The sequence below is a fragment of the Cyprinus carpio genome, unplaced genomic scaffold (assembly GCF_018340385.1).
Source record: "Cyprinus carpio isolate SPL01 unplaced genomic scaffold, ASM1834038v1 S000006767, whole genome shotgun sequence".
Taxonomy (NCBI): domain Eukaryota; kingdom Metazoa; phylum Chordata; class Actinopteri; order Cypriniformes; family Cyprinidae; genus Cyprinus; species Cyprinus carpio.
In genome coordinates, this window is record NW_024879361.1 from 14,130 (window position 1) to 69,657 (window position 55,528).

Here is a 55,528-nt window from a genome sequence, read left to right on the forward strand (position 1 = left end):
TAATCATATTAATTTTAAATGTGCCAAAAAATTATGCCAAACCAGTTAATGATATGACTTTCTTTACATTTTATTTATTTATTTATTTATTTTATTAGGCTTTTCATTTTATCACAATTTATTTTTTTCATTATGATATTAGGACAATTGTTCAACTGCCCATTTTGATTAATACCTTATTGTTAAAAAAATGAACATGAATTTGAATTGTCCTAGAAGAGGTACAGTATATCCTAGTTAACACAAGTACAAGATAAATGAATAGATCTAATATTATATATATATATATATATATATATATATATATATATATATATATATATATATATATATATATATATATATATATATATATATATATACTGTATATATAATAAAAAAACGTGAGACCATTGACGTTTCAAACACGAGCGAATTGTGATGAGGTGGATAAGCACCTTATCTCTCTGGAGAAATCCAGATTTCCAGGATTCGATTTTGACTGCTGGCTGAAGGGGATGGCAAAGACAAAGAGGGACGTGTCAACTTGAGCTTCCAGTGTGATGGCACCCTATCACTCAACAGGATAAACACACTGCCATGTTAACATGCTGCTCTGATAGGTGACTGCGTGACAAAAAACAAGCAGGTTTTTCTCTCTGGAAAAACTATTTCTGAATGCCAATGAACTGCAAGTGCACTATCATGCTGCGAGACTCGCTTATTGAACGGACCACAATAAAGCTCATTTGATATCTCTATCTGTCCCCTTGCACTTCAATATTACCTGACATTACCTGTTCTTGTACATCTGCCTCCCTGCCAGTGGAACTGAAGTGCCGTGGAATCTGTGTCTTTACGAGTCCTTTAGTCAGCATAATTCTCAATGACCCCTGAATTATGTGCAATTATTACAACTATTGCAATTAGCGCACGCTACACTTTATCCCCCCTTTTCCCTGCATTGGATAATTATCCTTCCATGTCGAAATCCTCCGAGCCCGACCTTTGAGTTAGCATCTCACCACCCTCTAACCCCTCCATCCAACCACAGGATGTTTAGCTCTACACGGAGAGCTCACTGTCTTCCACTCATAGCAGAAAAACAACACTGGGGAAAAAAAGACCTGATAAGTACTCCCTCCAGGCAAAGGGTTCGCTTCAAATTGTACCTAGAGTAAATGGCTTTGATGAATAGGGGTCATTGTGTTACAGCTGCTCGTGCTAATTACTCGATTTTCTGAGTTATTACTCGCAGATTTCTCTCTGTGAGCTTCACTAATGCAGCTCCGCGCAACCTCTCAAGAAAGAAGGGACCAGGCTTTGTTTTATCCGCTTCTATGGTTTTCGCTTTGGTGGAAAGCAAGACTATAGATCTGATCTCTTCTAAGGCTTCTTTGTGCATCGGCCGCTTTATCAATCAGCAGAATGGTGAGGTCAATACTTGAATTTGTTAAGTGTGCATGTGCCTTGAGTGCTTGTATATAGATGTAGACGGCAGGCATTTCCACACAGCTGCATAGGCAAAATATGAATCTGGTCATAAAATCGTGAGATTTACGGCGGAAAGCGCAGACGGCTGCAGTTAAGCCGGCGAAGCACATCTTCCTCCCCGTCGCAGATAATAGTATCACTGTATTATTGTCAAAAGTCACTGAGATATAAAACGAAAAAGTCAAATTATTCACTGCCAAGAATTTAAGGAAAGTACTAATCTCACAGCTCCTGATGCCGATGAACACGGCCGTGTGGCGCAACGGCTGAATAATAAGATCCGACTGCACGCGCAAACACGCATTTTCACATGCAGATCCCCAAATTACACGCTCCCTGTATTATTCATGACACCGTGCAAGAGCAGAAAGATATTGAGTTATCCTCTTATAAAAGCTTAGATGAAGTAATCAGACCCCGTCCGTCCTTATCGCTCCGCTACGGTCTGCACGTCACTGAATTTTGCTATTTTGTCTTTTTATTATACCGCACTCTGAATTTACTCTTTCATCTTATTTCCTGAGGTAGATTCACTGATCCACAGCTGTACTGAAGGTTATTTGAGTTTGCCTGTCGCCTAGGGATATCCAATATTCACATGTCTGTTCCCCCGCTGCTCCTGTTGACTCTCTTGTGGGAAGTGAGAATGTGATTTCTGCCTTGTGGCCTGCCGCCGGGCATCAGATTTGACTTAGAGTGCTGGAGATTTCTGCTCTGTCTGCGGCCCATCACCTCTGCCCCCGGGTGTGCGGAACTGCTATTTGTTTTCACGTTGCGGGGTTTTCCAGTCCGTGGGAGCCGGCGATGCTCCAGGGACTGAGACGTTTCTGAAGTCAAAATACAGAGGCAGAGTTTAATATGAAGGTGTTACTAAAGGACGTGATTTCTGAGAGTCACACAGAGGAGAATACAAAGAAAACACTGGTCATTTTTTGCAGTCAGAAAGCAAATTTGTTGAATAGAAAAAAGCAAGATGTGGTTTATATATTGCTTCAGCTTTCAGAATGTGCGCTACATGCCACCTTTTCACCCTCCACAGCACAGCAAGTTGTGCTTATAAAACTTATCATCCAAAGGGTTGATAAATAGCATGGGGGAAGGATATGAGACCTCACATATGACATTCACAGGAGGTGCTACGATCACCGGTGCATTTTAGCACTATAATAGAGCGGGTAATGTCCTTCAGGTGCTGACTTCTCATTTTTTCTGCACTTTAATGTCATCCTCTGAGTTGTTGTAAAACTGTGTTGGAGTGGAGCAGCTAGAAAAGGCCGTTCAGAGACAGGTGTTCTCTCGAGCCTCTGGGTAATATTCCCTCCAAATGCATTTAGTGGTGGGATCCAGATGGAATCCCGCTTAAAATGGAAGCAATACAACCACAAAGCTGCTTCTTTTGCAAAAAGAAGGGAGCATCGTAATGAAAAGCACCTCAAGAAATGTAGACAAAGCACTGCATTGGTAAAACATTCTCTCCAGCTTTACAAATGCTAGAATTCAGTAGTACAAAGATTCTCAAACTTTTTGATGCAAAGAATATGATTAAGGAATCCCCATCGTAAATAATAAAAGCAGCTGTATGTTTTCATGTATAAAAACTATTTACACTGTAAGAAAAAAAAAATATTAAGTTTAAAATTATACACGTTTATGTTTCCAAATTGTCACTGTACTAAAGTCAAAGCAAATTATTAAAATACGATCTAAATAATATGCAGAAGCTGACAGCAAATCATTTATCAACAATTATTAGAGTACAATCAAACCTTAAAAAAAGAGAGCGTAAATTCAAATGTAAAAATTATCTAATATATCTCAAACACTGACAGTGTGAACACAGCCATGATTTTTATAGCATATGTATATCATTGTTTTTGAACAAGGCACTTGATTAAATAATTAAATGACTCATTCATGAAGACTAGTTTTGCTCCTGAATGAAGCAGTTTTTAAATAAATAAGTTAAATGACTGATTCACTGATTCACTCATAATGGGCTCTTGTCACCAACTACTAGTTTTACACTAGTCGCTAAAAATACAAAACCTTTTTTTTTTTTTTTTTTTCAATATTACATAATCATTTTATATATACTGTCACCAAGAAGATGAAAAACTGAAGTTAAATTAAAAAAATCTCTTCAAATATTGATAGAGATGCAACGATGCTCCCAGAGCTTGTTAAAAATCGATACAAATATGTGATGATTCAAATCGGTTGAGAGGTTAAATGAATTGTGTAACAATTGGGGTGGGAGTTTATCTGAATATCTTATGAATCTTATGAATGAAGATTTATATGAATCTCTGAGAAGACCTGACTGTCTTTAGAAAAGTTTAGATGGTATTTATCTGGCCTCCATATAATATATTTTAAAGTGGTGATTACTGTATAAATGCAGCACTGATTTTTTTACAGCAGTAACCTAGGAAACACTGTATTGCTGTTGTTCCATAAGCGCCACCTGGTGTCAGAGACTGACTTTGCATCTCATAAAAAAAGAAAATTGTATTGTGAAATCAGTATTGTGAATCCTATTGCATCGCGAGTTGACTGAATCAATACATACCTAACTATTCAGCTGACCTCTTAACCCCTCTGAGGGTCATGGACACAAGTTTGAAAACCCCTGCTGTGGTTAATCTGTAGTTTGATGTTCTGATAGCCAACATGTGATCTGGCATATAAAAACCAGCTGGCTTAGGAACAGACTGCCGGCCACTTTCATGACCTTCACGCCCCCGGCACACCACCTGTTTTACGTACTCTTTTATGGACTGTGGAAACCGCTCAGAGGTGGACAGCACTCCGGGGCGATATCAGCCCGCTCTGTGGTGTACTCATGTCTGATCAAACATTGAGCATGACTGTGTGATTGTATGTGCGTTCAAACATCCGGGGCTCAAGAAAGATTTATGTACTGAGCTAAGAGTCTTTATTATCACCATCTGATGGAAGTCACACTTCCAGGCTGCGCCGGTACGGACAGCAACACCATTGCATGTACTGATGACTAATGATCTGACTTTGTGACTGGGAAATGACACTAACGTCCATCCTTGAGCTTTTCTATTTAATGTATGCGATGCATACGGGGAGAAATAGCTGAGCTGGTGCCATCTGCTACCCTAATGAACAATGATGACGGTCATCTCTGGCAGATGAGGGTCTGGAAACCGCCTTGACCGCCAATAAGAACATCTCACACACTCACCTATAGCTGTAGGCGGCAAAAGTTTTGATGACTTTAAGCACAGAGGACTCTGAAACCCATTAAAAGGTATGATTGAAGTGCTCACCACAAGGCTAACTTTTCTAATGTGCTTTAATTAGCTAGATTACTCGCCATGAAAACACAGCACTGAAGGGAGCTAAGAACTCCGCATTGTTCCTGGATAAATGAACCACTGAGAAACACTCCAGGCGCCTGTTTACATGGGTGAAGCTCCAACTTCTTTTTTATGAATCGTAATATTGGTATTTCTCCATTGAAATTCCAGGTGCTGCTTTGGTGTCCTGTGCCGGACGGCTTTGATCAGCATATCAGAGCCGGGTTTGGCTTTCATCTGTGGATGAGCACTTTGGCCAAGGGGGAAATTTGGATTGAGGTTCATCCGGAGCCCGGCTGCATCCTGCCTTTGCCTCCCTCCTGTCAACTCTGCATTAATTCCCTTTGCGCTAATCCTTCGCGTGAGACCTCAGCAAGAAGTGTTGACAAATCCAAGCCCCAAGATTGCACGTTGTAGGCCGGTGCACGTCTGGTATAAAGAATAAAACACAGTGTCACCATTCAGTCGAGACAAACTGAAAAACGACAGAGCTCGGGTACTCTATTCTGGAAAAGCAGAGATTAGCATCGCAAAGCTCTCTACTTTGTTTGTTTGATACCTGCTGATAGAGTGATTACGTATTTATCTCGGCACAAGCCTCCACTTTATTCTGTTTTCACTGCACATCAGGCGCCGGAGTGAGGAATTCTCGTTCTGCTCAAAAGCCTCAAGGACTAATTAGCAATTATTACTTGGCACTCGCAAAACACATGAAATATTTCTCAAAGTAGAAAGAAAAGGATAATTAAAAAATAAAGGACGATAAATTATACATACACTGAAGTGTTAAAAAGAGGCCCTCCGGTGCTGTATTTTCAAGTTGTGCCCTTATGAAAACCTAGAGTTTATTCTAGTAAACGAGACTTTTGGACACTGCCACAAGGCCTTTGTTGTCTTTTGGCATGGTAATGGCCACAGGCAGCCCTCGAGCCACTGGAGACCCCGGCTGCAATGGATTAAAAATAAACGCACAAGAAAACAAACAGACGAGTTTAGCCCTACACTGCAATTAGGCGAGGAATTCTGCTTCCTCATTGGCAGCTCATAGAGCAGATATTGATCGACTGTGGCCACAAACCAAACAGAGACAGCAAGAGAAAAGCACTGTGGGCTGCTCTTTAAAATTATAATAATTATAAAAAAAGAGGAAAGTTTTTATTGTTGGAACAAAAAAGCTGAATAATTCAGCGCTGGAGACATTCTGATAAATGGTGTAAGCGGAAGGCGTCGTTTGATTAGGACCTTTGGATCTAAGCCCTGGGGTTTGTCTGAGTGTGAAAGGAAGATGCAGGCCATAAATTTCTTAAAGGCCTACACACCTCCACCATAACAGCTGTGGAGGGCTTTTGGGTAATGTTTGAAAGTTCGCCATGTTGTTTAGCACACACTCAGAGCAATGGAACGTATGAGAGCGGATGCCAGGTGTGTTGGGGATTACTTGAAAATAGATACCTTCAAACTGAGAGTTCGGGGGTTGTTCTCTGCTTCACTCTGCAAAGGGTGTTTATATTCCTCCCTGTCCATGAGCATACAAATAGCCACTTTGTCACACCTAACGTGATTACCAGGATTTGTGGGTGTACAATGATGAACGCAAGCAAATACAGACTCACAAACACGTGGATTAATGCTCGATCGGCCCACCTCTCTCGGATATCAACGTGTGGTCTGCCTTTGTTCTAAACCAACGCTCATCACTTAGGAAAGGGGATCTTACGAGACAGAAGGAATCGAAGGAGAATTGCAATTTAACCGATTCTACTACAACGACATGACCTATTTGAAACCCCTCCCCATCCCTTGATTAATTATTACAAGAAAAAAGTCTCAAAGCCAAACAGAAAACAGTATTTGGCCATATTTGGACAAATCAGATTAATTAAAACTGAACATAAGAGCACAAGTAAGTATTTTTCCCAGTCATTTTGTCCATATGACCAAAAAAATAAAATCATCAGTGAAGACCACATTAACCGAACTAACCAGCTCCGAAATGAATTTGCTTTTTTTTTAACAAAAGTTTTATGAGACATAGAACTCATCCAATGAAGTACTGCGAATGACATCACTTAATAAAAACTAATAAAACTATTGATTTATAGACATTTATTCTTATTACTAAGTCTACAATGCAATATGTCTGATGTTTATTGCAGAATAGTCTAATATATACAAATATATAAGTTGTTTGAGATGGATGTTGGCTGAAAAACTGAGAGAGTGGAAGCTAAAAAAAAAAATGAAAATCACACTGACTTGTGGCATCTACAGAAACATATATCATCAATTAAAATCAATTTCTCTATGAAGACCATAAATGGAATATATACATCTTTCGGCTTTTGGAAAAAACAACAACATTTTATGTAATTTGAGACTGTGTTTATGTTGTTGTGCCGTTCCCTAAATTCATGCCAGGCAGCGGGAGTTGATGGGAAGGAAGCCTGACAGCTTCATGTAAAGCAGCCTGCGTTATCTGTCACACTTTCTTCAGTTACTCCTACCTCTTCATATCTCTCTTCTGAAATGCCACATCAACGCCCTTACACACACTTTGAGTAAAAAGCAGAGACCTCTCGCTGACGAGACGAGTCGCAGCGATGAATTGCATGCTGCACCCGCTTGATAAGTCAAGTCAATTTTTGGTAATTAACAGCAGAGGGCACGGCATGTACTCCTTCTGAAGGGAAATATCATCTTTTTCTCTTGCCCTACGTCATGCTTCTACACAGCAGTGAGTGAACACAAGCTGAGGGAGGGCTATATATCTCGGGTGACCTCGGGGGGTCTGGCAAATTTGTTCACCACCTACAGCATAACAGATTGAGGGACGTGCCATTTCCCAAGATCAACTTAACAGATTTACCTTCTCTTCTAATTACAACAAACTGAGATCGGTTCTGACAAACACGCAAAGTCAAACACACCTCTACTCCAGGTGACTCACTGAAATCACATATTTAGCCATTGAGTTGGTATCACAGGTGAAAAGGTCATTTGAGTCCTACTGGACCTAGACAGTACTGCAGTGGGTAAATAAGTCTTTAAAAGAAGCACTGTGCTCTTCTTTTCTAATAGCGATGGCCATCTCTACACCCACCAAACTAACCTTTTCATTGTTCGAAATCGCTGAGGCACCCGAAACACATACTAATTATGTAAACATGACTTTGAGAAATGCAAAGTGCCGGAGAAGCCACGGTAGCTATGAATTTCCACTTAAATGTATACATAACAAAGGGCAATTGTGTGCATGAGTGTGTGCGGTGTAGAGATTGAAAGAGTGTGTTGCACATTGGGGGGTATTCAGCAGAATTTTAATGAAGCCTCAAGGTTCTGCTAAAGGACAGCAGGAAGGGAAGATGGAGAGAGGAGGCATTACAGCACAGAACAAGCAAAATGTATATTCTGTATAATAATAATTCACTCTTAAAACACAGTCTGGGGTTACCAGACAGGCTCTAATCTAAAATTTGCTCACATACAAACTTTCATGTGCTACAGTGGTATAAGAAAAATGTCTCAGGATTACTGTGTATTTTTGAGACCTCTTGCTTATAATGCATAATAGGGTCCAAAAGTGTGGGATCGCTTTATTTTCCCAATTGAAAATTAAAAACAAACCAAATTTAAGGACTGCAAAAGGGTAACACACGAAAAACGAAAACATTTTGAATTCCATGCTCATTTTTCACTGAAAATGTTAAGTAAATAAATTAGAAAAGAATGCTAAATAGAAGCATTTTCAGTAGTGGTCTCACACTTTTGGACCCCTTTTTATATGTCCATGGCTCACACTAGGGGCAAAAGATTATCTTATTGAATCACTCATTTAAAAGGATTTGATTAAGGGTCAAAGGTTCTGGTTTAAGTCTTTCATTCTAGTCTGCCATAATCCTATTTAATAAGCCTCTTTAATGCTGCATAATTACATTATGCTTGTTCGTTGGAGAATTTATGGAAGTAGAAGAAGTGCAATTTCCACTGGCATGGACAAACCAGTAGTCAATAGCTGCTTAGTTGCAGTAGCATAAAAAAAAAAAATATTGAAGACACTTACTCATTCTTTAATAAAGTTTTCACATTTTAGAATAACAACAAAGTCATCAAAACTATGAAATAATTTATTCAGTGGCAACAATTCTTAAGATTTAAGATCTTTTGCATTGAATTCCAAATGTATTTATTTATTATGGAATATATAAATGTAAAAAATAACAAAAATTTCAAAATGTTTAGGATCATCCGACGAATGCATTCAATCAGGCGAGTACAAATGTTTGACTGGTACCTTTTTTCAGCAAGAAAAATAAGCCAGGTGTGAGTCACTATCTGCGTTAACTCTGCACCAGCACTGCATTCAGAGTGTGTTATGAAATTCGATAAACACAGCCTCTGTGAGACAGCATAGGGAAATGACGGCCATTTTCAACTCTGAAAATGAGGGAGGCAGCAAAAACACACCCAGTCATCTTTCAGGTGACATCTTGTGTCATGGAAAAGTGCTTTCCCGTCTCACTGCACACATGGTTGTGGTTGTAAAAGCACGAATTCTAAAGGCCCAGACATCCACACAAAGTGCCTCCGGCCTCCAATTTCCAAGTTTCTTTATGCTTGTTGCATTAGTCATTTGCTGGCAAGCATCCGTGACAAAGGCGGTTGTTTATTTCACTCCTTCGTATCTTTTTGCATGTTTATTTGCACTTTACTCCTAAAAACCCACCAATGCACAGCAGTCAAAGTTTACGTTTAGAAATATGTTGGTCTAGACTTCCTGAACCCATAATCTCTGCAAATATAACCTGTGTACCCTCTGCTTCCTCAGCTTTACATGGGAAGCCTGTGCCTTCCTTGAATCTAGCAGACACACCGTCTCAGTCACCATCCATCCATGTCCTTCAGGGTGGATGTCTCACTCAAAAGACAAAAATAAATAAATAAATAAATTCTCAAGTTAGTTCAGCGTCTCGTTAACTGCGAGACGCAGACCTCACCTTCCCTGACAAGCCTTTGTTGGGCCGAACCAGCGCCGAGTGACAGGCCCGTTAGCCTCCAGTCTGGAGAATCTTGTCAGGCTGCCAAAGGCTGAGCTGCTACATGATTTGCAGAACTCATAAATGCTAAGCAGGGATAAGGCTGTTGCCACTGTTGAGGCTGGACAGGGTACCTGCTCTCTGCTAAAAGAGATCTCTTTATGGAGAGCCGACCCGGGCCTGTCAACTCAACACATTCTCAAAGGCAGAGAAAAATGATGACTTTTATAAAAGTCATAAAACCGAGGAACCGGCACAGTGAATACAGTATAAATTGAACCTAGCAAGAGACTAAGCAGAGGACATTATGAGGCACCACTTTTTATTTCCCAACAAGCAAGATCTTTCTTACTTTTCACTTTCCTTCGGACTATGCAGGATTTGTGAAAGATTTGAACAAATAAGTTAAGATCAAAAAAACAAAAACCTTATTTGTCATTTTAGCTGACACTTTTATCCAAAGCTATTCAACAACCAGCTACTGTATTACAGGGACAGTCTTTCTAAAGCAACTTTTTTTTCTCTCTCTCTCATCACCTGTTGATGGATTTAAACTTTTAAAGTTACAAACCTCACTGGAGCATCGATGGAAAGGGTGGATGGGTAAGTTTAAAAAAAACCCAAGCCAAAGAATTGACCAAATGCAAGCGCCACATTGCTATGTGCCAGCAGAAAGATCACACTCATTATAATCAATGAAGCCATTTACAATGGAATGTTCAATGAAATAAAATAATCACTATAATATATATGATATATATATATATATATATATATATATATATATATATATATATATATATATATATGTGTGTGTGTGTGTGTGTGTGTGTGTGTGTGTGTGTGTGTGTGTGTGTGTGTGTGTGTGTGTGTGTGTGTGTGTGTGTGTGTGTGTCAAACATTATTAAAAAAAATTACAAATGGATTCCCATCAACAATGGTAAAATGGGTAAATATAAAATAATTAAATTATTTAAAATTATATTAATTACATTTTTAATAAATGTTACATATTTATAAATGCAAATATACCAAATATACATGTATTATTAATGTATAAAATATAATAAAAAAATTACAAATGAATTTTATAAAAATACTTAAATTATATTAATTACATTTTTAATAAATATGTATTTATAAATACAAATATGTATATTCATTATAAATATATAAAATATTATGAAAAAATATCAATGTATTTTCAACAGTAGTAAAATGAGTACATAATTGCATGTACAATTTTTATTTTTTATTTTTGCTAAAGTCACTGAGCTCACAGCTGTTTTTGTTTTAGTAAACACACAGAGCTGTCATGCAGCTTCTACACATCCAGTGCAGACACACTAAAACTGTCATGGCCAATACACTTCCATTATAGGAAAACGTGTAAGGCCTCCCATTAGGAATAGCGACCCACATGAATTTAAGCAACAGTCTTCAACCACTATGCTCGTACAGCTCTTGACATTTGCTCAAGGACATTCACTAGGCCTTGTAGTCCTAACTCAAATAGCCAGTCCCCTGACATGACAATTAAAAATGGTGTTATCAGATGAAATGGCCGCAGAGAGAGGCAGCAGTATCAGACCAACCCATTGTTCAACTGTCCATCACGGCACCAAAGATGAGTCCCAAAAGAGACTAAGAAAATCTTCACTTACGATTTCTCCCACCAGCAAAAATCACAACCATCATCTATACATGCTCAAAAAGTATCAGAAGAAAAGCAGGTGAGAGCTCTGCAAAAACAGCAGCAATGCATCACTCAAAGAGAATTTGCTCGCCATCACCAACGATCCCTTATTCCTCATAAACTCTCCATTGTGGTTTACAGGAACCCCAGTAAATGACCCCACTCTTCCTCTCATGCACTCAAAGCATTAAGTCCGTTTCCTCGCCGGCGATGAACTGAGATCCATCAATACGGCGTGTCAGGAGGCTCACGGATAGTAAAGTCTTCATTGGCGAAGATGGGAGCTGCTTGTTGACTGGCAGTATTCAGCATAATGAGATTTGACAGCTTCCCCCCCAGCAGCTGTAGTGTATCACAGCATATGACTGAACGGATGCTCTCGCTCAATCTCCTGGAGTCACGGAGGTAGCCGAGTGTGAATGGATCATATGTTAAACGTTGGGGCCGCAGCCGCCGTAACAGTATTACCTGAGCCTTCCGCTTACATAACGCTCAAATCCATTCCGGCGTTCCAGCCGTCTTCGTAAACATCCATGAGGAGTGGTGAGCAGGCCAACGCAATCAAGGGTGGAAAATTGAGAAGTATGAAAAACCATTAACTTCTCTGACTCCACACCGCTGTACATTTTAACAACTTGACACCATGCCAGTCTATAGCCATTTGTCAACAACCGGAGGGGGCAAGGCCTCTTTTCAAGAGAACAGCAGTCAGGAGAGTTGCTGTTAAATCCTTCCAAAGGGCAGCGCAGTGTTTGTGCTCCATCCAAGAGGCCGCTGGGAAGACTGACAGGGGGAATAATTAGTTGGATCCAGCGAGCGCCAATCATGGAATGTGTGAAGAGGAAACACGCCCTTTTTCCTGTACGTTTGTGGATGACTTCGGAGTAGAGGAATGGATTTTATGTAATTAAATAACATGAAAGACTGTCCGGCGTGCTTTAGGAACGAGCCATGCGAGCCATTTTCATGATTGCGTGAGTTGCCGATGTGCTGTGGATCAAAGCGAGAGAGACTAGCCACATGTATGGAAAAAGAAATGAACAGGGAAGCACTCCAGAATCTCACACACACATACACACAGACTCAGTCGGTAAATAAAGCGACAGTCAATTACAATGGCCTGGCACAAAAGCCTTACCCAATGGTTCAATTCAACAGGGAGAAATCTATCCCTCTATCCCTGAATAATTTTACACCTCAGTGCATACGAGACATGGAAAAAAGGGAGGGGTTATGGGGCGAATGAGGGTAACGTGGGATTGGAGACAGGTGGAGAGAAGGGGAACGAGAGAGAAGCATTCGACGCAGGGTCCTTCAGAAGCAGGTACAGGTACAAAAACACTCAGATTATGATTATGGTTACACCACAACAGATCATCTGGCCTCACAGTAAGCGACAGGTTAATAAAGAAAGAACAAGAAAGACTGCATTCATTTACGCATCGGTCAGCGCTCGCTCACTAGCTTCCTTCATGGACCCACAGACGCACCTATACCACAGACTGACAGCAGCCTCTCCTCGAATTACTATTCAGATCATGATCCAGGCACCTTCACAAATCAGCTCCTTACAGCCCAAAGCCTCCCCGTTTGCAAAAACAAAGCAGCGTGACCTTTCCTTTTTTTCCCTCATCGTCTCCTCAGCAGCTCAGCCTCCATTTCCTCAAACATTTGCCTGCACGGAGTCATCCTTAATTACCACGACAGGAGCGACGCGTTCCCCGTCCCAGGCACAAAGAGGAAATAAATGTTGTTTTTTTGCCTCTTTATTTCTACTAATGAGGGAGCTTTGCTCTTCAGCTCGATTGGGAAACGCTCTCAAAACAGGACGAAGAGCAAGCAAGAATAATAGTGAGAAAAATGCAAGCTTCTGAATTGACAGTTTCCAAAAAAAAAAAAAAAAAAAAAAGGAGTCTGCATAATTTGTTTCCACAAGAGGAAATGTATTAAAATAAATCTCATAAACATCAAGAGGACTGGCTTTTTTCTGGCTTGGAGAATGAAATCAAACTAATCAGCATTGTGCTAATCCTTTCAAGGAAGCTGTAATCCCTGGGATAGCGGGACATGGCTAAACCCACTCCGGAGGGGATCCGGTGGATTCTTTTTAACAAGCCTGATTATAGCAACAGACGACCACATGTCAGAATAATGCCTGGACCAGGAGAAAAATAAGGGCAAAGTCTGTTTGTGCAGATGTGTCATAATCATTCAGACTTATTTACAGTCTTCCACAAAAACACAGGGCATTCAAACTGATCGCCATTTGCAGTGCCAACACTGGTGACAGATAAAACAATGTGCAGCACAGAGTTGTGCACCACTCTGAGATTGCCTGAATTCAGTTCATGAATTGATGAATGAAAACAGAACATAGACTACAATTCAAATTTAAATCAAATTATGCAGGATTAAAATGAACTGACTGTCATCAAGGCAAACTTTTAAACAAGGCTATGTCCAGCCAACATTCAAAGGCTTAAAAAAGGCAAAAAAATTTGTGTCATGTTACTTAACCAATTTTAATTAAAGCATACAGTGCCATGCATTGGAAAGATATTGCACTAACAGAAACAAAAACAATACGACTTAAAATAATCCAGTCAAAGTCAATAATTTCAGGTATTTACCTGCTTGAGTAGTGTGAACTGAAACTGGTACATTCACTCTGGTAAACTGAAGCATTTAGAGTCAGTAAGAACTTTTTTTTTTTTCTGTTTAATATTACTTTTATTCAGCGATGACTGAATCATTAAATTGATCAAAAGTGACAGTAAAGACTCAAAAATAAATAAATAAATACTATTCTTTTGAACTTTAAGTTAAAAAAGTATCTCGATTTCCACAAAAATGTTAAGTTTTCAATAAATAATAATAATAATAAAAAAGTTTCTTGAGCAACAATTATAATAAGCAAATTATAATGATTTCTGAAGGATTGTGACATTGAAGACTGGAATAATGATGCTGAAAATTCAGCTTTGCATCACAGGAATAAATGACATTTTAAAATATATTTACATGGAAAACATTTATTTCAAATTGTAATAATATATTCCTGTTTTCACTTTGTTTTTGTTATAAATAAATGCAGTCTTGTTGAGTATATAAGACTTTTTTTTAAAAAAGTACACCAACCCCAAGCATATTATGAACAGTAGTGAAAGTGCTGGTCAGAATATTTAGGTCTTATATTAATATTTTTTTTTACTTACAACTGTACTAAAATACATCTAAATCATGGACAATGAATAGCATACACAGGCAGATGGAGACTGTAGCTCAACTACACAAAAACCCACCACTGAGTTTACGCCTCCTGAGACTCTGAAAAACAATCACGAAGCAGAAAGTCCAGGTCGCAGATCCTTTCCCTGTCTGAACAAATCCAAAAAGGTCAAAAATGCAACAGATGTGGTCTTCGCTTAAACTACATTATTTGTTATAATGGAAATTGAAGTGGTAAACCTGGCTTGTTTGGGTGACAAGAAACCCTTCCACTCCGCAGAAGCCAAAAGTGCGCTTATACAAACAAACACTAAATTTCCCAGCATTCCCTGTAGGGTAAGGTTTGACTAGTAGCATCTGCTTCCTTTGATTATGTGTGGAGAAACTTAGGCAGACCAGAAAAGAAAAGGGACCCAGAGGAACAGGGTAGTGCCAGCTAAGATTAAGGCACGGTAACCACTTTCCTGGCACTTATCACAGGGGTAAAGCTGGATCCGTGATGCCAATATCTAGATCAAGAGCACGCACACACCAAAAAAAAAAAAAAAAAAAAAATGCAAGTGGGAGAAACTGAGAGATTTAAAATAAAACAATTGTGGCAGGGGAACTCGACAAGACAAGGGCTTGCATGCAGCAGCATTTTTCCTTGCCACTTAAAACTTTTAGATGCACAGTTTATCATCTGGGGCAGATTATGGTGGAATGGCGCAGACACAGCATCTCTGTGTAAGTGCGTAAAGGGGCATTCGCTATCGCCACCGGCCAAGGCTACTCAAGACATTTAAGCGTACTAAAATGAGAGAATATTGTTCACCTTGACAGCTTTTTCATCCCTGCTGCTAGGGAGCGACTTATGAATCTTTCGCGATATCAAAGCCTTTTACTCTGGCTCAAACAGGGTCCCAGCGATGTACATTATAAAAAGCAAACTCGTGGGCTTCTCCGTTTGCAAAGTCTACAAAACATGGGGATTTTGTCATTGAGTCAAGGTAATACAATTCGATCTTTAGCTTACCAGATCAGCATGTAAGCTCCATACCCATCCTCACTGTTTGCCCCTATATTCGGTACACACGCATTGTGATTTTCCACGCCCTCCTTTATCCAGGGGAATTGTTTCACTGAAGGTGGAAGAAGGTCTAAAAAAGAGCTTAGATTGGTCAAACAATTACAAAACCCCCCTGCACATCTCATTCTCTCCTTTTTTGGAGCATTTGCTTGACAGGAAAAAAAAAAGAAGAAGAAAAAAACAGCCCAGGCTGAAGGACACTTTGTCAATAAGTAATACCCACGCTGTATTAGCTGCATATTTAGCCATGAGAATTCATCTAAATTGCTTTCAGACAAAATCATTTAGCGAAGCATAATTCAGAATGTAACGGCACGCCTTCGTGTGAAATTCAGCGGGGAATGTGAACTTTGGGCTTGTTCAGAGCAAGGACAGTTAGTTTGAGTCCTGTGCCATATTGCGGAGGCGTTTATTCAGCATTTCAATTGCCCTTTCCAGATCAAATCAGAGAGGAGCTGCAAAGAGATTATTCTTGAGACCTGTTCCAACTTCACTTTGCACTGTGATTACTTGGAAATTGTTCTGTGGATGGTTTTTAGGCATAATATTCTCTTGTTCAGTAATAACAAAGCTTCTCTAGAAACACTCTAGGACTCCCAGCGGTGTGCGGTATAGTATAGGAGAGCTATCAAACACACACGCGTGCACGCTTTTTCTAGGTATTTAAAATTAACAGCAGGCGGTGTAAATAACTGATGGTGAGAGACAGAGCGAGAGAAAAAGAGATAAAGACAGGAATTGACTTTTTGCCGTCCCCCAGCGTTCATCCTCTTCTCGTGTTCATTACAACATCATTATTGTTTTGATGTTTCCCCCTCCTTTCCAACATACTGTCGGTTTCGTTCTTTAATGTGGTCATTCGGCTACAAGAATTTTTCAACCGGAGAGACATGTCCATGTCATTACCTTCAATAAGGGTCATTTCCCATAAGGAAAAGAGAGAGATGGGAATGCTATATGGAGTGACTGGTGAACACTACATAAACCTAGACCCACTTCCCAGCTCCCAATCCAAGAAATTACACCGTATGTGTGTGAAATATCCAATGCATGCAGGAAAACACAGGCTTGGACATGAGCTGTGCTTGTTTGTATGACCTGATGTCTCATTCAGCCCTGCTAGAGGCCTCATTATACCTCACTGCCGGTCGTTGGGAGCATGGCATTCAGTCTGACACTGGAGCTGAAGGAGGAGGAAGTCGGGGCTGTTTAGGAACTCGTTCTCATTAAGAGCTGTGTGTGTCACTAGGGAAACTTTCTGCTCCTAACAGCCTCCAAAAGTAGCTGCGCTTCAACAACGGCCACACAATGTCTCCATCTGCAGGGAGAGCTACACCTCCTCCTTCCATCTTTCATTGCCTGTACGCATTGTCCGTCCTTCACTCTCTTTTTTTTTTGTAATCTCCTGTCACCAATCTGTGCGCTATGTGGTCTGTGTTTGTTTAAACAGTCAGATATGTTTAGCCTGGACAACGACAGGAACAGTGAAAGCAATAGCGTTACTGACAGTAACAAGTTCCTCATCCTGTGCGGATGCAAAATTGGGAGCGAGCTGCTACAGTCACGAATGTGTCAGATTTGGCTAATGCTCCTGGGGCCAATATTTCCTGAGTGCATGTTCAACATGAACAGCGGCAATTGAGGGACAGGTAATCATGGAAGGTAGAAATTTCTATCTTCCATCCCATCGTAAATTAATTATGATGAGGGATTAGAATAAACATGAAACAACAACCGTAACCTATTTTATGTTAGTAATGTCATGCATTTCTAAAATAAAACAGGATATTAAATGAGAAAATTTTAGTTTATCTATCAGGAATTGATTGGATTGCAAGAAGTGGTTTCAATATTCCAAAAATATATAAGGAACTCCCGCACACTATCTTAATATGTGACCGAAACGTTGTGTGATTAAAAATTTATATTGCAAGTTAAGATAGTGTGCGGGAGTTCCTTATATGTTTATACGACCCACCAGGTCTTATTTTTTCTACGCACCTATTACTTACAGGTGTGCGATGGAGTTCGTTCACTAATATTCCAAAAATAAAATTATAAAATTGAACCACTCATTTAACACTTTACAGTAAAGATCAATACTTTAATGTTGCGATAAAGTAATGCTGTACATATTAAAACTGTAAAATTCTATAACATAATTAATGTATTATGAACAAACATCAATTAACAATTAATAAAGTAATTGTGTTCATTGTTATCAATGCATTTTAAATAGTTGAAATAATAAATATAAATATTAGATGAAAAACTTACTGCTTTGACAACTAATTCAAAAAATAAGCTGAAGACCTAAAATTAATAAGACAAAAAAAAACAAGTAAAGCTTAATAGAAATATTAAAAAAAAAACAAATAAAATTACAAAAGTACATAAAGTAACTAAACCTTGAAGAAAATTTTAAACAAAATAATTAAAATATTAATAAATACTAAAACAACATTAGCAGGTTGTGTATCTCTTAATACCTTAGTGTTCAAAAATGTAAACACTATTGTAAAGTGTTACCAATGTTCATATGAAAACATAAGAAATCGGAAGAAAACCAGAATAGGTTTAATTTTGATTTCACGTTGGCTCCAATATTTTGAAACAATTTTGAAAACAGCAGTGGTGCTCACATCAGTCAAGTTCAGCTCTTTTGGCATTGGACACTGACTGATCCTGTTCCTTTCTTCATTCCACATCACTTCCTGTCCTGACTCTATTCATGATCTTCTATTCACATGTGATAGTTTATTAGATATGAAACAAATAGCTGTCGCTCAAGCTCTCTTAGTGAACAGCCCATGACTTTTCTTTGAGGCCGGTTAGTTTGCATCAGCACGGGGTCAGATTATTTTCCTCTGCAGTGGCACGATTCTAAAAAAAGAACTATAAAGTGTTGCTGGGGAGGGTGAAACAATCTTTAAAAACAGTTGGGAAACTTTATAACTCTTTGCAAGTTGAGAGAAAGGGAGCGCGGAGGCTTTGACAGAAAGCACAGAGGGACAGCCACACTGCTGGCTTCCCAACACGGAGGACGCACAAATGAAACGGAGAGAGAGAAGCATCAACCTCTCTGCACAATCACTTCTTCAACTACAACACAGTGAAGCACGGCACAAAGAAAACACATCTGCATACCCCGGATCAAACCGCACTTTCAACTATTAATAAACGTAAATAAACGTATATGTGCAAGACATCCGCGGCTTCCTCTCTCATAAGTTATAGCAGTTTTGAAATGGAAATGAATCTGAAATATTTTGAAAGGTCGTGGCATGCATCATCCCAAGTCATCTGTAGCAGTATGTGCCATCTCCATCGGGATAAAGAATTTAAGTCAGGTCTAGAAAATGAAAGAAAAAGTTTGACTTTTGTAAGCTAGTGAAAAAAGCTTTCACAGTCTAGCTTTCTTCAAACCATTATAGGCAAAGAAATGCAATGATTTATTAACCTATGGTAACAAGACTTGTCAGCTATTCCTTTAACAAGAATTTTAAACCCTTAATACATCATGTAATGGTATTCCTTCAGAAATTCAGAACAGCTCGATACAAATCTCATCTCTGTAAATTTGGCAGAGTCCACAGTAAATCAGATAGCAACTTGCAATATGTTAACTTACCCACTTGAGACCAGATCTCCGATTTTAAAGAAATGAAAACTGAGCTGGTGCATGTTCAAGTGGTGTTATACTTTAGCAGAGAGCGAGACGGTAGGAGGTTGTGTCAGACTTTAGGTGTGCTGTGGAATCGGTCCAAACAGGCTTCCCTAATCTCTGCTGAGTGTGTTTGTTTGTCTCTGAATGTCAGAACGCCTTCGGGCCAGGAAGACAAAGTTCAAAGCAATGCAGATACACTCTGTATACGAGTCCAACTGTTAGATAAAACTGACACAGATTTACAGAGCAAATCCAAATATTGCAATACGGCAGGCAACAAGGCGGTATATTTCATGTGAAAATACCAACTTTTTTTTTTTGGTGGACAACTGGTTATAAACAGACAAACTTTTACAAAAATTATTGTTATAAGAAAATTATAATCTCATGAATTCTCATATAATATAATATATATAATATAAATAATATAATATAATATAATATAATATAATATAATATAATATAATATAATATAATAAAGTGAAGTATATAAATGAGAATCATGATATATGATATACACACACACAACTGAACACCTCTGGTATAACTTTAAATGCAGACCTTGAGCCACCAAACACCAATGACTTGTATATATGGTTAGAGTCAATTTTGGTTGTTCCAAACCTGTTGCAATAAAGATGTAAATACAATTTTTAAACACATGAATTATCATTCCATCTTTTTAGCCACAGTTTTGGAAGTGCGTTTTTCTGTTCTAAAGAAGGGTGTGTCCCAATACTTTTGTCCATATAGTGTATGAATAAATCATTGTTGTATGGTGATAAGCTTTTTTAATCAAGGTCTGCATTTTAAAGTCAAATAATATAATATAATATAATATAATATAATATAATATAATATAATATAATATAATATAATATAATATAATATAATATATAAATATTATAATATATAAATATTATATTATATCATATTATATTATATTATACAAAAGTTATATGTTGACTGCAGTGTTGAATGTTGATGTACTTCTGTCGAGAAGTCATAAATCTAGAAACTCCTTAGATCTGTGCTTAACTACAATTAATAATCAAAGTTTGCTGTAAAACAAGCATAAGATAACCAATAATAGCATCCAATAAACAACACATTAAAATTTTATCAGTGCATTATGGGAAAAAAAATAAATTCCAAACTCCTGTGAAAAAAAAAAAAAAAAAGCTTCTTACCTCGTTGGTGTTCCAGCGATGTCTTTCTTTGGGCAGGGAGGAGCATTTGGGAAGGCATTCCAGAAGCTTCTTGGGCAGGTAGATTTTCAAATGTCCATGTTCATCTGTGAATGACACAAAACGATTACTGAATATGGAGTGTGAGTAGGATTATTAAAACCAAAGCTGTGCTGCTCTCCAGAGTCTAAAACACTGGGAGCTGTTCTTTTTAAACAAAGATCCAATCATTTCTTTGTAAATTACTGAGTTGTTTGAATTCAGTGTCACTATCGCTCAAGGGACTCCTTTAAGGAAACTTCCATGCCCAGGTGTTACGTTTGCAAATTGCTGTGACAACCTTTTCAGAAATATAAAACTATAAACCAGGCATGAGACCTCAAAGGGGGAGCACTCAGAAAGCAATGAAGAAAAAAAAACAAACAAACTTAAGATGTTACTGTGAAATGAAAGGGAACATATTTGGAGCACAAGGCGTGCAGTAGTCTTTCATCCAGAAATGTCGTGATTTTGTTTTCATTGAGTTTTTTTTTAATGCTCCTGTTCTTTCTCTCTCCCTTATCATGCCAGAGTGCCTGCTCAAATACCTAACAACAAAATTGGGCAATGGAGCAAAAGCATTTCAAGGTTATTGATAACCGTTTGCATCAAGGGCTGAGGCTTCTTAAGGAACTCAATGTTTAGCCCTGTGGGAGAAGGTAGTTCCATATTGCGTGCTGAACCTGCTTATGAATATAAAAAAAGTGAGAGAGACTGAAAGAAAAAGAGAATGAGACACTGACTGAGATTTGTGGAGTGTGTCCTCGGTAAAAGACGAGAGAGAAGCAAAAGAGATGCTTCAGATCTGAGCGAGATGAAGCCCGTGTGTCCATAGAGACACTGCTTAGCAACCACTCCCACTCTGGCTTTAAGGACAAACAGATAGCCAGAGGGAAAGAGACACATGAAGAGGGTTAGATCACTCTTCTGTTCACTGTCTTACACCAGAACCAATGCACATTGTTTGTGCTTAACCTGTGCATGAACCCATGTATATATATATATATATATATATATATATATATATATATATATTATATATATATATATATATGTATATATATATATATATATTCAATTCCCTGTAGAAAACGCCCAAGTTCAACAAGACATCTTTTAAATCGCCTCTCAGAGCAGATCAGATTGTGCCTGAAATATACTCTTTACAAGTACCTAAATGCCAATGCTTCTACATTTGCAATTCAAGTACACGCTGCATTCTCAAAGTTGCCACAAGAGGCACTTAAGCACAAATGTCTGCATTTAAAGTGACTTTCCAGCCATGACAATTTGTTGAGAATTGCTGTAAATATATTGAATTCAACTTACTAACCGGAATTGTCTGAATCTGTCTGTAACAGGAGTGTTTCCTCAGAGGAGAAAATTTCATAGTACAATAAAATGACGTAAATTTTACAAAATATAACATTAAAAAGTCTATAAATCGCTAATTTTTCTAAAGAAATAGTGTTCAATATAACATTAAAAAGTCTATAAATCAAAACATTTTCTACAGAAATATTGTTCAGCAGTGACACCAGCAGGTAAAGTTACAGCAGGAGTCCGCATCTCTCTCACCTCCCCTGAGCCCTTTGAGTTTTAACAGACCACACAAAACTTGCAATGGGTTTAGTGAGGGCGTAATAGAGAATGAATGGGAGAAAGTCACATGAGAGGAGGCTTTTACTTAAATATAACTACTTTGTCACTTCAAAATAAGACTTAAAATGAAAACATGATCTGTGGGAGTTTTTAGTTAGTTATCAGTTTCGAGAAATTTAAAGTAATTCTCCGCATCTGTGACCAATATTTAGCAAGCTTTGGTGACTGATGGTCCGGAAAATTCGAAAATAGTTAAAAGTTAACTATTAAAAAGAACAGCTGAACATAATTTCACAAATAAAATGTATTGTTTAAATTACTGCATTGAGTTATAATTTTGGAATAAATGTAAAACGCTTAAAAACACCAACTTAAGTCGGTGCTAATAGCCTTGCGGGCAGTGTGCCGACATATAAGTGCCGCTGCACTATGGGCATTGCGAGTTCAAATCCCGGCTCGAGGACCTTTCCTGATTCTGTCCCCATCTCTCTACCACTTTGCTTTACTTCTACACTGTCCTATACTTATAAAGTGAAGAGATTACATGCCTTTAATAAACATAATATTAATTACATTGTTAATGTTAAATTAATCAAATACAATTGTTTTTTATTTAGTTTAATGTAAGTTTCTGATAGTGTAAGTAATTTTTATTTACCCAAGAAAATGTGACTGGGACATGCATTTACATTTGTTTAAAAAAAAATTAAAAAAAATTGCGGCCTTTGCTTCCTTTATTTCAGAACACCAGTGCACACCACTGGTTTGTAAGAATTGTGTACTTTGTTATTTTTATTGCGTAAAACGTACACTACTGTCCTCAATAGTGTAAAAATATATTTCCAGCCTTGTGGCATATTCATGCCATACCTATAATGATAACTATAAAGTGTTAAGACTCTATAACAATAAACAGCACAAAGTGTTTTTATTTTTTTCAGCTAATAGATGATAAAAACACTCACAGCCATTCAGAATCTACATAATTTTATATCGCTAGAGCATTTAAAGTGGCAGAAGACAAAACTGCAGCACAATTAATAAACAAAAAGTTGTCATCCTTTAAGGTGGATGCCTATATAGTTACCGCTATAGTAATCTTTATAGTTAGCTGTGAATGGGCCTTTATTAGGAATGGCTTTTTCTGGCTCAAGTTTTTTTTTATAAAACTTGCTATTAGCCTAGAAATGTCTTCTAAATTTCCTAAAGCAAAGCCATTTTTTTGTATAAGAATATAAAGGTATTTTCATAAACATGAATGGCTTTTGATTGCAGACTTCATGTCTTGGCAAAGCCTCAGATTACCAGGGCATTTTCCTCAAAATAAAATCTGAGGAGCAGGAGACTTAAGCAAAAGTTGACATTTGCTCTCCATTCAATCTCATCGGCGTCTAGGAGAAACTGTTGAGTTTGAAAAGATCTCATTTGTGATTTGCCTTTTTATTCAGCACCGTCTCTCTCTCATGGCAACAGTTCCGCTGGAATCTAATGACCGGTTCACATTATAAATTGGGAGATCTGTGGCTGTTATGCTTCAGCTAAAGCAAAGATTCAAAAGCAAAACACACAGCACATTCTCATAAGACAATGAATAAATGAGCAGGCTCTCTTAAAAGGTTATTTTCTTTTTCATTCTATGTAACTCAACTGGGATGTGTTATAAAAGAACACGGTGTTGAGGAACTTATTTACAGAGTAATTAAGACTAAACTATATATCCCTTCCTGTTCCTATTCGTTATTTCTCGTCTCTCCCTTCATCTCCGTCTCTCTCTTTCCCTCTCAGTACATGTTTTGGCAGAACAAGCGAGCGATTCTGAGGACTGCCATTTAGTCTCATTGTTCTGCATCAAAGTAAGGGGCTTTTAAATTATGCTGACTCTGACGACTGTGGCTTTAGAGGCAAATTTTAATCACAGAGTCAGTCGTCGTCTGCCAAGCGCTGCCTTAAGCGTTTGCCTTTCTCTCTTTCACGACCGTCTCCCATGAGTAGCCAATGAGACACAGAGAAAAGGCTTAACAAACAAGGCTACAAAAACACACTGCTAATACTCACACAGATATAAATGTGCGAATGTAGGTGGTAGAGAAAGATAGAACAGAATAGAGCGCTGTAGACTATTTGCTCCTTCTCATATAAACAATTATAGGTGCACACAGGCGTACGCGCCCACCATAATTAATTATAAATGTATAAAGATAAATCGCTTCAGTTTCAAACTCTACTGACATATAAAAACAGTCACGTTCGGGACGAGCACCAATCAACATTCAGTGCAAATGCCAAGGCGCCGCAGCGGCATGTGGCCCTTGTCTAACTGATGTCCGACTCTTGATCTGAGGAGATCTTTGAAAAACACCTATCAAACCTGCCCTTCAAAGTAATGTCAGGCATCAGAGAGTCTCCTCTAAGCTAGGACTTATAACTTAACTCTCAGCGTAAAGAGCTCTTTTAAATTTTCCAGAAACTCAGCCACCATGTCAGCAGCTGTGAGTTGGGCTAAAGTGACTGATAGACTGAAGTCTTTGACAGGAGGCATTGGAGGTCACTAAATACGGAACGTTCTAGGCTGAAGGAAGTGATGAACGTTCCTTCTTCAGCTGAGTGGCGCAAAGGCACTGTGGGATCTCACACTGTCAATAAGCAGCATGTTTGAACAGATCCCGCATGTGGCTTTAAGTGACCCCAATAAGAACAACAACACTGATGGTGACAGAAAAGCCCTAAAGGCAGTGGCTGAAAAGCAGCTTGATTTTCACTGAGAGTGTTTACATGACAAATGAGCTGAAACATACTGCCGATTTCTTTATCCTTTTTGGAATATATTCACTAAAGGTGATAAACAGTTGGTCAGCTCCGGGCATGGACAAGCCATAGGGCTGATTGTGCCATCTAAAACCAGACCTTTGAATATTTTAACAGACAAAACATAAAGTGTCTATATTTTAGAAATTTTAGTCACATTAATGGACGATAAAAGGCTTCAGAAATGGAAAGTAAAAAAGGTTTTAAAGATCCTCATAAAAACAGATTTCATACAAAAAAAAAAAATAAAAAAAAAAACGCAACACAGCACAGGGTTGGACTAAAAGTATTAATTAAAATATTTAACATTATGATACTCTTTGATTTAAAAAAAAAAGCACAAATGAAACAGACTTCACCCTCCATAAAACATTTCATATATATATATGTATATATATTAACAATATATATATATATATATATATATTTCATATATATATATATATAAATATTAAAAATCTGTATGTACAACTTCCTGACGTTGCACTAAAAAAATAAAAATAAATAATGTATTGTAAAGCTCTATTTTTATTCATTACTACAATGTTTTTGTCACATTTTATTGTAAGGTTCAACTCTCAATATTAACAAACCATTAACTGAATTTTGCCTCAAACTCCCAATTTGCTACTTTTTAATAGTTAGTAAGGTTGTTATTAAGGTAGTTTAGGTATTGGGTAGGATTAGGGCTGTAGAATAATGGTCATATAGATTATGTGCTTTATAAGCACTTATAATTATGTTAATAATAGGCATGCTAATAAGCAAATTGTAAATAGTGAGAATTGGTCCATATACTGAAGTGTTTTTTATAGTGACATTGATATCAAAAACGCATACCAGAGTTTCTTAATTTTTTATCCACTTTATTTTTAAAATTCCATAATAACAGATTTTTAAAAAATAATAATAATAATTTATAAATAAATAAATAAACACAACCGCCTCTCAAGTTTTTAATCCTCTTGGCACAATATAATCCTGAAGAGGTAAATCGATAAACAGGGTTTATAAAGAATAATCATCTGCAAAGATGCCTGCTGAAATGTTTTGACATTTCTCGCACACATTCATAATTAATGCGTTTTAATTGGGCGGACGGATCTAAATGGCAAAACGGGCTAACTGTGCAAAATGAGATCTGTACTTGTAAATCTGGAAAGCCACATTTCTGTTCACCCAAGGCAAGCACAAAGAAGGTCCGTACTCCTGTACGTTCCCTCTGAGGATTACCGCAGATCTGCCTTCTGTAATGACTCTGTAAGCATCTATCGCATGCGTGTACATGGGCCGGTCTCGAAACAGATGGAGCTTCGCCATTGCGAAGTGTAAAAAGACCAGAATGGACACAAAAACTTTCCACACTTCATCAGCCTAATGTCACTTTTTAATGAAAGTCTTCTCTTTTTCCATTAAATTGTCAGCTCTGATGGGCATTTTCTGTTTGCATTTGTTTATTCGTAGACTGTATTTTCCGCTGAACGCCATTTCACCTGCCGTAAGCGGTTTTGCCTCCAACGCTCCTTTAAGAAACTCTACAAATTAAGAATGGTGCAATGACAAATGCTCTGAGAGCGGCAAATCTGCTTCAGAAGGCAAATTTGGAGCCTGTATGAATAAGGAGAGGGTGACATTTACAGATTTGATTTTCTCTCTACCTCATCATACGGCAGACACAAGCCTGCGCAAGGGTCGCTGTAGTGTCAGCCATGACTTTTTGATCCCATTTTGGAGAATGTGGGCTTTGGAGGAAACGTATTAAACTATCCTGATATAAGCACAGTTTCAAGAAAAACTCTTTGCTCGAACTGACTCAAATGGAGGTCAAGTAAATCTAGGGCTGCTTCTGTGCAACAGATAAGGACGACAACGAAGACAACAAACACCTAAAGGAGTAAATGTTATTGAGATCACTTACGTCACTCGTTTCGCCTCTGTTAATGGAGCGATTTTGGCCCATCTGTCATATTACAGAGATGTTTCATCAAGGAACGCAGTCTGTCTCGTGAGAAATGTTCCAGAAAATCAAATCTCATAGCCGGACGCATCTCAAATGAAACTTTAGATTATAATAAAAAATGCAAAATGCAAATTGCAAACCAGCACACTGTAGATTGTACTAATCAACTGATTTGTATTTTTTTTTTTTTACCTTGATCAAAAATGTCGTACATATAATAAAACGAGAAAAAAAAAATCCTCCAGTGAGATGAGGTGTCAGTTAATTATAAAACTTTGTATAATAAAGACTGAAAAATGCTGGGAAAAGCAACATTTACAGCTCCCAGTACAGATATTAAGGGGTGTCTAGGGAAATTTGCGCCTTTTTCCTCTATTTTTTTCAAACAAAATTAATGTGACAGAAATAAGGGCTCATTGCACAGTAGTTCCAAGCAGACAGGGAGAAGGATGGAACTGCATGTTAATTCATCAGCAGCACTGGTAAACTTTTCTTCAAGTGGTCTTCCCTCAACTGCTTTATTAGCCACATGAGTTGAAGGCAGGCTGGGAAAGAGGGAGGTCTTTTAACTTTCAAGTGAAAGTAGGAAAGGCTTTGATATAAAAGACGACATAAAAAAGGAGAACGTAGCGGGTTGACATGGTCTTTCACTAAGCTGGCATTCCAACCTCCATACTACAAGCCTCCTCCGCACCTCTCTCCAGGGACTTGTGCACTGCATGAAAATCAGTGGTATAGTTATCTATATGCTAATTTCCATGGGACGAAAGGTGAATATTCAGACACTGAAGAGTCACACCCAAAGCATCTGGTCAAACACAAACATCAAGACCGTGATACAAAAAAACAACAACAACATAGACACGCACACAGATCGCAAAGAGATCGTATGCATCTAATTTAAATATTAAGTTCATGTTCTGATGATGAATTTAAGCTGAGGGAGGCCTGGCCGATTACCACCCGTGTTTGATAAGCAACTGCACAAGAGGAAATCACACACACACAAAGTAGGGCTGAGCGATCTCAATATTTTTCCAGATTTTGGCAATATTCAGTTGTTTTCCATTTGCTCTCAATGTTTTGTCTCCCATGAAAAAGACATGATAGAACAGTTACAAAGTACTTTTCCTGCAAAATTAACAGTTAAAAAAATAATAATTTACATGAAATTGCTACAAAAAAAAAAAAAAAAAAAAAAAAAAAATCTTCCTACAAAATTTGAGGCTATTAGCAGTTAAAACAGTTAAAAATAATTATTTAGACAGTGACCACTTTTTTTTTTTTTTTTTTTACCAATTGTGACCCTGGATCACAAAACCCATCTTAAGTGTCAATTTTTCAAATTGGCATTTATAAACCCTCTGAAAGCTAAATAAATAAGCTTTCCATTGATGTATGGTTTGTTAGGATCAGACGATATTTGGCCGAGATACAACTATTTGAAAATCTGGAATCTGAGGGTGCAAAAAAATCTAAATACTGAGAAAATCACCTTTGAAGTTGTCCAAATAAATTCTTAGCAATGCATATTATTAATCAAAAGTTAAGTTTTGATATATTTAGGGTAGGAAATTTACAAAATATCTTCATGGAACATGATCTTTACTTAATATCCTAATGATTTTTGGCATAAAAGAAAAATCGATAATTTTGACCGATACAATGTTTTTTTGGCTATTGCTAAAAATATACCCCAGCGACTTAAGACTGGTTATGTGGTCCAGGGTCACAATTTACAAATATCCCAATATAATTAGACTTTATGAAAATTACACAAAAAACATAATCTTCCTACAAAAATTGTGGTTATTGCAACAACAAACTGAGTTCTCTGAAGAACACAGAAACACATTACAGATTACATAGAAGATCTATTTTTACATATCAAATTTATTGTACCACCAGTTGTTATGGTTATTACTGCCAATCACTGCATTTTCAGATTCAGTCCCACATTAAAATAAGGTTGTTAATCCAGAAACTTTGCAGTGTGTAGCTAGAAGCATGAGAAATAAAACTTGTATTCAAATTTTGAATGGGTTGCAAAGCAAGCAAAGATTGCTTCCTTTAAAATCACTGAAGCTGTCAATCACTTCAGCGTGAGTTCACTGACTGCTTTGCAATCAAACCATTATTATGGTGTTAAATTAAGGAAAAAATCCAGCATTTTGAGCAACACTGAGTGCTCACATGCTCATAAGAGATGTCCGTGATTGGCTACAATGCTCAACACGCCAAAAACATGTTGTAAGTAGCAACATATGAAGCTGTCATACATATACACATGAAAGTGTTTGAAAGCATAAGTCTATCCCCATCCAAAAAGAGCTTTTTAACATGATCAAAATATTCCCAAATTTCATAACGTCTGCAAAATATAATCCCAACAATATTCAATGTATCGCCTAGCCGTAACCCGAGAGCATCTCTTTCTGACCCTTTGAAAAACAACTTTACTGTAGACTCCTTTAGGCTACATCAACCTCAGACCGACTGTAGTTTATAAATCCACCAGCAGATGAAACGTCACATTCTGCTGTGCGTATGAGAGGCGAGATCTTTTTCTGTATGCAATAAAATTTCAAATTGAATTAGCAATGACTTGAAGGGTTGGACGATGTCAGTCAAATTGATTTAGCGTCTACTGAAGCACCTCAAGGTCACGGAGCTCGGAGCCAGACCTCGTCCAGAGAGAGTCTGTAGTGTGAACGCTTTAAAGCAGCAGGCGTGCAGAGATTTTTCAGCGAATCTGAAGAAGAGTTGAGAAGGAGGGCTGCCGTGACCTCCAGCACCAGTCCTCCTCCCCGAACCCCTTTGAGGCAGAAAAAATGTGAATCTTGGTGATAATCTGGGGTTTAACGGCTCATCTTTAAAAGGCCTGGCGGTGAAGAGCTGTTTTACTGTATCTGTCATGGAAGCTTAAGCAAGCATCACTTCAGAAAAAAGAGCAAAGCTTGTTTTAGGACGGGATAAAGAGGGCTGACAAAAACAGATCTCGAATCGATAGTGTCCTCTTGCTTTTGTGCCACAACGATAGGATACCTTTCCTTTATTCACTATTCCTTTTTTCCTCCGTGATTTGTGTTTCACTAGCACAAAGGATGATGTTGACTGAATTCTGATCAACTCTGGACCACATTGTATGCGATGCTTTATTATAACTAATCACACTCATATAAACCATTTTGACAGGATGATTGTGTGATCATGATCCTCATCATAAAAACTATAGTGACAGAGTGGACATAAAGAAGGGAAGATGAGGATAAAAGAACGAAAGGGAGGATGATAAATCTATTTCCCCCCCACAGGGAAACGGCCTGACAATGATTCACATTTCCTCTTAACAGAGAATAATGTGCCGTCCTAAAGCCATTAAAGGAAGCTTGTGTCCGGCCAGATCCATGACATCATTTGGCACACTGTTTTACCACCTTTTCTGATTCAAATGGGATCCGGGTCCAACTGGTCAGTTTCGATTTCACTCGTCCCAGCCGCTCCAAGATCAATACCAATCAAAGCAGTGATTGCTCTATTGTTCTGCTTAATACTACAGCTCCTTCACTGGCTCCGGGCCTTCATCACCATCAGCGGCCACATCTGCGCCATTCTATAGTTGATTATTCGGATGGTAGCTATCTGGTTTTTTAATGAAGATTCTTTATAGAGAGGAAATTATAAAAATGCAAAGCTTCTCTGAGCTTTTTTTTTAACACATTAAAAAACAAAATTAATGTCATCTCTCTGTGTGGGAGATGTCTTTTGATGGAGTTTTAAAAGTAACATCTACTCACACTTATTTTTCTTTTTTGTTTGTTTGTTTGCTCATTTATATCTCTGATAAATGTTCAAACTATATTTCACTGATACATCTTAAAAACAAATGTAAGAACAAGGAAGAAAATGCTTTGTGAACCTCTGGTGTTTAAAATAATCAGAATAATGCTGCATGGAACTTTATTGAACAAACTGATATTGATTCAATGTTTATTTGCCTAATCAGTATATTATTGACCTCTATATACTATATACTACTAGTCATTGACTGTGCAAGATAGACATAGGTTTCAATAACACATATTTGATTAAAAAACAGAAATAATGCAATGTAAATATTCACTAGATAATATATATAATATATATATATATATATATATATATATATATATATATATATATATATATATATATATATATATATATATATATATATATATATACACACTCCAACAGACTGATATTCTGATGCATAATATAAATGAAGTGATAACAAAACATATGCTTCTGACATGAATTATAAAACACAAGTGGGTCCTATAAACAGCACACAAATAGGCAAACACCAGCTTGAACCATTGTCTTACACCTGGACGCATAAAACCAACATGCAAATCCATGCAACACTGGCTACCAAAGGCATTCAGAGACATAAACAAGACAGAGGATATGAGAATGCTCAAATACACATGGACTCAATCATGCAAATGAGTGTATGAATACAAATGGATAAAGAGTTGAGCTATGCATACAAAATGCACTTTAGAGTTCTGGCAAACAATTTGGTCCTGGTTTTCTGCCCTATCCAAGTGCTCTCTCTCTCTCTCCATCATCACAGTTAAAAGAAAATGCATATTATCATCACTATGCTCTTCAATAGCTCCTTGTTTGAATTATGTACTGAATGTCTGAGTCTTTAGACAACTCATGATAATTTCATCTTTTTGTTAATAACAACACGCTACACGAAAGCCATTTACACAGTGTAAGTACCGTATCCAAAAATGCATTGAAAATGAGAGATAGGATTGGTAAACAACCTCGTTTCAATCTAGGTGCGATTTTGTCACAGGTTTCCAAAAACAAGAAGGCCAGCTCCATTTAAACCAGCTGGACCTGAAAGCAAGCTATGCTGCACTGGCTCAGTCGTGACTTACTCCCTGAGACGAGTAAACAGAATGTGCGCTGGCACGCACAGATGAGGCATGATTGTTATGAAGAGTGACATAAGCCTCACCAGACGCCCGTCACGCTAGCGCTTGGCACAATTACCGCCAACTGTTTTGATAGCGAGAGATGTTCCGCAAGCAAAGAGTTCAAACTCCTCCAAGACAGGAGGTCAATTCTGCGATAACCTCACTTTCGTGTCTGAGCGTCCCAGGAGGCTAGCGTCTCTCTCTACTCTCTTCGTTGGTAGAGCAGTTCAGTCAACTGCTTGCATCACTGCAACACAAACATATTTTGCAGGATCTCAATTAAATTCTATCTTAGCCAATTTAAAAGATCTGTACAGCAGCAACGTGTCTCTTAATTGCTAGGGTGTTTTTTTTTGAAAATAAAGCCTTGGCTGATAAAACACTGAAGATATGGGATACTGCGTTTGTGACAAGAGAGCAAATTAATGCACTGTCATCCTTCCATTGAACTAAGTCAAGGGATGATTCTCCCTCGGTCTCCCAAGGCTAACTGCTTCTGTCCCAGAAAATATGCTATGGCATGGCAAAAAAAAAAAAAAAAAAAAAAATCTCCAAATTCATATGATAGCAAAACACATTTGTAAACTGAACACACATAGGCCTAAAAGAAAGAAAAAAACTGCACATCTAAACATATTCTAAAGAGACTGGATGATGTGCAGTGTGGCTGCCTTAATAAGTGGGTGTAGTTCATCTGAGGATTTCCACTGGTGGAGTAAAAAAGGCTACACTGGACACTAGGGAAGACGAGATGGGGGGAAGGAGAGGAACTGCAGACCAGGATTCCTCCCAATTAGATTACTTCGACATTCTGGTTCTGTCCCAGTTGGCTCCCAAAGCTTTTCTTGGCTCAACAAAGCAAGAGAATCAGGCTGAAATGGGGTCCATGAAGAGGGCCGTCTGAACTGGATCTCCTTTTATCCTCACATTCCGACACGTCCAGGGATTCAAGACTCACAGGCAACGTCTGCTCCTGCGTAATAAGAACCAATGGCCCATTTTATTCGAAAATCAACATGTAGCCTAATCAGTGGATTACCAAAGAGTGATTTAAGCCCGAAACTTGCGGCCGTTAAACCACTGGTTGCCAGCATGGCCAGAGATGGCAGAGATGTCTATCCCTCCAGCCGTTAATTACACCGCTAGCCCGCAACAACTGGGCAGCAGAACTCCTGCCACTTAGTGTCCACGTCGGAGAGTCTTCATTAAGTGAGTGTCTCTTTGAAACAGCCTCGATCACTTAGTGAAATCACTGAGAAAGGCTGGAGAGAGAGCGAAGCACAACAAGGACTCTCCAATGGGGAATCAGGATGCAAACACACCCTCATCCACACCCACGCAAGCCAACGCCTGGGCTCTGCTCAAAGAGCGCCGGGCGTTGATTAGCCATGACAACGACCTGCTGCTTCCAAAAATATGCCGCTCGTTCCGGAGCAGCATGGCCATGCATGAATAAACATCATCTGTAATGGAGCTGAATGAAAATGAGACGCTGGCCTTTTTTAAGCTGATCTACCAAGAAGGGCCTCTCCCTCCCGACTCCTTGTGCTAAAAGTCACCTGCTAGATGAACGTTGCCGTATTACAAATTGCTTTGATAGAATTTGCTAAGCTCTTGAACCTGGTAAGCACGCCAGGAAAACAACCATTATTGTGCTGAGACCAAGGTTTTAGATCATATGCTCTAGAGACTCTGAAGTCTTGTAATAATTTGATCTTTCTCTGGTTTGGGCTCTGGTAATACTATAAAAAGACTCTTGATGAACTATACATGTACCAGCTGCGAGAATGAGGTTATACAGCATGTAAACGAATGGGCAGAGAAGATGAACATCATTTCATAACATTGTCATGTTTTGAGGGATGCAGTGGAAAAGGAAGCCAGCTCTCTTACTGTTGTTGTCTGTGTCATCGCTGACACTCTTAGGAGGAACGTGGCCGGTGTAACCGACGGCGGTTCTGTACATTCGATCCGGATTACGTATTTTCTTCAGTCCTACAGGGGACACAGTGGGGGAGGGAACAGTGAGGGGAGAAGGTCTGTAGGTACAAAAATACAAAGCCCTCTACTTTTTTATTCATGCAGAGGTCATTAATTGCTTTTATTCTCACCTTCTGAATGACCCTGGCGCATTATGACTGTGATGCTGTGATAAAGTTTTGCCCTGCCGCAAATGACTGCTTCATGCACTACAGGTCAAAAGGTCATTTTGGGTTTATTTTAAGTTCACGAAAAATAGCTGCCATCAAACTTGCATCTGTGTGTTTTTCCAGCAGCCATGTATTGCATACAAGAAGCACACGTAGGTGTGCAATCAACTAGGCTGGCGAGGAGCTAAATCTACACGTTGAATCATACCACATGATAAGGTTCTACTAATTTCTGTGGCTTACTGGATTCTTAAATGCTGTTGGCAAGAAAAAAAGTGCTTTTGAGCATGGATGCACAAAATTAGCTTGAAACTAGGAGTTTAACTGCTGCTCATTAAATGGACAGTTCATCCAAAAATTTAAATGGTCAGCATTTACCCTGCCTCATGTCATTCCAAACTGTTTCTCATACTATGAGATAATTTGAAGAATGTGGGAAACCAAATAGTTATGTTTACCTTCATTGTAAGGAAAAAAAAAAAAAAACATTGGTCAAAATATCTTTTTTAATGTTCCACAGAGTAAGGTCAAATTTTAGAATGCCATGAGAGTGAGTAAATGATTTTTATTTTTGTGTGAACCATCCCTTTAAGTAAAAAGCAAAGTCTGACACATACAGTGAGACATAAAAAGCATGCAAATTACTGGAACCGAAATCTGAAGAGCTAAACCATCCAACACTTTAATTTCCCCTTGTTGTCACCTAAACATTGGTAAACATAGCTGTTCATTTTCATATCGACTCTTTAACAGTGATGGCCAAGGATTTAGTACTGGAAGCACTGGTAAACAGGATACATTGTGCCCTCTTCTTCCAATTGGCTAATCAATCCATACAATCAATAATTTAGAAAGGATATATTGAGTCAAAAGAAAGAAACTTCTTCAGAGTCGGAGACACGGCAACTGAAAACACAGCTTACTATGTTCATTTCATCAGGAAAAACTTCAGAGAGGATAGATAAATTTCACACAACCCAATTTGTCTGGAGGAGCCAGTAGTATCAGTTGTATTTTTTTATGCTTCACTAAACAGATGAAAAACACCCAGAAGCTTAATTTTAAGCAAAACCACACAGTGAAATTTTACTTTTCTGATAAACTGAGATTTGATGAGCAACCAAGTATATACAGTTAAGCTTACAAAGCCTAAGGTTTGCAGCACAATACAGGTGAGTGAAAGCACGTGTGTGACAGAGAGAGAAAAAATACAAAAGAACCGTGGAGAAAGAGACTCTCATGCACTTTCTAGCCAAAGGAATGTTCCAGAGCATGACTTTGAAAACATCTAAAAGCTGTTGGGGTAGTGAGAGGAGCACAGTCTTGTATGCAAGCTGCCATCATTGTGTTGGCAAGAACCACTGGAGGATACGCTTCCTGTGTGGAGGAAGAGAATAGAAGTGATCCAGGAAGCTGGCAAGAGCAAAGACTGTCAGATACAAATGCGTGACACAGATTTAGGCCGTACAGGTCAAAAGAGGCAATGTTTTCTCCTGTTCTGTGGCAGCTCAAATGGATAAAAATAGCCTAGAATCTTTCTGTCCCCAAACTTACGTTCCATTATGACACATTTTTCTTTCTAAGAAGTAGAGCAAGAGCAAAGCTTTACCTGACTGGACTTGCATAGATAAATATACACAATGAAACATAAAGAAAGGTAATACCTTTTTCTGGCCAGGTCATCTCTCAGCAAATAGCAAAAACGAAGATGTCCACCAACAAGCAAGAAACACAAGCGTGCTTAAGCCTATAGATCCGAAGTAGTGTGTAATTAATACTTTCTAGAAAACAATTCTATAAGTTCACTAGAGACACAGCACACATGCACGCTACCGTCCCGTACAGGCGCTCTGTGAGCTCACCCAAATCACACAGGGCAACTTCGTTCAAATTCCACTTTGATGGAATTTTTTAATAGGCAAGCTTAGTTATCACTCTTAGTTCTAGTGTGTGTGTGTGTGTGTGTGTGTGTGTGTGTTGGGGGGTTTGAAGTGTGTGTGTGTGTGTGTGTGTGTGTGTGTTGGGGGGTTTGAAGGGGGGTGTTGTTATAGACAAAAACTTACTTGACTGCCTTGATTTAGAAGAAAAAAAAATAGTTGAATAAATAATTTAATGTTGACAAACTCATGGTTGTTATTTTAAGCTATCCCAGACCTAATTTTCCAACATTACTCAGCAATCAGCATTTTCTCCCGCGGATGCATTAGAATCAAACTAATGTCTGACAAATTATCTGGCCCCTAGAAAACATTACGTTTTCTAAAAGGCATCAAAGTAAACGGAATACGAGGAATTCTGACGGCAAGGGAGCGTCTTGTGAATCAAAAATGCGATGTGAATTATTTACGTCTTCTGTTAAATTCGTTATTGATTTTTTTTTTTTTTAAATACATTTTAGTCTGAAAGAATTTCATTAGGACGTAAGGGAAACATTAAAAGCATCCTCAAAGAATGATACACATGACGTACTCCGTTGATGCAAAGAAAGTGAACTTTAGATCACGACCATATAGATAAAGGAATTAAGTCATAATCGCATTCAGATCAAATTCCAGCGAACAGTAACAGCATAAACTTGGTTTTAGTTGCCGAGCATGGCTTTAGCAAAGAGGGGAGACGTACCTTTCATTTTGCTGCCTCATTAAAATTCCGCTTCAATTTTCCAAGAGTCCTTTCCAATCCAGTTTAAATGTGTTATTATCTAAGAAAATAACTGCTGACAGCTTCAAAACAGCAGCGGCCGAAGAGTCACAGTTCTGGGGAAATATTCCACACGAGACTGAAGCATACCGAGCAGCTGTTGGTGGGTTCAGTCACTAAAAGGGGGGTTCTGGTGGGGGTGGAAAGAAATCAGTCACGTTTTAGAGCATCACCATAAATCTGCATTTATCGCTTTCGGAGTTAAAAGCGTCGCGCTGTGTTCAACGCCAAAGAAAAATGAAGTAGTTGACCGCGTTTGACTTCACGGAGCTCGCTTGTTTGTCAGCCCACGGGGAGCGCGGATGCGGTGTGGAGGAATCCCACTCCAAACCAAACGCGAGTCATTTCACGCGTTCATTTCGTCTGATGCGCTCATGTGCGCGTCTCACTTATAAGAAAAACATGTTTCTCTTCATCTAACGAAGGCTGTGGCTCGGGTTGACTAGGATGCGTGTGACTTTGAAAAACCTCCGTGTGCTCTGAGATGAAAGGAGTCGCGTAATGAACGTAACCCGTGATTACCTAACTCCGTTCCCGTTATTTTAACAGCCGTCTCAGAGATGGCTAATCCCATCAGCGCTTCAGCTTTTTTGCCATTTCGTGACAAACACAAGCTAAGCGAGAATGTCACCGACTTTCTCCGCCGCGCATCCCTATCCTGACCTTCATCATCTGGAGCTTAACGCCGACAAAGCTGCGAAATGAAAAATAATAATCTTGTTATTTCTCTCTTACCTTCCGGCTTGTTTTCGGCAGCCATTTCCCCTCCGCGCGCCACATCCTCCTCCTCCTCCTCGCGACCGGGGGGGGGTACCACGCGCGTTCACGGCGAGGACGCGGCGAGCGGCGGGAGGCGCGTGCGTCAATACGCGTTAGCTATTGGCCGCAAAGTGCCATAAATGACAATGGTGATGCTTCGTGAATTTGCGAAATCCACATCCCCCTTTTATCCATATCTTCCACGCCATTGGTGAATCGGTTTTATTTAGGAGAAACCTTTACAATGCAGCGACCAATAAGGTTTTGGATCGGATTTAGTGGAAGCCTGTAATATGCATATATGAAAAGCAGAATCTGTGCATTATATTTAAGTCTATGCGACGAATGTTTATGAATGCATGCTTGACAGAGACCCATATCCGTTCTGCCCACCGAGACCGTAAAAAACTATTTTATAACACTGCTAATCGAGATACGTGTCCAGCAGTCTAAGTACTAATAACATGCCCCACTGTGTCATATAATTAGATGTTAACAGCCATGTTAGAGTCGTTAATCTGCCACTCGTGCTGAAGATGATTGTGAAACCAGAATGGCATGGGCTTAAGCATGATGACGGTTTTGCACTAAAAGGTTATTGTGTTGCAAGGCAGCAGTGATGCAACAGAATTAAAAAAGAAAAGAAAAGAAAAGAAAAGAAAAGTCAAGAAAAGAAAAGAAAAGTCAAGAAAAGAAAAGAAAAGAAAAGAAAAGTCAAGAAAAGAAAAGAAAAGAAAAGAAAAACATCTGGAGGCTCCAGTCTCGACCATGCGTTCTTGAGCGCTGTCCACTCGCAGGTGCTGAAGGAGATGGTGCTGAAAGAATAGCTCCACCACAAACAGACTGAGAATCATACTGCATACTGCAAAAAAAAAAAAGTTATATTCTACAAACATTTGAAATTGGTGACCTAACGTATAATTTCCCTTTAAACTTCTTATACAGTTGATTAAATATGTTCATGGAAATAAATAGTATATGAAAGAACGTATATGTACCCTACTGTATGTGAGTGCAGAATTAATCATAACGCTTAATTCTATATATAAAAATAAATAATAAGACTGTTGGATTCATATTTAATGAGTATTTAAATGTCCAAATTAATTATTTAAAACAAATAATAATAATAATATGATATATCCATTAAACATTAATCCAAAGTGATTATTTAAATCAAACTTTATCATCCAGGAATCTGTGTGATAGCGGGTACGCTTAAATTGTAAATAAATGTAAGTTTCATAACTCACCCTCTCTCCAGAACACACGGTGGCAGGTGAAAATCTAAATGCTGAGCCCTTAGCCGTAGGCGAATTGGCGGATTTACTATGGCGAAGACTTCGCTCATTAATATTCATTTCGCCGTGCTGACGTCAGCTCGCCGAGTTCTCGAAGCGTTTGCTGACGTAACTCATGTAACATTCACGAGCCAAGCCTTCGCTAAAGCGGGGATTCGACAAATCACAAACGCCTACCTTACAACGTCAGTGTTTTAACAAATCAGATCGGCATACTGGCCGAACGTCACGTTGCGTAATTAATATTCATGAGTAAGGCCTTCGCCGTAGTAGGAATCGGTGGGATGGGATTTGGGACACTGGGAACATGGCGGCTGCCTTGGAAAATGAATTGGAAGTAGATAACGAAGATTATTATTCTCTGCTCAATGTCAGGAGAGAGGTAAGAAAGTGGATACGTTTCTAAGAGGAGCATAATGCATCTGCGTTGTCGAGATCTGCGATTTCTCTTATCAGGTGACACTGTCCTATAAGAGAGATTCATCCTGCTGTCATCGCATACTATAATGTGCTCTCTATTATTTTGTTTCAAGCATGATATTAATAAGGTGTGAGGCTTGATTAACATGTACACCTACCCTTACAGTAGGATTAATACAGTGTTGGTATCATAATCTGATAGGTAGCATTATTTGTCAGAACACCCGTTGCATTGGGCTCGTACTCGTTGATTTGACGTTTTATTCTTGGACAACTTTCTAGCATTATTTTTCAGCTGTCGAACTGATTTTATATCAGCCATCTGAGTGTTGTTTATTAATGTTTTATATGTAGCGTTACGTGCGTAACCTGCGCATGACTACTAGAGCTTATCTCAGAACCCATTAATTTAATATTAACGCTGGAAAAGCAGTATTAACCCAATAAACGCAGGCTAAATAAAACCTGTAAATGTACAACTAATTGTTATACCTACTACCATAAAAACACTTCTGCATGACCGATAATTCAAATGAGCCTCAAACTCTGAGGATGTAGCGAAAATGTTGGCGATTGAGTTTAAATGCAAGAGCGCGCCAAGGCACAGTCTTACCTGAGCAGGACAGCCAATCAGAAGCCTGCTATCAGGGTGTGACTGAACCAACTAATTTAAATATTTAGATTACGTTGACTCTCGATCGGTGCGTTCCAAACGGAATATCGCCCTTCAAAGGGAGTGAAAACAATCATGACCGCCATATTGAAGGGTCGTTCCAAACCGAATTCAATTAAATTCAGTTCAAGTTTATTTGTAAAGCGCTTTTTACCATACAAATCGTTGCAAAGCAGCTTTACAGAAAATTAATTTTCTACAATATTTAGTAGTAGCTTATCAGTGGTGACTGTCAGTTTATGTGCATACGGCAGAAATGTACGGAAAACTCAATTAACTACGTAATCAAACAGACGATGAACACTGTTAACAGCAATTATTATATGATGCAATCAAACTTATAGCAAAATGTGGTAGTTCTGTATGTTGCTTCAAGGTTAGCATCATCTGAGGTCCTCTGAGGGGATGGCATCATCTCTTCTCAGGTGTTCTGGATCCAGACTGGAGCTTGTGTAAAAGTTTGCTTGTTCGTGGCGAAACAAATAGAGACATAATTAGCTAGCTGCTGTTCCAACCAAGTAAAATTAATTAGTTTAACCCAAGAGTAATAATGCGCATTTGATCAGATATAACTGCAATCCAAAATGATGAGATGTATTATTTGAACTGGCCCCTTCAATGGGCCCTTCAGAATGAAGGATTTCGAAGGGTACACCTGGGGCAAGTTCAAGCTCAAACCAGTGTGCACCGTTTTGCGACGGTTTCCGGTTTGAACGACATGTTTCCAATGGTGTGCAGTGGGGTTTGAGATGCGTTTTCTTTTGTTTGGTGGGTGTGTCAAACATGTCAGCCCAATCAGCTGCAACATGTATATAAACCACATAATTAACATCAAAATAAATTCACAAGAGCAACTATATTGTTTGCACATGTTTATTTACATTAAAGGTAAAATAACTTAAATAATAAGAGCACAAGTATAGATCTGGAACTTCTTTAAGTCTGTGTAAATATCATTTAGTAATGTCTTCTGGCCCATTTCCTTTCCTTAAGAAGGTGTGCTAAATACTGATTAATGTAATATAAATATACAATAGATATTTATATATTTTGCTATTGTATTGTGGAGTGACACTTTCATACACTTTTTTTTTTTTATACCCCTCTGATTATATAATGGTAAATAATACAATATCATAGCTCAACAACAGTGATTGTTTATAATGATAAGCCTAATACTCACAATAAAAATAATAAGGTCATATAGATCTCGGAGGTAAGAAGTGGATTATCCTTCACCTGAAATGTTGAATCACAATAATTAGGAACCACAGTTTCCACAAATCCCTTCACTTGATTGGGATATTCTCTTTTATTCTAGACGGCAAGGGCAGTGACTGTAACATCGAGCATAATTTACAGTATTAAACATTTATACAGATTTAATCAGGCTCCGAAAATTCTTCAAAAAGAACACAAAGAATGGCCTTCTCAGCTGCCATAGTTGCCACTCTTGCGTCATCAGAACAGGGTGTTCAATGCACAACCATTTCCGTTTAAAAACCATTTTGCACTGTTTTTGTCGGGGCTGAACGCGGCCCTGATGGACACTTGAGGCTCCCATGAGCCTTTGCACAGATTCTTTGCATGACGACAGCACCTCCGTGTGGACACGTGATTATGATGCAAAAGGCCACTTCAAGAAACAGTTGTTTGGTCCCCTACACCCTTCAACCCTTCGAAGCTCTCACTCCGGAGGGTAAACCCTTTGAAGGGATTAGGGCATGGGGTGTGCCCTTCCGAATGGAACGCAAAGTCTGCTTGATATGCCATCCATCCATCAATCTTTACATCTGTCATCTACTGTTTATCTATTTTATGGTCCGCAGGCTACTCAAGAGGAGTTGAAGTCGTCGTACCGGCGGCTTTGTATGCTGTACCACCCTGACAAGCACAGAGACCCTGAGCTAAAGAGGCAGGCTGAGCAACTCTTCACCTATGTACACCAGGCGTATGAGGGTAATTATTAGTACTGTCCCAAGGAATATGACAATTTTCAGTACACAGATTAAAGGATTTTTTTTTTTCATGAAAGGCCAAATAACCATAAAACTTGGAGTATCATATTTAATGTATGATTTTCTGAGGCAGAAAATTAGTTGTACACAATTGTCTACATGCCTGTTTCAGTTGTCTGACTGATAGTTCATGGTTTTTGTAATTTCTAAATAAATAAAATAGCCTTTTAGTATAATTTCAAAACTTCATAGTATATGTCTTTTTGCTTTGAAATCTTTAATGTTTTATTGCATTACATTGTTTTGCACCTCAATACAAATTTATAAGTTTTCATCATAAAACTAAGCATTTAATTTTTTTTTTTTTAATAAGGCATAGTATTGGCAGAACTTAATGGTCATATAAATAACAATATCAGCACCAAATTGCATATTTTTGCTCAGTTTGTGTCTGAATAAAATCAAGGTTTCTTCGAGTATGACCTCGACACTCTCACTATATACTGGACTGCAAAACCTAAAGGCTAATTTTTTGAAATTGAGATTTATACATCATAATTTTATTTATGCACAATAAATAAGCTTTCCATTGATGTATGGATTGTTTGGATATGACAATATTTGACCCAGATATAACTATTTGAAAATCTGGAATCTGAGGGTGCAAAAAAATCAAAATATTCAGAAAATTGCCTTTAAAGTTGTCCAAATGAAGTTCTTAGCAATGTATATTACTAATATCAAAACTTAATTTTTGATATTTAGGGTATGAAATTTACAAAATATCTTCATGGAACATGGTCTTTACTTAATATCTTAATGATTTTTGCCATAAAAGATTATTTTGACCCATACAATGTATTGTTGGTTATTGCTACAAATATACCCCAGCGTTTTGTGCTCCAAGGTCACATATCATACTATATGAGCTATAAAAGCCTGATATAAAACACATATGCCTTTTTGTTTCTAACATTTTGTCTAAAAGTTCAAGAAACTGTTCAATTTTCAAACTAATAATAATAATAAAAAAACAGACTATTATTTAATATCTGGCTTTAGTTACAAAACAATTTATGTAGCATTTCCATTCAAGGAATTTTATGGTGACCACAAATAAAGCAAGCCATGCAGATTTTATTGTTTTTAATTTTGGTTAAAGTTGTATTAGTAAAACTATTTTTATTCACATGCTTGTGCACTATTCTATGCTGTTTTGTTGTATGAATAATGTGTTCACTGTAGAAGTGTGAAAATGGAAATATTGCTGTTTGTAGTCCAAGTAATTAGAGATATTGATAGATATACACTTTAGTATAGGGACCAATTCTCACTATTATTATCATATTAGCCATTTATTTGTGCTTATATAGCACATATTCTGAATGACCATATTCTACATCCCTAATCCTACCTAAAACCTAAACTTAACAACGACCTTACTAACTATTTTGTGGCAAAAGTCACAGTTAATGGTTTGTTAATAGTAAGCATTGGACCTTGTAATAAAGTGTGACGGAGATATTTCTTATTTGACTTTCATTATTTGACCTCTGCTTAGTTCTCAGTGACCCACAATCCCGAGCCATATATGACATATTTGGAAAGAAAGGCCTAGAGGTGGAAGGTTGGGAGGTTAGTTTGATCTCCTGCATCGACAGTGTTTATTCTAACTAATATTTGTATTACTGTGTGTTGCACATTGCTCGTCTGCTTGCTTGATCCCTGATATCTTTAGGTGGTGGAAAGGAAGAGAACCCCCGCAGAGATCAGGGAGGAATATGAACGTTTGCAGAGAGAGAGAGATGAGAGGAGACTCCAACAGAGAACAAACCCTAAGGTGGACATTCCAGACTAGAATGACAACGGGAGATAATAACAAGACTGGTTTTTATTTCCCAAAATGAAGCTTTATTTCACTGAATCTCTCAGTTTTGTTGTGCTCCAACTGATGTAATTTCAAAGATTCAATATTGCCAATTTGTTTATAGACCAGATAATTGCAGTCAGATCTTTGCTTTTTTGCTGAGGGTGATTGAGGACTGCTTTCTTGATTGTTTTTTGGTCTTTTCTCTTTTTGTAAACCTGTTTGCACGAACAGTTTGCACATTGTAATTTATCAGGAACATTTGTAACACAGGGTCTTTAAAAACAGTGTTCAATTCAGTTTGATCAAATTTAAGGCCATAAAATATCTTCAGTATCTTTTGGAAGGTCTTAACTTTGTGGATGGAAAAACTGGAATCATGAGACAGTCTGCTCTGAATGTTTCAGAGCAGTTTAATGTTAGTGTATACCACGCATTTGTGAGAAGTAATTTCGTATGATCTACTAATGATAAATAGAATACTGCAGGAATTATGTAGTTTTGAAGACCAAAACCTATGAACAGGTTTTAGCCCTTCCAGGTCAATACGTTTTTTTTGATTGGATAAATTCCTGAAATAACTTCTATTGACATAACCTTAAGATATTTTTCAATTTTATTCTGCAACATCAAATACATCAACAAAGCTTTTTTTGTCTGATCAAAAGTGGCTAGAACTACTGATCTAGTTGTGTTTTGTTTATAATTATTATATTCTATTCTAACTCAAACTTTCAGGGAAAATTTTTTTTTTTTTTAATGAAGACTGAAAGTTGTCTGAAGCTAAGTGGTGGTGATGCGGCCATGTTGTTGCTTATTTAGCTTTTTATTTCTGCTTATTGTATTTAAGTTTCAAAATTCAATTTGGGTTCATTTGTGAAGATTTTGATGATGAACAAAACAAAAAAAATCTGATGCTGACTTCTGGGTCTGCATGCAAAAATATGTCATCAGTGCAGCATACTGTTGGGTTTGTTCTGAACAGACATACAGTATTACATTTATTTGTACAGGTCCTAAAAAGATCTTAAATTTTCATTAAAAAAAAAAAAACTGCAGAAACCATGCTCATTTCATATCACAGAATTGGTTAGATATATAGAATATACTCATCATTTTGTCTGTTTTCATTCAGGGGACAATAAGTGTTGGCATAGATGCGACAGACCTCTTCGACCGATATGAAGAGGACTTTGAGGATGCACCAGGAGGAGGTTTTCCCCACATTGATATTAACAGGATGCATATTTCCCAATCCATTGAGGTCAGTATGTACAATTGAGCATAATTTGATGTCGTTATATCCCTTATGGAAGCCCATTCCGCCACTGAATAAAAAATAAAAGATAATTGCAACTTTTTCTCTCACACTTCTGATGTTTTTGCTAGAGTTTGCTATATTGCGAGTTATCAAGTCAGAATTGTGTGAGAAATACAATTCTGTTTGACAATTCTGTCCCTCCCACCCACAACTCCTGCCAGCACCGAGACTCGAACCTGCGACCTTCTGGTTACAAGTCCAAATCTCTAACCGTTAGGCCACAGCTGCCCCCACAGCTGCAATTGCGAGATTATCTCTCACAATTCTGACTTTTTTCTCACAATCGCATGATATAAAGTCTCAATTGCACGTCATAAATTCAGAGTTGTGAAATATAAACAATCCTGTTTAACAAAAAGTCAGTTTTCTTTTCTTTAGAACTTGACCCTGTAACTGAGGGGCAGATTTTTACCCGGAACTTTATTTAGATCCTGGTTCCTTCGGTGGAATCACACTGAGTACCGGCCCAAAGTCCCTAGTTCCCGGGAAAAGTTCCTGCGTTGGAAACAGGGCTTATATCTCAATTCTGAGTACAACACAATTTATATCACTAAGAGAAATTGTCAGAATTGCGAGATGTAAACTTGCATTGCGAGAGAAAAAGTCAGAATTGTTAGATTAAAAGTCGCAATTACTTTTTAAAAAATTATGTTTATGTTTGTCAGGCGCCCCTAACCACTTCAGATACTGCTGTCCTCTCTGGATCTCTCTCAACGCGTAATGGCAATGGAGGAGGAAATATAAACCTTTGTGTGAGGCGTGTGACCTCAGCAAGAGGCTGGGGAGAGGTGAAACTCTTTCCAACATACCTGATTTTTTTTTTTTTTTTTTGGGGGGGGGGGGTGGTATGGTTCTGATGTTCCTGTTTGTTTGTGTGTCTTAAGCTGGAGTTTGCTGCAGGGGACATAAGAGGACCTTTATTTGGGATGAAAGTGTTCCGTAACGTAACTGCACGCTGGTAGGTGTCCATCTGTGTGTGATGAGGCTGATTTGTGTTTCTCTTTTCTGTGAATCTCATATCAGTTTTGTCACCTAGCTTTGTGACTGCCCAGTGGGGATTACAGTTCTCCTCACATGGTGTGCGGCCCAGTGCTACTACAATGATGGCCCGCCACCTGGACCAGAACACTATGGGTTACCTGCAGTGGCGCTGGGGAAGCCAGTCTGCCATGACCACCAGCATTGTCAGGGACACCAAAACAAGCCACTTCACCCTGGCCCTGCAGGTGAAACCTATGCAGGGGTACACTGATGATGGTAATTTGTTTAGTTCAAAACAAAGTTAATGCTTTAAGAATGCTATCCATCTCTTCTTATTCCTGCTCCTCAGCTAGGTGTTCCTCATTCCTACCTGATGATGAGCTATCAGTACAAATTCCAGGATGAAGACCAGACTAAGGTCAAAGGTTCTATCAAGTATGTGTTTTACCTACAGCTTACAATATAGATGGCCAATCTATACACATTACCATGTGTATAGATTTTTGAAAGAAGTATCATACACTCATCAAGCCTGCATTTATTTGAACAAAAAACAGTAATATTGTGAAATATTTTTACAATTTAACTGTTTTCTGTTTGAATAAATATTATAATGTAATTTATTCCTGTGATACAAAGCTGAATTTTCAGCATCATTAATCCAGTCACTCCTTCAGAAATCATTCTAATATGCTGATTTGCTGCTCAAGAAATATTTCTTATTTATATAAAAAAAAATTCTGCTGCTTAATATTTTTGTGGAAACTATGGTACTTTTTTCAGGATTTTTGTTGAATAAAATGTTCAAAAGAACGGCATTTATTTGATTAGAAGTTTTGTAACATTATAAAAATGTCACTTTTGATTATTTTAATGCATTTACACACACACACACACACACACACACAAAGTACTTTAAAAATTGAAAATCAATTTTAAATCTTTTAAAGTTTATATTAAAATAAATATGCAATGTATTGCCCAGCCCCAGTTTCAAGTAAAAAACATCTACTCTGACAACTCATAGTCTTTGTTTTCAACAGGACGGGTTCTTTGGCACCGTGGTTGAATACGGTGCAGAGCGCAAGATCAGTCGCCACAGTGTTCTGGCTGCAACCGTCAGCATTGGTGTACCCCAAGGAGTCTCCCTCAAAATCAGGTTAGGACTGACCTGAGCTTACCCGCAATAAACACAGCTCAGCAGAACATCAAACTAACCAACTCCGGCTGCTCGTGGGTGGTCTATTTATGACAGTCATTTTCTTCTCTCTACAGGTTAAACAGAGCTAGTCAAACCTACCTCTTCCCTATTCACCTGACAGACCAGATTTTACCCAGCGCTGTGTTTTATGCCACTGTGGGCCCGCTGGCCATCTACTTAGCTGTCCAGAAGCTTATTATTATGCCTTATGTACGAGCCCAGAAGGAACAGTGAGTTATTATCCACAATTACTGTCCTGAAACCGCCCATTTTCCTGAAACCCGTCTTTACGTTACCTCAGTTTCTCTGATGATGAAGGGCCCTGGCTCTTTGGTTGTTTACAGGGAGTTGGAGAAACAGAAGGAGGATTCTGCTTCAGAAATTGCTCGCAGGAAGCAAGAAGCTGAAGCTTCCGTGAGTAAAATAAATACATAGACAACATGACTGTCTCCCTCTTGCCAACACAAACAGCCATTGATCAGCACAGATATGTTTTCTTGTGTTATCATTTTTTTGGATTTCAGGTTTTGCTGATGCAGGAGTCAGTCAAGAGAATTATTGATGCTGAGGAATCTAAAATGGGTTTGTGAAATGCACTATTATGTGTTATGTTTGTTTTTTTAACAATTTCAAGATACAACTTAAGCTCTACGGACAGCATCTGGGTGATATACTGGATTACCACAAATCATTTTAAAAACAAAGGTGCACGCTCATCTGCTGCTTTAAATTCTCGAGCACTTTACAGCAGGATGGATTCTGATTGGCTGTCATTTTTGTATCGTTCATCAGCTGGAGAAAAAATCATTTGAAAGTGATTCCAACGATATCGTGTCTCTTTGTCTTTATCGTTTATAGTTGTTGGGTGTGGACTTTTCTATTCTTTAATATTGAGAATGATTTTTTAGAACTAGCATCTTTATCATTATCTTTATAGTTATCGTCCTTGGAGTGAACAGGCCTTAATGCAAGTGTGTATATAAGAAAATATTTTTAAGAATATAAAAATAGCCAGTATATCCGTACTAGGGATATGCCGGTATCAAATTTTCATGTTGCGATTAATTGCTAATGCTTTTATCACGGTAATTTATTTAAAAAAAAATGGTCATAATACAGTATAACAGGTTTAATAACTTTTTTTCTTATAAACAAAAAAACTATACAATCAAGCAATACAGAAAAAAAATATATAAAGTTCAAAGTTTTACACAGATTAAAGTGCAAAAGAACTATAAAGAACAATGTTATCACTTTACAAGAAGATCTATTAGTTAACCTTAGTTAATGCATTAATATTCACAATGAGCAATAGCTACATTTGTTACAGAAGTTATTAATCTTTGTTAAAAAATACAAGTCTTAGTTCATGTTAGCTCATTAAATAACACAGTGGCAACTTTCGATTTTAACACTGTGTTATTAAATATTGGAATACCTTAGAATTAATGTAAGTTCAGAAGCAATTTTTCATTAGCAGTTTGAATGTTAACTAATGAATTAACTAATGTTAAAACTAATGAAGCCCTAATGTAAAGTGTGAATAAACAATAAAGAAGCAAAACACTTTCAAACAATATCTAGGGCACTGTTGAAAGTGAAAGTGACGTGACATACAGGCCAAGTATGGTGACCCATACTCAGAATTCGTGATCTGCATTTAACCCATCCAAAGTGCACACACACACAGTGTGACACACACTGTGACCCCACACACCCAGAGCAGTGGGCAGCCATTTATACTGCGGCGCCCGGGGAGCAGTTGGGGTTCGGTGCCTTGCTCAAGGTCACCTCAGTCTGGTATTGCCAGCCTGAGACTCTGAACCCACAACCTTAGGGTTAGGAGTCAAACTCCTAAACCACTAGGCCACGACTTCCCCCCCATTGTAGTCCAGATTAAAATGTAAAAAAGTTTGACAATAAATAGCACTGTAAACAGTATTTGGCACTGTGATGCACACCACAGCAAAAAAAAAAAAAAAAATCCACAAATCGAATGGCTATTTAAATACATTTAGAAAGTTAGCGCAGCTGCTTTATTTATGGGGTTCCAGGATCGTCTGCATTTTCTGCAGTTTAGCGCCATCTGCTGTCAGAGAGTGAATGTGCTTTCATTGGGCGTTCTCTCACTAGAAATCAGTGGTTAAGATTATATTTTACAACACTGTTCCAGAACAGTTCAAACCAAATATTCATATGTGTGCAGTGCATTTTTTGTGGAGGATGAGGACTGTTTCCTGAACCAGTAGTCCTACAATGCTTCTGTGCACAAAGGCTGTTTTCTATAAAGTGGGGCAATTCCCAACTTTGGCATGGACAGTCTGGCGCTTCACAGCAAAGAAAAAGAGTTTAAGTACGTTTACATATTTAAAGAAATTCGCCAATGATGATTCCAAACGCGCGATTTGTTTTGAGCAGTGTAGAGTGTTCTTTGTTTGTCTTGTCTTCTTTCTCCGATAACAAATGCAGACATGATTTTTATGTTTACGTGCGCAGGCGATAGGCAATGCAACACATGAAAAGACAGTGTAAGTCATTATAATCAGTAATTATGTCCCCACTGGATGCTAAAAATGGCTCGTTTGTAATGAGTTTTATTGGTTTAGTCGCGTCGTGCCGGGACACGGCATCACAGTGGCATCACAGTTTGGTAAGGGGTGAACATTTCCCTTCACACACTTGAGGTATTCGGCCAATCACAACCACACTGGATATCAGGCCATTCAGCATACACCTTGCTTTTCAGAATGATGAGCTGTGTAAAAATTTTACGCACGCATTTCAGAGAAGGCGGCTAGAGGAGAAACAATAATGTACTGTATGTGGAAAACATGTGTGTAATTTCATTACACTAAATACACAAAATAATGTTCTTTTTAGCAACATCATATGACCCCTTATCATCCAGGAAACGGCACACTGTAAGGCGGCCTTACAGTGTGCCGTTTCCTGAATGATCCACGACTTTCTTTTTTGTGAAGGTTGTTCATGAGTCCCTTGTTGGTCCTGAGCAGTTCCTGAAAAATCCTCCAGCTCCTGCACATTTTTTGGTTTTCCAACAATTTCTGCCTTTTTGAACCCTTTCCAACAGTGACTGTTTGCTGTCTTGAGATCCATCTTTTAACATGGAGGAAAAATTGAGGGAATCATACATAACTATTATATAAGATTAAAAACATCTTCTTGATGCTCAGAAGGGGACAAACACATTGCATTAAGAGCAGAGGGTGTAAACTTTTGAAACCGTATGAGATGGGTGAATTTTTCTTAATTTGTTTTTAAAGATCATATTTTTTCATTTGGTACTGGACTTAAGAAGCTACATAAATACTTTGTTTCCCAGAAGACAAAATAAGTACAATTTACCTGATCATCCAATTCAAGAAGTTTACACCCCCCAGCTCTTAATGCATTGTGTGAGGCAGTTGAACTGCTTAGGACCACAAGGGACCTCATGAACCACTATCACAAAACAGAAGACAGTCGTTGATCATCCCGAAACCACACATAGTATAACCATCACGGGGTAGAAACTTTTGAATGGGGTCATTTTTTATAAATTCAGGTTATTGTTTTGTCGGTGTGGAGAATAGGGTATAACATCTGTTAGTGTGAAATAGCTTATTCATGGGACAGTATTAAATGGACGATGCTAACAATAACATGCCATCTTCATGAGATCCCTCTCTATTTGTTGTTAAATGATTAACATGTTTGCCATATGGGGTGCAAGGGGCATGCCAAAATTTGCATGTCAATGGTTGTGGTTGCATATTTACATCCGTGTTTGTTTTTTGTCCTGGGACTGGCTTAAAAATTAAGCATTCGTTTTACAATTGGCAATGTGTGGGGTTTTCTGTGTAGGGGGATTTGGGGGGGATTTATGTGATTTACAATTCATATTTTTTTATTCGAGGGTCTCATCATTCTAAATGCTTGGTATGGCAAATGTTTGTTGTCAGCACAGATTCAGAATGGTCAAAACCCTGAGAGAGCAAGGTCAGTTGACGTGACCGTCCCGCTTCAGTGTGTTGCGTTGAACAGACTCTAAACTCACTCTTCCCGACAGCATCAAAGGTTAGACATGTAAAACAGCAACCTGTGTGCTTTACATCAGTGACGGCTGTTTGCTTTCAACTCATGCCAAGTGGCTTTAGCATTAAAATTCCTGTCTGATGTTCATCAGGCCTGGCTTGTTGTGGTTCACTTGGTGATGGGTGTCACTACAGTGCGCAGTGCGTGTCTTGTTTAGATTGTGTTCGCTTATGGTTTGTTACCACCATCTATGGGATTATGATTGTCTGTGTTGCTGGGGGCATCTCGTAAACAGAGCCTTCGTTTTGGGGTGTGGCGTTCAGGGTTGGGTTGTTCTTTATTGTTCGTGGGTTTGAAAGGGCGTGTGTAGGTGGTGCGGTAGAGCAAGGACGTAAAACTAAAACTTCACTAGGATAGTTCGCTAAAGTATATATGAGGGGGTTTCTAAAATGGGGGGCGAGGTAGTCTATAAATTTCATCGTAGGGGCACGTTAAGATAAGATCAAGATAGAATTCTACCAATGTAGTCCTCTGTTGGTTCTTTGGATGAGCTTACGCGGATTCACCATAGACCGGGATTGGAGCTATGATAGACCAGGGGCGGGAGGTCAGAGTGCAGAGACTGCGTGTGGATGCGTAATGGCTGTTAGACAACAGTGACTGTTAGGGGTAGATGACAGTGTTTAATCTGTAGAATGGGGGTTAATGGAGATATGTTGTCGCTGGGAAGGTAAAGAAAAATGAATGGATGGTAACAATAAAAAAAACAATAAAAACACAAAGACAAAAAACCACCAAGCAGAAAAACAGAAACAACCCGAACAGCGCACACACAAAAAAACAACAAAACACAACGCCCAGGTGGAAAAAAAAACCAAAAGAAGGCATGCGCACGACATAAGAGGGGCAACGCCTCAAACAAGGGAGAAATATTTGGCCCAGATCAAACATCAACGCAGGTAAGAAGATTGTCGCTCTTTTCCCCTCTCCTCCCCGCTCTCCATTTCAGAGACATAAGCATTCAAACCAACCACTTGGCTGAAAAAATTCCCTTGCCATCAGAGGGACAAAAGGGACAGCACATCAAGTGATCTTCATTTCACGTATTCACCCGTTCAACACCTTTGTGTTTTCTGTTTCCCTCCATCCCTTACATCAAAAGTGAAGACATAAAAAATGATGTGACCTAACCAAGTCTTCCCCTACTCAAATCATGCTCTCATTACCCCCTCCACAACCCCACAGCATAAACTCGTCGCCCCCAGCCGTGAGACTACTGTGATGCTTTACATGACCAACGGGCACCAGTCATGCGGCAGGTGCCCTGGGGAGCATGTGGTGGGTCGGGGGGCGGGCAGACAAACCGCCGCGAACCAGCATGTTACGCGTGGGTCTTCGCGGCCCCAGGATAGGTGCAAGAGTTGGGGGTCGAATGTTGGGGCCGCGGGAAAAAGATGGTGGGGAGTCGGGGGTGGTGGTACAAGGGTGTGGAAAGGGGGGGGGAAGTTGGTCGGACCAACAAATCTAAAAGAGGCAACGCGGAGTCAGTCGCGCGTCGTGGTGTGGAGAGCGCTGTCTGGTCGAGCCGGCATGCAGGGATGCATCGCGCATGGTCAAATCGGGTTGCGCGGGGCGAAAGGTCGGTGCCAAAGGAGATCTGGGAGTACGGAAAGGTCAGCGGCATGAGATAGTCAAGGGGCCATTGAAGCGGGAAAGGGCCGCAGGGCTTGTGGGGGTGTCGTTGGTACGTTGTGGCGGCGGGGTTTAGACCGGCAGGGGGGGGAGCGGTGTGGAGGGGTGGCTTGCAACGGCCGCGGGAGGGGGCGGCGAGGGTGGGCACACGGAGGGGAAAGGGGCCCAGCAACGCTCAATGGACGAGGGAACACGACAAGAAGCCGGGGGGGGAGTGAAGGAGAGCGGGAAGCAAGGGGGGGAGCGAGGAAAGAGGGGGCAGGAGTGTTCAAGAGGCGTGGGGGTAGGTCGAGAGATCGCTGAAAGTCACCCACGGACGGCGGTGGGGGGGGGATGTAAAGGGGCCGCCCGGGAATGGCCGCAAGGGGGCATGTGTGATTCAGGGGGCGGGTGGGGGGGGGCAATTGGAGCGAGGCCGGCGGTAGGGGGCGGGTCTAACTGCCGTCCGGGGGAACGGGCATCAGGCGGCCGGAACGGGAGAAAACGACATTTCAACCACAAATTAATGTGGTGTGACGCATTTAGAAACCGGCAAAAAAATAACAAGTCTGAATCGCACCAGAATCTTTGTACACACACACATGTTAATACATGACTGCGGACAGGCCATTGGACCATTGCTGGTCATCGGCTGAGGGGGAATCATTGGCGGTTTACCCTGCACGGTGGAGTACCGGTTATATTGCAGGGAAATGGCTTTCGGCAAGCCCACATTCTGCAACTCATAGCGAAGAAACTGGTGTATATAACAATTAACCTATCGATGCAAACCCGGACAAATGTGTAATGAATGAGTAGTCAACACTGATAGAAGGGAAAGAAAAGTGAGACACCTACAGTCTCAGCGATTCTGAATGATGGGAACACAGCAACATACCAGGACATAGCAAAGAAACAATTAATAACACGGACTGTGTGTGGAAACAAGCACGGCAATGTAGAGGACCCCGTAACCTGGTACACGTCACACACAGTATGTTGCATACAAACGCCCGGGACTTTCCATAGAAAAGCAGCTCTGGTTGAACAACGTTTACCATAAGGTTTCACAGAAACATCAATCGTTCGTGTTCATTGGACTCAGCGTAACAAATAAGGTAACAAATCCACCCTCCATGACCCTTGATAAATGGGTGTTAAAAAAGAAGCATCAACAGAACAATGCAAACGTTACAAAGGGCCACTTTTTGGTGTCCACAAAACATGAAACGACTAGCCGTGCTCACTAAAGGAGGCCGACAAAGGGCAGCTTCCCGAAGTGTCCGTGGGAGGAAGACAAAAGTTTTCAAAGTAAGGTTTGTAAGGATAATATCCAGGTTTTTATGTGCACAAACTGGGGGAACTGTCCATTGACTCATCAGCACGATAAGACTAGGATAATTTTAGAATTCTCAGTAGATATTTTTCATGAACCTATCAACATACGGGTCTGTATTTGTTATATGGAAAGAAAGGTAAGCACCATCAAAGTGCTAAAGGGAATCCTTTTGTATATAGTGGACCAAATTTTTTATGGGCTTTACGCTAAAAATGTTAAGGAGTTTTATGGTAGGTTGAGCCAATGCAGACAATTAATAGCTACAAGGGATACTGAATCGTCCGATGTTAAGTTTCCAAATTATTTATCATCCCTTCAGTGGTTTATCTCATCTATCAGAATCAGTACATTCGGAAGATGGAAACAAACCTCACATAAAAAAAATAGTTTACAAAATGTTCACCAAGACACAAACTAAAATGCTTTTTGTGATTGAAAATGGACCAGCTCGATCGGACCCAATCAACACATTTTTATCTGGCTACCATGCCTATGAACATGAACAACCAGATTCATCGACTTATTTAACAATGTTAAACTGGTCACAGGGGTTAACAAGAACTACACCCTTATGAATGACTCCTCCGACATACAGAGCTCCGCCTCACAAGTTTTGAAGAACCAAATAATACTAGTACAGTGTTTTGAAATAGCAAATATGACTACAACGTAAGTAAGCCATAGGCAGTTTCAGCATAATGCATAAAAAAAAAACAAAAATCCCCCTTTGGCACGTCAGTGAATCTCAAAAAACCTGACAAGAACAATGGCCCACGAAATATTTTTACCACAAAAATTGCATTGTTACTATTGGTTTCATGACAAAACAAAAAATGCTAATTTGTTCTTACATTAATGACAAGTCTAAATATAACCACCACCTGAGCAATGGGAGTAGCGAGCTAGTTTTTGTTGTATATATATATATTTAATTAGACTATATTAACTACCTAATGGTTATGAATTTTTGGTGTGAAAATTTGACCCTGGATAAGGGGGGGGGGGGTGTTTTTTGTGAAATTCTGAGATTTCACCCAGTATAATGGTGTCCATAGGAACGGCCCGTGGGGTCCCTAACCTGTAAACAA

At 38.8% G+C, this 55,528-nt stretch overlaps 2 protein-coding genes across 4 annotated transcripts; one reads left to right on the forward strand and one right to left on the reverse strand.

Moving 5' to 3' along the window:
- Positions 1–3,693: 3,693 nt before the first annotated feature.
- Positions 3,694–38,479, reverse strand: LOC109051938 (calmodulin-binding transcription activator 1). Of its 2 annotated transcripts, XM_042756004.1 has the most exons (5): positions 37,650–38,479; positions 36,837–37,044; positions 33,958–34,059; positions 20,686–20,789; positions 3,694–5,231 (listed from the first exon to the last, which is right to left on the reverse strand). In XM_042756004.1, exons 2-5 carry the CDS (start codon positions 36,841–36,843, stop codon positions 5,172–5,174), a joined length of 273 nt encoding a protein of 90 aa, XP_042611938.1. In that variant the 5' UTR covers positions 36,844–37,044; positions 37,650–38,479; the 3' UTR covers positions 3,694–5,171. The 2 variants fall into 2 exon arrangements, with proteins under 2 accessions (XP_042611938.1, XP_042611936.1); XM_042756002.1 differs by lacking the exon at positions 36,837–37,044 and having other exon boundaries at positions 37,650–38,454.
- A 732-nt stretch (positions 38,480–39,211) lies between these two features.
- LOC122134564 (dnaJ homolog subfamily C member 11-like) lies at positions 39,212–48,000 on the forward strand. 2 transcript variants are annotated; one of them, XM_042755999.1, is made up of 13 exons: positions 39,212–39,356; positions 41,897–42,026; positions 43,587–43,660; positions 43,764–43,865; positions 45,028–45,156; positions 45,879–46,001; positions 46,098–46,171; positions 46,250–46,439; positions 46,544–46,633; positions 47,238–47,353; positions 47,470–47,625; positions 47,740–47,809; positions 47,920–48,000. In XM_042755999.1, the coding sequence occupies exons 1-13, from the start codon at positions 39,282–39,284 to the stop codon at positions 47,983–47,985; spliced, it is 1,395 nt and encodes a 464-aa protein (XP_042611933.1). In that variant the 5' UTR covers positions 39,212–39,281; the 3' UTR covers positions 47,986–48,000. The 2 variants fall into 2 exon arrangements, with proteins under 2 accessions (XP_042611933.1, XP_042611932.1); XM_042755998.1 differs by lacking the exons at positions 47,740–47,809; positions 47,920–48,000 and having other exon boundaries at positions 46,544–46,629; positions 47,470–47,611.
- Positions 48,001–55,528: the final 7,528 nt, after the last annotated feature.

Excerpts from the sequence above, each read along its gene's own strand:
- LOC109051938 (XM_042756002.1), bottom strand. The coding sequence starts at position 37,674 with ATGGCTGCCGAAAACAAGCCGGAAG. Across the intron at positions 34,060-37,649 it reads TGCCGAAAACAAGCCGGAAG|GACTGAAGAAAATACGTAAT; the intron begins GTAAGAGAGAAA and ends TGTCCCCTGTAG. Across the intron at positions 5,232-20,685 it reads ATCGCTGGAACACCAACGAG|ACGTGCACCGGCCTACAACG; the intron begins GTAAGAAGCTTT and ends TCTTTATACCAG.
- LOC122134564 (XM_042755999.1), top strand. The coding sequence starts at position 39,282 with ATGGCGGCTGCCTTGGAAAATGAATTGGAAGTAGATAACGAAGATTAT. Across the intron at positions 46,634-47,237 it reads TCAAAGGTTCTATCAAGTAT|GACGGGTTCTTTGGCACCGT; the intron begins GTGTTTTACCTA and ends TGTTTTCAACAG. Across the intron at positions 47,810-47,919 it reads AGCAAGAAGCTGAAGCTTCC|GTTTTGCTGATGCAGGAGTC; the intron begins GTGAGTAAAATA and ends TTTGGATTTCAG.